At 37.1% G+C, this 55,000-nt stretch overlaps 1 pseudogene; it reads left to right on the forward strand.

Annotated features, from left to right (window-relative positions):
- Positions 1 to 5,694: 5,694 nt before the first annotated feature.
- On the forward strand, positions 5,695 to 35,251 carry LOC115421002 (spondin-1-like; annotated as a pseudogene).
- The last annotated feature ends 19,749 nt before the right edge of the window (positions 35,252 to 55,000 follow it).

Here is a 55,000-nt window from a genome sequence, read left to right on the forward strand (position 1 = left end):
AGAAAAGGATAAAGCAGCAGAGGGACAGTTCTGTGTCTACAGTGATTTTCTACCAGTGAAGAATAGGCAGATGTTGCGGCGCCGTGCTGCCTAATAGTGATAGAATACACCAGAGTGTGGAGCCTTGTTAAGGCTGAGAAGCTGCAGTTCACTTTTCAGCTGATACAAGCCAGGGTCATACATATTGACTTTCCGTCCTCAGGCCCATGCTGTGAATAGGACTGTCCCTCAGGCAACCGGCCTTTTAAAAACAGAGCCCCAGCACTTTCTAAGGACGGGCTTCTTTGAAAACGCCACTTTCAACTTTCAGATGACATAAAAGACTGAAAACCCAAGAAGCTGTTAGAGAGAATGTGACTGAGCGCTGTGGTGAGGCGTGAAAGAACAGTGTCCTGGAACTGGAAGATGTGGGTCCAAGTGTTTTCATGGACACCTGGGTTTGATCCCAGGCCTTTGGCAGCTGATGGACTCTGCCTCGGATACGTTACAAAGACAGGGACTGGTGTGACTTGAAGCAGCGCTAACTTGATTAGAGGCGTCGTGCATGTAGATCCATCATATGGCATTTGTTCACTTTGGATGTACACAGAGGATGTGCTGCTTCTGTTCTCATGGGCTGGAAATATTAAACAAACATTAGAAAAAACTGTTTCTGCGACTAAACAGTTAATACACAGCTTTTCTGAAGACTGATCAGTCACTGGGAAGCCCACTTTTAGTATGTGTAAGTAACACTTCAGTAGTATTAAGTATTCTTTTGCATAATAGTATTAGTATTATTTTGGTTTTGTTTGTTTTGCTGGTGATCATTTGCTTTTGTTGATGTTTGTATTGTTTTTTTACATTTATGAAATAAAACTTTGGTTGGTTTGGTTGATTTGGTTGGGTGGTTGGGTTTGGGTTGTTGGTTGGTTGGTTTGCTGGTTGGGTGGTTGGTTGGTCGGTTTAGTTGGTTGGTTGGTTGATTGGTTTGGGTTGGTTGGTTGGTTGGGGTTGATTTGGTTTGTGGTTTGGTTGGTTGGTTGGTTGGTCGATTTGTTGATTGGTTTGTGGTTGGGTTGATTTGGTTTGTGGTTTGGTGGTTGGTTGGTTGATTTGGTTTGTGGTTTGGTTGGTTGGTTGGTTGGTTGGTCGATTTGGTTTGTGGTTGGTTGATTTGGTTTGTGGTTTGGTTGGTTGGGTTGGTTGGTTGGTCGATTGGTTGATTTGGTTGTGGTTTGGTTTGGTTGATTTGGTTGGGTGGGTTGGGTTGGGTTGGTTTGGTGGTTGTTGAGTGTTGGTTGGTCGGGTTGGATTGGTTGGTTGGTCGGTTAGTTGGTTGGTTGGTTGGTGGTTGATTTGGTTTGGTGATTTGGTTGGTTGGTTGGTTGGTCGGTCGATTTGGTTGATTTGGTTTGTGGTTTGTTGGTGGTTGATTTGGTTTGGTTTGGTGGTTGGTTGGTTGGGTTGGTGGTTGGTCAGTCGATTTGGTTGATTTGGTTTGTGGTTTGGTGGATTGGTTGGTTGTTTGGTTGGTTGGTGGATTTGGTTTGTGGTTTGGTTGGTTGGTTGATTTGGTTTGTGGTTAGGTTGATTTGGTTTGTGGTTTGTTTGTTTGTTGTTGTTTGTTTGTTTGGTTGGTTGGTGGGTTGGTCGGTTTGGTTTGTGCTTTGGTGATTTGGTTTGTGGTTTGGTTGGTTGGTTGGTAGGGTGGTTGGTTGGTCAATTTGGTTGATTGGTTTGTGGTTTGGTTGGTTGGTTGGTTGGTTGCCTATCCTGTTCACTACCCTTACATTTGTACTGTCTACACCATCAATAAATTGTTATATTTGTGCTGTTTACACTGTTTACAATGTTACATTGCACATTTCATACTACTTTATATCTTAAACTGACCCTTTCATACGGTATATCTCTAATTTGCACATTTTGGACTGACACTACTTATACCTCATTTTTTCTATTATATGTCCATACCTTATTGTGTTGTTACTTAGATCTAAGTCCACTGCAGGTGTCGGAAACCACCTGCAATTTTGTTGCACAACTGGTGTAATGACACTAAAGCCTATTCTATTCTATTCTATTCTATTTCTATTATATTCTATTTCTATTCTTTCTATTCTATTCTCTATTCGGTCTGGTTTCATGAATCGTTCGACAGCCTTTAATACACCTATAAAAACATACACCGTTCCTAGAGTCTAAGTCTACATAGTGTTCTCTCACATAGGAACACACCACCCAGTAAGACCAGTGTTGGACCAGTTTACAGACTTTCCGATCATTGTTAAGACTCACTGAAGCCGCCTGGTGGCCTACGGTGGTCCAACACCTTAATTAGGGCTTTTTCACACCAGAAAATCCCAGTTTTTGTCACACTGGTACCACCTGATCCGGGGTTTGCATGACATGCCTCCATCCTGTCCTCATGACCACATGTGCTGCATGAAAAATACCAGATTTATGGCATTACTTTTTCATGTTTTCTACCAGGTTTCATTCAACATGTCAGATGTTTCTAATTGTTTGTGCTGCTTCTTGTCACGGGGTCAGAGGTCAAACTAAATGATTAACCTTCCTTCAAAACCTGTTTAGTTCAGTTTTGGTGTGTTTTGAAAGCGGTGCACACATTTGCTGTATTTTCTTGTCGTATCTGAAGAAAAGAGGATGAGAAATAATATGTATATTCATTTCAACCCTGTACAAACAACAAAACTAAAGGGGAATCAGATTTTTACACAACACTGTATGTATTTTATGTATGGATGTATTTCCAAATGGACTTTTTGTCTTTCCTTTCTTTATTTTCTGCCTCAGCTCCTTTACTTCCTCTAGTTATTTTCTTCTTTGTTTAACCCATAAAGACCCAGCGCTACTTTTGTGTCAGTTTCCAAATTAACATTTCTCTATATCTAACCTTCTAAAGTGATTTATCACTATTTATTATTAGGCCTGTAACGGTACACAAAATTTTTGGTTTGGTACATTTTCGGTTTTGAAAGCCACGGTTCGGTTTTTTCGGTTCGGTACGGGAAGAAAGAAAACCCTCAAAATGTTTAATACATTTATGAATTTTTGAACATTTTTCCCCCAATTTTTGGGCACAATAGAATATAGGAAAACAGGAATAATATAATTCTGCTGCTATAAATCAAATAGAAAATAAAATAAATTCTTAATATTACTAAATGTATTTTAAACATTAGTATGGCACTTTTCCCTGACAGGTAGTTTTGAACAAAAACAAAAAATCTAATCACAGTTCTGTCAGTTCACATTCTGCATAAAAATATCAACAAAAAAATTCTGCATGAAGTGCAACATTAACAGGAGGGTAAACTGGTATTCTGTTGAAAACAAACTGAAGAGAAACACTGACAACAAACTGAACCAATTATTTATTTTAGGACAGAGAACAAACTGTTTAGGACACTTTGTGTACTTTTGTGTGTGTGTGCGTGCGCGCAAGGTGTGATTTGTCTGGAGGACGGTTTGTTTGTTGTTTTTTGTTTTGTTTTTTTGGTCGGAGTCGGGGGGGGGGGGGTGCGGTCCGGTCCATAACTAACGTAACTAACGCTGGCGTGAAACGAAAGTGAAACTTTTTTTATGTACTTTCAACGGCCAACTCCGAGTTCTATTCCTCTGTTATACAGCGTGCGTGAGAGAGAGAGAGCGATTGAGAGCTAGTGTGTTTTAGAACTACCGTAGTTCCTAGGGGTCAAACAACATCTGTCTTATCACCGTCTTTCCTCATTGTTGTCTTTCACCGGGACCTGAAGTGATCCCAAACTGGACTGGACTGATGGTGGAGGGTCTTCAGTCTCTTCCTTCCAGGTTCACATCATATTTGTTGTGTTTTTTTAACCTTATATCAGCTGCTATTTCATATTTGGGTCAATGCGTGCATCCTTCAATATGTCCGTGTGAAACTTGCGCGGATTTAAAGTTCTGCAAACAATGTTTTTCGTTCCTTTTTCTTTTTCTCATCATACTGTGCCGTTTCAGTACAGCTGTGTACCGAACTGAACAGGTGTGTACTGAAACAGTTCGGTTCGGTACGTGTACTGTTACAGGCCTATTTATTATAATATTAGTTTAGTTTAGTTTAGTTTAGTTTAGTTTAGTTTAATTATTTGAAAGGGGACAATTCAATTTCATAAAACACATGATTACACACGGTTAAAAAAAAGCCAGAATTAGCCGAAGGCGAGTTTTCATCTGTAGTCCCCTGGCCAAGTTTTAAAAAGGCAGTAAAAAAAAAAAAACATTTACAGGAGAAAGACATGGTTAGACACTTGATAGGGCGCTAATGTAACAAATAACACATACAGGGTGGGGAAGCAAAATTTACAAGAGAAGAAGACAAGAGAAGAAAATTAACAGAGATGTTACGATGCAAACTGATGGACTGTCACTGGTTGTTTTAGTACTGAGTGAACTCAATGTTTATTCTACAGGGTGGGGAAGCAAAATTTACAATGAACATTTAGTTGTTTTTTCTCAGCAGGCACTACGTCAATTGTTTTGAAACCAAACATATATTGATGTCATAATCATACCTAACACTATTATCCATACCTTTTCAGAAACTTTGTCCATATGAGTAATCAGGAAAGCAAACGTCAAAGAGTGTGTGATTTGCTGAATGCACTCGCACACCAAAGGAGATTTCAAAAATAGTTGGGTGTCCATAAAGACTGTTATAATGGAAAGAAGAGAATGACTATGAGCAAAACTGTAACGAGAAAGTCTGGAAGACTATCAAAGAAGAATGGGAGAAGTTGTCCCCATATTTGAGGAACACTTGCGCAAGTTTCAGGAAGCGTGTGAAGGCAGTTACTGAGAAAGAAGGAGGACACATAGAGTAAAAAACATTTTCTATTATGTACATTTTCTTGTGGCAAATAAATTCTCATGACTTTCAGTAAACTAATTGGTCATACACTGTCTTTCAATCCCTGCCTCAAAATATTGTACATTTTGCTTCCCACCCGGTACATAACAGACTGTTAAGGGAGCACAAAATACACAATACCTGTACAATATAATACAAGATACATATTCGAACACTTACTATACAATTAAAAGAGAATAGACATCACAACATATCACGACAACATTTGATCACAACATCAAACATCACAACAGGCTTGTCTTTTAGTGTTGGCAGCTGTAGGTGTTGATAAGCCACATTTTCAATGTTTTTGTGAAGGCCTTATCTCTCTATTTGCATTTTATGAGGTAAAGTCATATCAAATAGAAAATACATTTAAAAAACGTTTAGTGTGAAAGCACCAAAGACTTGATTTGGTTTTCCATTTAATTTGTCACCCATTGCCTTCTAAAACAAACATTTCTGTTCCAACACCTGGTTTTAAACCCACCTGGGAACGGCCTTTTTTGCTTTGTTTTCAGTGTCACGGAGCTTTTGCAGTGGCAGCCAAACTTTTTTGACCAAAACTAGCGTGTGGTATTACCACTTAGGCCTACTTAGAGGATGCACTGATTGCAATGAGGAATAGCAACAGGGCGTCTGCACTGCAAAGCGTAACGGTGCGTAAAGGCCATTTATAACAAAGCTCCAGTACCAGGGAACTTTCCACAATAACCTGCCAAAAAAAAAAAAAAAAACCCAAGATGTTCTTAAATAGTCACCGTTGCATCACGCCTGTTTTTTGCCTCTTTTTCTTGGATAGAGCCATCGACGTGATGATGTCGGAGTGGATCAGATGGTCGGCCTGCAGCGTTTCCTGGGGATGGGGATGAGGTCCAGAGAGCGTTACGTCAAACAGTATCTGAGGAGGGTCGCTGTGTCAAACCACACTGAGGAGACGAGAGAAGTGTACCGTCAACGATGAGTGCTGTAAGGAACCTACATGTTTGGTTTTATCTGTCTATCTATCTATCTATCTATCATCTATCTATCTATCTATCTGTCTGTCTGTCTGTCTGTGTCTGTCTGTCTGTCTGTCTGTCTGTCTGTCTTCTGTCTGTCGGTCGGTCGGTCGGTCGGTCGGTCGGTCTGTCGATCTTTGTCTTTCTTTCTTTCTTTCTTTCTTTCTTTCTTTCTTCTGTCTTCTTTCTGTCTTTCTTTGTCTTTCTTTCTTTCTCTCTTCTTTGTCTTTCTTTCTTTCTTTTTCTTTCTCTTTTTTTTTCTTTCTTTTTCTTTCTTTTCTTTCTGTCTTTCTTCTTTTGTCTTTCTTTCTTTCTTTCTTTCTTTCTCTTCTTTTTTTTCTTCTTCTTCTTTCTTTCTTCTTCATTCCTAGATCAGACTATTCACTGTCTAATGCAGTGGTTCTTAACCCCATAAGGGGGCGCCACAGATGCCAGAGGGGGCGCGAGGCTTTGTCTTCACTGAGGTTACAAGTTATAAACAAGGAAAGCACTCAGACAGCACAGACCTCCGCCAAGACAGATCTGCCCCCACCCACCCCCAATCACCACCAAAATGTAATCATTTCTTCCTTGTGCCAGTATCACATTTCCTGAAATTTTATGAAAATCCATCCATAACTTTTTGAATATCTTCCGAACAAACAAACAAATAAACACGCAAACACAAAGCAAAGCGATCAAAATACTCAGAGGTAAAAATATATTTGTGCGTGTTAAAGAAAAAAATACTCTACATCCAATAAGAAGGGCTGGACGATATGGAAAAAAATAAATATCATGATAATTTTTTTCATATCAGACATATCGATATGTATCACGAATATAAATAAATCACTGTTTTGTCAAGCTGATATTTTCTGTTACTCATAAGTTTTGTGAATCATTGGGGGAGGTCGGGGTACTTATGGAAAAGTCCCTCCTCCTCTGTACAATTAATTACCCCCCCCCCCCCCCCCACACACACACACACACTGTTATGTATTATTTCCCAGTTTTCTTCATCCCCCCCGCCCCAGTTATGATCTTAAGTTTCATTTTCAGTTTTTCGTCCGTATGGTTTACATGTATCAGTCTGCAGTAGGCACGGCTTCACAAATTCACCCCAGGGGCCAGATTTGACCTTTGGGGGGTCGGTTTTGCCCCATGGGCCGTATGTTGACCCCCTGATCCTGTTAGGAGTTGTGGTGTATCAGTGGGTGGAGTCTGTAAAACCTTGAAGTAATCTTTACAATGTTAATTTTACTTCATTACTTTAAAATGAAGGCAGATAAATCACCCAGAGTTGTGCTGTCATTTCCACAGCCCCAGCAGCGGTGTGTGAGAGTGGGGGGAGTGGGACCCCTGCAGTGTCACCTGTGGACTGGGAATGAGACGGCGTGAACGTATGGTAAGATGCCTCTATAGACGGGTCAATGTGTAAGAAGAGGTGGCTGAGGTGGAGAAGTGCATGATGCCGGAGTGTCGTAAGTGTTTGATCTATTATTACGATCATGTGTCGTCCACTTCATGTCACTGTTAATACGTCACACTGCGGATCTGAATGATCTAATCCGACTTTTTTTGGTGTGGTTGTTCACATTATGACTCATGTGTGAAACTGTCTATGGTCCTGAAGTGACCCCATGTAGTGTACAGAAGAGACATGACATCACACATACCACAGTGTGTTTATGGAAGTAAATATGGATGTTTCCAACTGAGTTCTCAGATGTATGAGACCAATAACCCTTTCATGCACGAATTATGAGAACCTTAATCAATTTTTTTTCCTGAGTTTTTATTCTCTTTAGGCATGAAAAAAAAAAAACGCGATTGAAAATTTTTTCTGAAAAAAAAAAAAAAAAAAGGAATAATTTTTTAAAAATGTAAAAAAACATTATGTACGTATTTTAAAAGATTAATTGGAAAATAAATGACAAAGTGTCGGTTTGCTGATGTTTTCAAGGTATATGATTAAGTGTTATTAACATATATATTGGTTATGTACATTATAGAATAGTTTTAGAAATTCCGCTAAATAGAACCTGTAAAGTGAATGTATTCTAATGTGCAGACAGTGTTTGAAGTAGATCTTGTAGCTCTGAGACAAAATTCCTTTGAGTCAAACCCATTCTCTCGTTAATTTTGAGTTTCACATTTTGACCCAAGGCTGATCTTGGAAAGTTCAGCCAACCAGCATTTTTGACTTGATTTTTCTTTATCAGTGACTTTCATGTGGTAAAATTCATTACTTTTATTCTGGAAGCATTTCCTTGTAGACCAGTGTAAATAATGCATTACACTGGTCACAACAAATTTATTGTTTAAGTTTTTTGAGCTGATTTAGGATCATTTGGTGTGCTGAATCCAAAAATCACATTAATTTTGCTCAATCAGGTCAACTTTCTGAACTATGCTACATATTGGCTTTTTAACATTTTTGCTTACATTATGGGCATTTTCACATCATATTGTATGGAAATGTTCAACTGATAACCCACACACAAAGAGGAGGAGAGAAAGTTAGAGTTAAAATAAATAAATGCATTTATTGAGAAGTCAATCACAGAGAAACTCTGTAAGTGAAGTCTGCTTAAACAAGAGAAAACTAAAGATTATATAGAACCAAATCCAACCCCCTCAAACTATGATGTCATTCCTTACGTACATCGTACCACCCATACTACTCCTTCTCTGCTCCGTGAAGAGGTCATGATGACCTCTCCACTCTAACCTTGCTTGGATCCAATCTGGAGTGCAGGCGCCATTCTCTATCTACACATTCAGACATTTAGGTTTGGGTTTAACTCAAGGCAAGAACTCCGTTCCTGGGTGGGGGTGTTACAGAGTGGTAAACATCACACATAATGACTAATGACTCAGCATTAAAAGAAGATGTACTAACAGTATAAAATATAAAGAGTATAAAATATAAAAAGTAAATTTTTCCACCACATTTCCTCCCTTTTGATTATTCAACCGAATCAATCATGCAAAAACATAAAATTTACGTACGAGTATCAATAAATGATATAAATGATCATCAAACCATAAGGATTACAGGATTACACATTGCTTTCTTCGTCATCCTCAAAATCATCTAAGTCATCAAAATCACAATCGTTATTATCATCATCAATCACTTCATGCAGTACCATACTAAAAGTACCAATCACATTGCTGATCATTGACCGTATTATTGGAATGATGCAACAGGATAATACAAGGAGTAATACAAAACACCAAAAATCATAGCAACAATTTTCATCAACATTGTCTTCCATCCCCCAGACATCAGCCAGCCCCAAAAATCCCAACCTGTTGTAGTGTATGCAGTGTTTTCCTCATGTAGGACCCGTCTAAGGTGATCAAGCTGATTGTGGACATCTGACATGTTAGCAGTAACATCAGGTACATAGGTACAGCACTGATCGCCAATAAGATGACAGACACCTCCCTTTTCGGCCAATAGGAGATCCAAAGCTGCCCTATTCTGTAACGTGACAGTGCGGAGAGCCTTCATCTCACTGGTAAGAGCATCAAATCCTCTTTCAACTGACGCGTGAGATTTTCTAGCTCCACAGAAAGCTCCTCTATGTACCAAGATAAACGAGCAGGGCCGTACATGGGAATAATACTGATTGCAAACTTATGGCCACCTGAAATCCGGTCCCGTTTTACACGGGTGTGAGGCGGTGACATAACTGGCTGATGGTCAATTTGGAGTAGCTGGAACCAAATAAGAGAGGTGACATGTACCTGCCCATCATGCTGGGAAATACAATAAGAGTGTTGACCACACGTCCACACCATATCTGTAGGACAGACATACCCATAATCAGAAGGAGTTAAAGCTAGTACGTCATTATATGTAGTCGTAACATTAGTCTTAGAATCATAACGTATCAGTGGGGACTTACCTAATAATGCAGTGAGATTATAAACGACGATAAATGGAGAAGGAGAGAGTGTCCCTGTTGTTGGAAAAGTGTATTTATCAGTCCTGTTTTCACAATTTGCTAACCCACATGCTACCTTGAGAGTAATGTTACACCCAGATGTGTGCCCCAAATTATAACGTGTGTGTTCTGTGACTGGGGAATGGAAACACAACTGTGGAATGAAAAAAGGATTAGACATGTCTCTCAGCCGAAAAACAACATTTTTCTGTACCATAGTAGTATTAGTATCTCTAGAGAAATTTCTGGGGTTTCTGAAGGTCATGTTGGGTTTCCACCTCAGCCAGGGATACTCTTCGACAGACGGCCAATCACCCACTGTCCACTTTATCATTGTCAACAGTGTGTGATTGATCGAGAGAGGATAAGGAGCGAACAGAGTATCTTCATGTGAGCTGTGTGGCATCAAACTGCACACATAGCAAGACTGATTAGTGACACGTCGTGTCAGATCACGTGTCACTCGCCACCATGTGTTATCGCTATAGTCGTGGTGATCAATGAGGTGGAGGTCACGGCCGTGACGTCTCCGAAGCTCTTCTGACCCTGGCTGTCCTCCGACAGACCAGGGCGCAACAGGAATGTGATGTGTTGGTGAAGGATCAGATACCTGATAGAATGTGTCCATGTACCACATGTACAGGCACAGGAGGGTGATGCAGGTGACAGCTGACCCTTTGATCACCTCCATCGTCATCGAATCAGTGTATGTGTGGGGCAGGGGATCTTCAGTCACTCGCCAGCGACCAGGCAAAGGATAAGTGTATATGAGACGTCACTGGGGTCGTTACCACCGCTAGGTTTCAACCAGTGAGTCTTGTGGTGTAGGTGCATGATACAGCTGTGTCCAGCTCCGGTGTCCAGTCGTCCAGTCTACGCTGTCGATCGATGCTCCGGCCCGTCCTCGGCTGCAGCAGTTGGCGTTCTCCAGAAACCGCTTACAGGGATCGCATGGATCCACGTGGCACGTTCAGCAACCTTGACCTGTGTGCGTCGTCAGGAGCACCTGGAAAGGCCTCGCCACCTGCGCTGTTTCCAGTGCTTTCGCCTGAAGTCCCGAACCAGGATCCAATCCCCGGCTGCAGCGGATGAGCAGCCCCTCTGCAGGAACCGGTATGCTGATTTCACCATACCTGTACTTGAGATAGTTCAGAGGAGAGTTTCCTACACTAAGACAACATGTCATGCTCCAACAATGATGTCACCCGGTTGGTTGGGGGGGGCTGGAGACCTGTATAGGGGTCTCCCAAACATAATCTCAAAGGACTCAGCCCACTTCGACTCCTACGTCTCATTCTCATTTGCATGAAACCAGAGGTAGGGCCTTGACCCAGTTAAGACCTGTTTCCTCACACATTTAGCCAGTTTTGATTTTAGGGTGCTATTTTCCCTTTCAATAGCCCCCCTGACTGTGGATGGTATGCACAGTGTTTTTAGATCAAAACCTAGCATTTTCCCTAACTCAGTTAGTGCTGTGTTCACAAAGTGAGTACCGTTGTCTGATGAGATCCTTTTTGGGATCCCCCAACGAGGCAAAATTTCAGTTAACAAAGCCTTAGCCACTGTGGAGCTGTCTGCATGTTTTGCAGGAAAACATTCAACCCATTTGGACCACATGTCTACCATCACCAGACAATACTTTTTACCCTCAGCTGGAGACAGCTCCACAAAATCCATCATAAGGTGGTCAAAGGGAGGTGTGGTTGCTCGTGACCTGCTGAGCGACATGGGAAAGACTTTGTAGTGTTATGAGCAGCACAGATAAGACATTTCTTGCAAAATTTCTCTGCAACTACTGTAAACCCCTTCGTGAACCAATACTGTGCTATAGCATCTAACATTCCTCCCTTAGACACATGATCTACGCCATGTGTCAACTTAGCAAACCAGGGGAAGAAATGTTTGGGTAGACAAGGTCGCCCATCAGCAGCACGCCACACAGAAGAAGAATCCAGTGCACAACCACACGAGGCCCAAACACGCCTTTCATCAGGAGTGGCAAAGGACTGTGTGTCAGACACTGACGCGGGAGGGGCCCCCTCTGACTGCTGAGACAAGAAGGAGGAGGCGGCCTCCAAGGACGCAGCAGCCCTGGCAGCTGCATCTGCTCGGGAGTTCCCCTGCGTGACGTCAGTGTCTTCCTTCTGATGCGCCTGACATTTCACAACTGCAATAGCAGAAGGGAGAAGAACACATCCAACAGATGTGCCACAAGAGATGCATTCAGAATCGGCTTACCATCGGACTTCAAAAATCTACGGTGCTTCCACAGGGCCCCAAAGTCATGCACCACACCAAAGGCATACCTGGAATCAGTAAAGATAGTGACAGAATGGCCCTCAGCCAACTTACAGGCCTCCGTCAAAGCGACGAGCTCAGCCGCCTGTGCTGAATAGTGTGAGGGCAAGGGGCCTGAGGAGACCGTGTCGACGGACGTGCACACCGCAAAACCAACCCTGTTCGTGCCAGACGCGTCCCTAAAAGAAGAACCATCTGTGAAGAAAACAAAGTCAGGGTTTGACAAGGGCACATCAGAGATGTGGGCGAGGGGAACATGTCTGCTCCAACGCGGCCTCACAACAATGAGGTTCTCCATCCTCAGCAGTCGGAAGTAGTGTGGCGGGGTTAAGCGTCGTACAGCGCTTCACAGTGACATTTGGCATGTCCAGCAGAACGGTGGTATATCTGCGCCACCGGGCTGCGGACAGATGTGGGTCTTCTGCTCTAAAAGAATGACAGAGACAGAATGTGGAACCAACACAGTCAAAGGGTTATACCCAACAATGTCACGTGATGCAGCCACAGCCTTTTCACATGCAGCGACGGCACGGAGGCAAGAAGGAAGACCCGCAGCCACAGAGTCAAGTTTAGTGGAGAAATACGCCACCGGGCGTAATCTGTCACCGTGAGCCTGCAACAAAACAGAAGACATAAACCCACGTTTCTCATCCACAGTCTGTGTGAATGGTTTGGCCGGGTCAGGGAGGGCCAAAGCAGGGGCAGAACCCAAGGCCATTTTGAGAGACGTGAACGCCTGTTCAGCCTCAGATGTCCACACAACTCTATCATGTGCATTCAGGCCCTTACCATGAATACATGATGTCAGAGGGTGCTCGAGCTCAGAATAATCAGGAATGAACGCCCTGCAATAACCAGTCATACCTAAAAATGACATCATCTGCTTTTTCGTGACCGGCCTAGCAATGTTCTGAATGGCTCGAATCCGTTTAGGATTGATGAGCCTTTGGTTCTGAGAGATCAGGTGCCCCAGAAACACAACCTGCTGTTTACAAAACTGGAGCTTTTTGGCGCTGACCTTATGACCCTCCTCCCCCAGGTGAAGCAACAACGACCTTGTGGCCTCGACACAAGCCTGTGAAGAAGGACAACAAAGGAGAAGGTCATCAACATACTGCAAAAGAGCAACACCTGGTGGGAGGTCAAGGTGGGACAGCGACTCAGCCAAAATGGAATTGTAAATGGTTGGGGCCTCACAATACCCCTGAGGCATGCGTGTCCATGTGTACATTTTGTTTTTGAACTGAAACGCAAACCAATATTGGCTATCTGCATGCACAGGCACAGATGTGAACGCGTTCGACAGGTCAATAACAGAAAAGTGAGACGCAGATGGCGGAATTTGTGACAAAATTGTGTGGATTTGGAACCGTGGGCACGTGTGGAACCACGGCTTTGTTTACTGCCTGCAGGTCTTGAATAAACCGCCATGTGTCTGGGTCAGGGGGTTCGCACTTTTTTCCACAGGAAAAATTGGGGTCCTGACCGGTGAATCAGGACATGGAACTATAATTCCCACATTCAAATAAGCTTAGAACTCGGACTGTTTTTGACATGGCCTGTAATCAGATCGCGGGGTAATGATGACCAGTGGGCAGTTCCGGACGAGACCCACATCATGTGGACCAGTAGCCCAGACACCAGGTGGGATATCAGCCAGTTTGGGTGGCACGGAGACGGGTGAGAGGCCTGTGGGAGATGTAGACATACAGGTGAGCGCTTCATCATTTAACAACTGTACAGTTTTCTGACAGTGAAACACTGATATCATGCTCTGTCTGTATACCCCCAGTCGGGGAGCGAACATGATGGCCGGGTCAGAGGTGGGACACAAATCTGACACCTGCAAGGCCTTTTCCACAAACGGGCCCACGTCTTTCCAATCTGCATGGCATGGTTTGGAAAGAGCAACACGTGGTGCAGCACCAAGCCTGTAAAAAGAATGTTGGTTATCAGTCAGTGACACAGACAATGCCCAAAAAAATATGAATCCCAAAACATGTAACCAGTTGTGAGCTTATCAGACTCTGTGTGAAAAAACTTTTCCTCATATGTGGGGTCAGGGCCTCCAGGACTGAAATGAGAAGCACACTATAAATCATTTGGGGGTGAGACATAAGCGCCAGGCTGAAGTCTGCTGTCACTTAGCTCGACCCATTTTTCTGTAATTTGGGGGGAACAGACTTTCCAGTGGTATACAGAATCTGGTCACCCAGCAGCATACCTAACCATTGTGTGTATGCACACACAATGTGAGTGGAGATCTGTGCCTGCGACTGTGTTTTGTTGAGTTATCGTTAACCCCTCTGGACCCGATTCAAGTTTTACCCCCAATTTGCACATCAAATCCCGCCCACACAAATTAATGGGACAGACGGGTGCGAGTAAAAAAAGAATGTTAGAAAGTACATTCTTGTGAAACACATGTCAACGGAACAGTAAAGCTCTCTCTGTCCTGTTTACCACCAGCCGACACAGAAATAATAGTTTTTCCACTCAACTTTAGTGTAGGTGTTAAGTCTACATGTCTGATCACAGAGTATGTAGCTCCACTATCTACTAAAAACAATAACTTAAACCTGCTTATAGTAAGATCAACCACAGGGAGCTTCTGATAGGAGTCAGTACACAGCTGAGCGTGTGTGTGTGTGTGTGTGTGTGTCACCTCCTCCTCCCTTGGGCAGTGCAGCAGAAGCTGTAGTGGGTGTGGAATCCGTGTCTGGAGACCCGCCCTCCAGGGCCGCGAGCCAATCCCCTGCCCCGTTCCCTCCACGTGGCTGTCTCCGCCCGCCTTCTCTGTGGGCAGTCCCTTTTCCCATGTCCTGGTTGGCCACAGAGGTGGCCCACCCCTCCACATGTCGGACCACCCCTTTCCGGGTGTAGGTGGGCCTCGAGTGTTCTCCGGTCCCCGCCCACGCTGTTCCCCGGGGGGGGGTCGGGACCAGTCCAGAGTGTCTGATGAAAGTGACCCCTGCCCTGCGTCTGGAATCTTCCACTGTCTCATCAGGCCTGTTTCAGGTCTCCATGCAGACAGACAGCCTCAGGTGGGAAAAAACGTCCGGCAGAGGCTAGGGGTCATCTGTGCAGCCAGAAGCCGCCTGAGTTCGGACCCAGTGGGTCTGTGTTCATTGCAGAAAGTCCCTCGGATGGATCAGGTAGATGTTTCAGTGAATGTCCATGCCCTGAACACCACAACAGGACCGTGGTCCACCGTGGGCATTTGTGCAGCTGTGCCAGAAGTCAGTCCTCCCCCCTGCCTGCAGCATCAGCAGCGGGGGTGGAGTCGGGTTGTGTGGAGTCTGGCTCCGGTGGTGGAGAAGGCCGGGGGTCAGCAGACCTGGGGGGCCTGCTGGGGCCCGTTGACGTTTGGCCGGTTCTGGAATTACGGCTGAGTGTTCCGGGAGGGGGGGCGGGTTCTCGCGGCGTCTTTGTGGGCAGGCGTCCAGACCCGGACACCAACTTCGCTGCCTGCACAGAAACACAAGGGGGGGGGCATATAGTATATGGTAAAGTGGCGGAGCTCAAGCTCCTTGACAATAAAATATAACTGTTTAATCTGTATAATCTGTTTTATATCTGTTTTTATAACCAGCAGCATAATTTACCAGATCTTACAGACGTAGCACAGACGTCGCACAAAAATACAAGGGAAGTATAAAGTTATGAATGAAAAGAAGTGGTTTAAATATTCTAACAAATTAGGCATAAAGGGAAAAAAACACAGCTAGATGGTGTCATCTACGGTTACACATGCCTCAGTTTGTTTTTGCTTCATTCACCACATCTCAAAACATTTGTTACAAGGTTCCTATTGTTTAAATTCCCTGACTTTGTTTTTTCTCTCTTTGCCTCCCTTTAACTCATTCAGTTTTTGCACACCCAAAGTTGGCATTTTAGAAAAAATACCCATGTTTACCCAATAATCAGCACATTCAAGCACAATTTCCCCATATTTTCTTTTTACCCATGGGTTTTGGAATAGGGGCCTCTCTGTCCACCCCCGTCACTGTGCCCCGGCCGGTTTCCCATTTTTACACTTAGAACGTCTTCTAAGTGGTTTTTGTTCCTTGGCGAACAAAATACTAAAAAACCCTGATTTTTCTTTTCAGTTGTCAGCGAAAAAATCACCTAAAACGCTTTCAAGTTTGTTATAAACTTTACTCTACTGTATTTACATACAGTAGCAACCTTATACGATTTTTCTTTTGGTTGAAGGCAGGCGAAAAAATCTCCCAAAAACGCCTGTACTAGCATTTGCATACACTAGCAACCTTATACGATTTTCTTTTTGGTTGAAGGCGAAAAAATCTCCCAAAAACGCCTGTACTCTATTGTATTTGCATACAATAGCAACCCTATACGATTTTCTTTTTGGTTGAAGGCGAAAAAATCTCCCAAAAACGCCTGTACTCTATTGTATTTGCATACAATAGCAACCCGACTCAGGTCTATATATATATACTTATTCTTATTTTTTATTTATTTTTTTTATTTTTCATTTTTATTTTTTTATTTTATTTTATTTATTTATTTTTTTATATATATATAAACCCGAATCGCACGCCACTATTGTTTCAGTGACGTGCCCAGTGACGTGAGTTTGGAACACAGAGAGTAACAGCCCCAACACCCCAAACTGTAACTTTCTCACCGTGTGTGGCGTTGAACTCAGTTCCGATTCCAGTGGTGAGACGGGCGGGGCTCGGGGCCGGTCCCCCGTCTGCGGTGTCGTTTTACCACGGGGCTACAGCCGCTTTTTTGGCCCGTAGGATGATCAGTCCACCAACCTCCGTTCCCCGCCCGACAGCACACATGGAACCCTGCTCGCAGCGCCAATTTGTTATGGAAATGTTCAACTGATAACCCACACACAAAGAGGAGGAGAGAAAGTTAGAGTTAAAATAAATAAATGCATTTATTGAGAAGTCATCACAGAGAAACTCTGTAAGTGAAGTCTGCTTAAACAAGAGAAAACTAAAGATTATATAGAACCAAATCCAACCCCCTCAAACTATGATGTCATTCCTTACGTACATCGTACCACCCCATACTACTCCTTCTCTGCTCCGTGAAGAGGTCATGATGACCTCTCCACTCTAACCTTGCTTGGATCCAATCTGGAGTGCAGGCGCCATTCTCTATCTACACATTCAGACATTTAGGTGTTTGGGTTTTAACTCAAGGCAAGAACTCCGTTCCTGGGTTGGGGGTGTTACAGAGTGGTAAACATCACACATAATGACTAATGACTCAGCATTAAAAGAAGATGTACTAACAGTATAAAATAAAGAGTATAAAATATAAAAGTAAATTTTTCCACCACATATGATACAAAATTCTTTCATATTTCTTGCAATAAATGAGTTCTGAAGATTTTACTTTTGCCAATTCATGATTAATGTTTTTTTTTAATATTACAGGTGAATGAAATGGCTTCGACTAGAAGATCTTGCAAAAATAAGCCTGACGTATTCTGCTACATCTGTGGTGAATACATAATAAATAATAAATACATCCTGTTAGAAAATGATTTTTTTTCTCTTAAAACCTATTTTGGGTGAGAACTATATTAAAAAAATCAACTGATAAAGTCACAAAAATGTCATCAATTTGTGAGAAGATCAAATTTTTCAAAATCAAATTAGCAAAAAAACCTGACCTGATTGAGAAAAACAGATGTCATTTTTGGATTCAGCGGTGCAAAATGGTCCGAATTCAGTTGAAAAAACCTAGACAACTTGCAAAAAACATTTTTTGTAACCCAGTGTTATTTATTGACCATATTACTTTTTACAAATAGCATTCTGCAAGAAAACATGAAGATATTTTAAATTTTACATTTTTCAGAAAGGAGCTTTTGTTCTTCGGTCATCGATACGGGTAAAAAGTCAGGTTTATGCCACTTTTACTTGCAATGTGAACGTAGCCGATATGTATGAAGTATCTGAAGTATCTGAGCGTATCCGTGTCTGCAGATACCATCCCGTGTATGCTGTCGCCGTGGTCGACTGGAGCGAGTGCAGTGTGACGTGTGGGCGGGGCCTACGCACTCGTCAGAGGATGCTTAAGTCCGATCCTGCAGAATGTAACGAGGAGCTGGAGCAGACGGAGAAGTGCATGCTGCCGAGTGTCGTAAGTGACTCCAGTGCACAGCTGCAGCTTTCATTTCCTTCCACTCCTCTTAGACTCATTCTGTTTTACCACCTGACAAAAGACAGGACGGTTAAAAACTCACCACAGTGTTTGTTTTGCTCATGTCCGTTTGTATAGTTTCTGGTACTCAATCTTCCAATCACTTTCAGTGATACCTGGCAAACACTGCAGCCTGACCCTTTGATAGGCATTTTCGGTGTAGTTAGGGATGATCTAAACTTGTCCCATCTCCACAAAAATGCAATTGCCTTTGCATCGTTACATGCCCGCCGTCTGATTACTGAACTGGAAGGGGAAGAACCCTCCTGCCTATGTTCATTGGATTAGGGAGGTGATGTTGGGATTGGACCTGGAGAAAATTAGGTATACAGTCTGGGGTTGGAGGATAAATATGATAGAACCTGGTCACAGTTTATAATTCATATCAGGAATTTGCCTTTTTCCTGATTCCTTGTTTTACTTAATGCATTTTTCTTTCTTCCTCATTCTTTACTGCCATCTAGTCTTCTCAGTGCCCACAGTCTGACTGCTGGGATTTTTTTTTTTTTTCCTTATGCAAGAGGTCCAGAATGTTGGTGATATGACCAAAATGATGAACATAAATTGGTTTGAGTCTTTTTTTTTTTTTTTGGTGTTTTGTTTGTCTCTGTATTTATATGGATGTATTTGTGGGGATGCCACCTGGATGTGGGGGGGGGGGGTTTAAGAATTGCATAAGATATGCTAACTCTTTCAATGCCATGGGCCGATTAAATCGGCTTTACGAATACAACCTTTAAAGTGCCACGGGCCGATCAGGCTTTGGAGAACACGCCATATTTGTGTACAAACAAACCATCCACCCCCATTTCTTTCTCACATTTCGATGACGTTCTTTCTGTGTCCCCTTTTGAGACCAAGCAGACGGGAATTTGAGGTCACGCGACCGAATAATATTTTAAATTTTTTTAATGTTTTATTCTCCGGTGTTTCATCAGAGGGAGCCCTCCATGCCGGGGGGCGGCTGTGGACTCCGGGGGCTGTGGCGCCTTCTCTCACTGGGGTCCGCTCCTTTCTGGTGGGTGGGAGTCCCAGTTGGCCCTCTCCCACTAGTTGGGATGCGGGGCTGTGTTGCTGGTGCCTGGTCGCCGGGGTCGGCGGCTGCCTCCTGGTGCGGATGGCTCCCTGAGACAGCGCCTCCTAAATTGATGTTTTACTTTTACTTGTATATTTTTGTTCTGGTCTACCCGTGCTCAGTCAGTCTTCTTAAGTATGTGTGAGCTTGTGGGTTTGCATGTATATGTGGGTTTGCATGTATATGTGTGTGTGTGTGTGTGTGTGTGTGGGTGGGTGTGGGTGGGGGGCGGTACTGATTTTTAAACTGATATGTAAAGCACTTTGTGCTACAGTTTTTGTATGAAAAGTGCTATATAAATAAAGATTATTATTATTATTATTATTATTATTATTATTATTATTATTAAATGATGCAAATTACGATCATAATGAATCGGCTGCGTCCGGTGCGTTTTGAATCTAATCAGCAATCGGTCAGATGTTACCGAGCGGTTTCCTGCAGGATTCTTCAAATATTATAAAAACGACGCGAAATACTGAAAAACGGCCAAATTCTGTGGCACTTTTAAGGCTTATTAGCCCCTTAACTGTCTGGCACTTAAACAGTTAAAGATGTACAGGGGTTGGACAAAATAATGGAAACACCTTCACCTCAAGATGATAATGCCCCAATCCATACAGCTAGAATTGTTAAAGAATGGCATGAGGAACATTCTAATGAAGTTGAGCATCTCGTATGGCCGGCACAGTCCCCAGACCTCAACATTATTGAGCATTTATGGTCAGTTTTAGAGATTCAAGTAAGACGTCGATTTCCACCGCCATCGTCTCTAAAAGAGTTGGAGGGTATTCTAACTGAAGAATGGCTTAAAATTCCTTTGGAAACAATTCACAAGTTGTATGAATCAATACCTCGGAGAATTGAGGCTGTAATTGCCGCAAAAGGCGGACCTACACCATATTAAATTATATTTTGTTGATTCTTTAAGGTGTTTCCGTTATTTTGTCCAACCCCTGTAGTTGTAATGGAGAAATGATAAATAAAATTGTTAAAAAAAAAAAATACTCACCACAGTGTGACAACAGGATTATGTGTCGCACTATTTCTTGAATTTTCCAGATGACTTCGGCTTGGAAATGTCATGATTCAAGATCCTTACATCGTCAGTGTACACAGAGCATACACAATGAAATTCTAATGTGCTTTATACCATATAGGGCGGCCATGGCTCAGATGGTAGAGCGGTCCAATAACACTGCTCTACAATTTCTTAGAAACTCTCTACTTCAGACATTAAATGTGCTAAATCTTACATATTTTAATAGGATGAATCAGAAAACAAATGACAGAAGTGCTGGTTAGCTCATGTTTTCATTATATATGATGGTGTGTTATTATACATTGCTGTTGGTTTATGTACATTTACAGGGTGGGGAAGCAAATTTACAATATTTTGAGGCAGGGATTGAAAGACAGTGTATGACCAATTAGTTTATTGAAAGTCATGAGAAATTTGCCACAAGAAAATGTACTAATAGAAAATGTTTTATTCTATATGTCCTTCTTTCTCAATAACTGCCTTCACACGCTTCCTGAAACTTGCGCAAGTGTTCCTCAAATATTGGGGTGACAATCTCCCATTCTTCTTAATAGTATCTTCCAGACTTTCTCGTAATAGTTTTGCTCATAGTCATTCTCTTCTTTCCATTATAAACAGTCTTTATGGACACTCCAACTATTTTGAAATCTCCTTTGGTGTGACGAGTGCATTCAGCAAATCACACTCTTTGACGTTTGCTTTCCTGATTACTCATATGGGCAAAAGTTTCTGAAAAGGTATGGATAATAGTGTTAGGTATGATTATGACATCAATATATGTTTGGTTTCAAAACAATTGACGTAGTGCCTGCTGAGAAAAAAACAACTAAATGTTCATTGTTTTGCTTCCCCACCCTGTATACAATGGATTTATAAATGTTCCACTAGAAAGAACCTGAGAAGTGAATGTATTATAATGTACAGACAGTGTTTTGAAGTAGATCTGGTTGCTCTGAGACAAATATTCCTTTTGAATAAAACCCATTCTCGCATTAATCCTCAGAATTTCACATTTTGGCCCAAGACTGTATCTGTGAAACTACAACCACTACCACTTTTGGCTTAATCTGTCTTTATTAGTGACTCAAATTTGGTCAAGTCGAACTATTTTTGTTCTGGAAGCATTTTACTTGTAGACCAGTGTAACTGAAGGGTTGGCGGTTCGAATCCTGCTCTGTCCCAGTCATGTGCTGTTGTGTCCTTGGGCAAGACACTTCACTCTCCTTGCCTCCAGTGCTTCCACTAAAGAATGTGTATGAATGTTCGGTGGTGGTGGGAGGGGCTGTAGGCGCAGATTGACAGCCACGCTTCCATCAGTCTGCCCCAGGACAGCTGTGGATACAGATGTAGTTTAGCACCACCAGAGGGAGGATGTGAGAGCGAATGAATAATGGATCTACTGTGCTAGGGCTGAACGATATGGACAAAATTTCATATCTCAGAATTCATGCCAGATATCTCGATATTGATATGATACGATATGACTACGGGTTCGGTGAAAACCAAGCGTTTTTCAGAAAAATACAAAATCATTGGTTTGTCGTTGGTTGGCTTCAGCTGTCGATCCACAGCAAGAATGAAATAAGGTTTGTGGTTGGCTGGCCTTAGCGGTGCATTCAAGGGCAATCGTAAAAATGAAATTTCTTATGACTTCCAGAGCTGTACATGCAGGGCCAGCACGGGGGATATCTATATCGTTTATATCGTTGCTTTTTCGATATTAATATCTTGAATGTTCATATCTAGATATAGATACGATAACGATATATCTTTCAGCCCTACACTGTACACGCTTTGAGTATGCATTCAGAGAAAAGCGCTATATAAATCTAATCCATTTTCTTATATTATTATTATCATTATTATTAGGGACCGAGCCGAAAGGTAAGGCCCTCTCACACAGTGAGAGGCCTTGCCTGCAAGCAAGGCCCTATTGTTTTTCATTCGTTTTTATATTATTATTATTATTCTTACTCCGCCACTTTGACCTGGATTTTGACCCCCTAAACATACTCCAAAACTCACCAAATTTGGCACACATGTCAGGCCTGGCGAAAAATTTGATAAAATGAAAAAAATAACCCTATAGGTGCCTAAATGGACTCTCTAGCGCCACCTATTTGAAAAAAATGGCAACTTCCCTAGTGGACAGTAGGAAAGTCGTACAGACATGCAACCAACGCCAAAATGTTGGTTGGACAATGCTCTAAAATCATCCACTGACACTGATGACCTATCTCCAACAGGAAGTTTGCAATATTCCTTTCAAAATAAAATTTCTAAAACTAACTCCCATGACACTGTTAGTCATATTGACTTCTAAACAGCACCAAAAGATAGAGTGAACCCTCCTCAAACAAACGATTTCACACCTTTTCCATAACTATCTTAGTTTTTTTTTTTACGACCCACAAAGTTGCGAATTTTGGAACTCATTTTCACTTTGGAGTTTTTCCCCACATGTGACATATCTACGCGTTCATGGGACTCACACATGCTCACATGCAAAAAATTTTGAGATAGGATTTACGGTTATTGATTTATAACAATTTGTATTTTCATACTTTTCCCACTTTAGACTGCCATTTGACCCCCTTAACATGCTCCAAAACTCACCAAATTGCCATGTATGTCATGGCTGGTGAACACTTTGATTCCATATAAAAATTAACCCCTTGGGTGCCAAAATGGACTCTGGGCGCCACCTATGTACTAAAAAAACACAAAAATCTGCCCTTTCGGCCAGTAGGAATGTCGCAGAAACATGAAACAAATGCCAAAATGTTGGTCTGATTGAGCCCGACAAATCATACACTGACATCATGAGCTAACTCCAACAGGAAGTTGGCAATCTGCCTTTGAAAGTTACTCTATGTTTCTGCAATTACTGCTTATTCATTTCAGACTTTTGACAGAAAAGTATACCTCATTGAATTGCCACGAGTCTGCAGAATCCAAAACTGAAAGAATTTTTCAGATACGACCTACGGTTCTAGAATAATCACAATTTTTTGAAGAGCATAGTAGTTTCACTTTTCACAATGACAAAATCCTATTTAAAGAACACTACTGCCATCTGGTGGCTGTCTGACAATTTACCAGAGGTTAGAGCAGTGTTCTGTTATACAGGAGTCCTGGGTTCAAACCCCAGACAGGGAAATGGCTTTTTTTTTGTTTGTTTGGTTTTTTTTTTTTGTTTTTTTCTTCCCTTCATCACATTTTAAAACATGTTTTACTGCATAATATTGTGGATATTGGACATTTTGCACACATTACAAAGTACACACAGTACATTTTTTCTAAATAAAACCCTTATTAAAAATAATACATACTGTCTGTTACATAACTTCTTTTCACTTTATGACCAAACACTCAACTGTTTGTACAATGTTTCTTCATTCAAAAGTACTCTTTCTCACAGACACACATGCTCACACAATAGGGTTTTTCCAAAATAAAAGCCTTAAATGTGATAAATCATCATTTTATACTCACTTATTCATACAATTTCAATTCATTTTTCAAACTGATTCTTTCTCTCACATACAAAACAAATGCACATACACACAGTAGGGTTTCCAAAATAAAAGTCTCATTTAAAGGTGATGGTGGTTTCAGCAGAGGGTCGCTGGTGTTCTGTACAGATGTAAGGAGGACAGACACTAAAGGGTGGGAACTGGTATGGGGACGGAGAGGTGTGAGTGGAGCTGAGGCGTCCATGGTCACGGGAGGCGGATCGTGGGGGAGGCGGAACGCCCGGTGCGAGGTCCCGCCCAATGCTGCTTGCAGCTTTAATTATTATTATTATTATTATTATTATTATTATTATTATTATTGTATGTCCCAAAAAAAATTACAATGATACTTTCCCCATTGATAACTTTCAAAATAATTAAACAATCTAAGTGCTATTTCAGGGTATGAAACTATAACTTGGTACCTACATCTTACAGAAAAGCCCATTTATTTTGGTTCATTGGTCACAGAGAAATGTGGATCTTTGTAAAACGTGTCATGGGTTCATTTTTTTGCATCAATTTGAATGAAAATATTTTGCTCACAACTGACAAGGCACCTAAGAAATGAATTCAAATTCAGTGCATAACATTATATTAGTGGTGTGTACTCACATGAGGTTGTTTTTCGAAAGATGTATTGGCCTCTCAATTACCATTTTGCATTTGTTCCCTAAGAGGCTAACATCTATCGACAAGCATTTCGCTTTGATTCTTACCCGATCCAATTTTCAAACTGCAAATTCTAACTGCATTCATTGTGTTCAAGTACACGGAAACACAACCACAGTCCTTGACAGGGTTAAGGGAGGAGTTTAGAGAAAGGAAACGAGTCTCCTTACAAAATTTGGAAGGAAAGGACTTCTGACATGCTTTACAAAGATCCCCATATCCCCCCCATGACCAGTGAGACAAATTAATGGGGTTTTCTGCAAAAATGTAGGTGATAAGTTATAGTTTCATGCCCTGAAATTGCATTTTGATTGATTCACTATTATTAAAGTTATCATTGCAGAAAGTCCAATAGCAGTTTTTTGTGTGTTTTTTTTTTGGGACATACGGTAGAGATGGTACCTCTTGAGTAAAAAGGGAAATTCACAATATGAAATGGAAAATATTTAAATAGTAGTCTTATAGCTAGACACTGGAAAAGTGTTGTTTGTCCATCGTTGCATTCATGGACTGCAGAAATCTCATCCTGCATTGCTATTATATAAATGGAAACTCATATCTTCCACAAGATATGAAATTAATTTCTCAAATTTTTAGAATCCAGGCCTGATATGTTTATGCATTTGGCAGACGCTTTTTTAGAAAGCGACTTACAGGGGAAAACCAATCAAATCACTCAATCAATCAAATTTTATTTATATAGCCGCCAGATCACAAAAAAAGTTATCTCATGACACTTTATATATAGAGGTGGTCATACCAGACTCTAAGCCAATTTACAGAAACCCAACAGAATCCTCCAGGAGCAAACACTTGTGACTGGTGACAGTGGCGAGGAAAAACTTCCCTTTAACAGCAGAAACCTGGAGCAGACCATGACTCCTGGACGGATGGACGTCTGCCTTGACCAGTTGGGGTTAAAGAGAGAGAGTAAAGAAAGAGAAAAGACTGAGAGCGATAGAGATAGAGACTGGGGGGAGAAAGGGGGGGAGTAGGGGGAGAGATACATGGAAGCAGTTGAGGATAAGTGAGTGATGATGATGAAGGCAGGAGAGAGGCAGGACCCACCGCAGCAGCGTCCAGAGATAATCCTGGGAAATCTGTGATAATCTGGGAAAAACCTTATTAAAATATTGTAAAATGGAAGGTCTGACAGTGCTTAGAACAGGAGGTGCTCTCGGAAGAGCTGGGTCTTTCAGGAGCTTCTTGAAGATAGGCAGGGATGCCTCTGTTCTCGTAGTGCTCAGGTAGAACGTTCCACAACGTGGAACGACCCATCTCATCATTATGACTTACAAAGTGAGACCATACCCCCTTTTTTTATGATGTTTGATTATGTATCAGACATCCAAAAATGGATGTGACAAGTATTCAGCTTATATGGTCTGTCAATTATTGGGGGATATGTGTAAGATATGAAGATATGTGTCCAATAAATAAATAAATAATAAATATAAATAAATAAGAATAGGATTAAATTGTGGAAGAAAAACAAAAAAAAACAAAAAACAAAAAAACCCACAACCCTTCCTCTCTCCCTTTCGGTCAAGTCCACATTCATACATTCCCTACTGAACCTGGTCCAGAAATAGTCCTGTCTCTGTCCCTGTCCCTGCAGCATAGATGCATATAGATGTTCAATACTGCATCGATTTCAACTTTCTGCTCCTTATTTTCAAGGTCCTTTCATTGTCTTCTGCCTCCATATCTGCCCAGGATCCTCAGAATTGGTGCACCCTCCCGTACTTTCCCATCACCCTCTTCCTTCCAACTGTCCCGCTCAATTGATTTGCCCCTTACCTGTGAATTCTCTCCCATAAGACATTCATAACATTGCCCTCACATCTTTACATTAAATCCAACTTAAAACCATTCTTTTCCAAATTGTACATTAGGTCTAATATCACTCTGCTAATTTTGATTTTGATTTTGATTTTTTAAAATCTTTTTCTGGCTTTACATTAGAGTATTAAATGACTTAACTCATTCATGTACATAACTGTGCCATGCCCCATGTGGTGAGTGTTTAGAAGGGCAGCAATAAGTAAAATGCATTGTTATTTTTATGATAATTATTGTGTATGTTTTATTTATGAGGATGAAAAATGTCATCTGCCCTGTATTTTCCCAATATTTCTGGGAAGCTTATATTTTCCCCCAGCCAGAAAGATAAGATAAGATAAGATGTAAGATAAGCCAAGGCAAGGCAAGGCAAGGCAAGGCAAGGCAAGATAAGATAAGATAAGATAAGATAAGATAAGATAAGATAAGATAAGATAAGATAAGATAAGATAAGATAAGATAAGATAAGATAAGATAAGATGTAAGACTAGATAAGATAAGATGTAAGACTAGATAAGATAAGACAAGATAAGATAAGACAAGATGTAAGATAAGACAAGACAAGACAAGATAAGATAAAATAAGATAAAATAAGATAAAATAAGAGTAGATAAGATAAGATGTAAGATAAGACAAGATAAGATAAGATAAGATAAGATAAAATAAGATAAGATAAGATAAAATAAGATAAGATAAGATAAGATAAGATAAGATAAGATAAGATAAAATAAGATTAGATAAGATAAGACAAGATAAGATAAGATGTGATGAAAAAATAAAAATAGAAAAATGTTAATAAATAAATCTACATATTTACAGACCAGTTAAGGAAAATAAAGAGTGAAAACAACACTGAACATGGTACTTATTACATTATCACTGGTTTGTCCATAGGATTATATAAAATGATACTGAATATTCTAATAAACATGGTAAAAAGGTCATGCATTGGCCAAGAAAAGACCTATTACATCTTTAATAGATAAAGAAAGAAGAATAAAAAATGTTTGTAACATTGCGGGACTGGACTTTTAGTTCTTAACTGTGGTAACGTAAGCTAACCCGATAACACCAAAAGTATCATATTTGATACATGAGTTTTGAAGCCCTCTACATGATCAGTGTGATATTTTCGTTCTTGAAAAACTTGATGTATACAATTAGATACATGCAATACACAGATAATCCACCAGGGGGAGGAGGTTCATTCACCAGAGGCCTTTCCAGTGACACTACAAGATTAAATTAATGAGGAAGGAGGCAGAACTTTGACAATTTTGTAAATGAATTACCGATTTGTTAGACATGTTTGTGTTATATTATGTTTTTTATTGTTCAAAAATAATAATGTTTGAGCATTGAGACCCGATGTATCAAATATGATACAAAATTGAAGCTCATACATAGAAATTGATATTTGAAAAAAAAAAAAACATTTTTTTTTTTGTTGTTCTGAAGGACCAATAAAGGCTCCAGTTTCAAAAGAACTGGAATTTTCTGTCAGTGATTTTAATGGTTCAGGCTTTACAGGGTTAAATATTGGAAAATACCAGATTTTTACTGAAAAATACAAATGCAGATGATAATAGTACAATAAATGGTGATAAATTACCACAGAAAAGGTAGAAATAGTTCAGGTCTTTAAGGGTTAAAATATGTATAAACAAAAATCACAACAAAATAATGTGACACATTTATATTAACCATTTCATTAAATGAATTATGAAAACCTTAGTCAGATATTTTTCCTGAGTGTTTTTATTCTTCTGTAGGCATGAAAAAATGATGCAATCGAGTTTTTTTTTTTTTTTAAGGAGTTACAAAAATGTCCCACTCAGCAGACACCATGCATTTAATTTTTGAAACAAAGAAACATGTATTTAAAAACTAATATCAGAAAGTGATATGGAAATCTATGCAATAAAAACATTTTTAATGCAGCTAATCTTATGTTTTCCCACATTTAAACTCTAATACTAGTTATTATTCACTTCATGGAGATAATATGTAAAAAAAAAAAAAAAAAAAAGAAAGAAAAAAAAGATAGATAAATATAAAAAAAAACTGTTTTGTTTGTTGATTTACACTAAAATGTGTCAGTGCAGATCAAGTTTATCAAGAATGGCATAGTTACAGTCACGGTATGAATGTCAGTGTATTATGGGATGGTGCATAAGTGTCCACTGTGTTGGCTGATATGGAACTAAAACAACAAAACCCATGAATGTATAAGAGAACAGCTGGAGAAAAACTCTAATGATATTAATTTTGCCTTCTGTTAATGTAATTATTCTTTTCTTTTTTGTTTCGTTCAGACAAAAGACCTGCTTGATGTTACTGTCAAGCAGGTAACATCTAAAAACTATACCTTGTCAGAACAAAAGAAAAAAGAAAAGTATAGTTAGCTTTGAATAGTTGTCCACTGTAGTGACCACTATGCATGAAAGGGTTAATGACTCATTCATCCATTAATGCAAAGACATCTTATAGTGTATTATGTTTTTCTGCACCGAAAACAAGTGGCAAAGGGGAATAAGAAGAGGGAAATAACCATATATTTGAGCAGGAGGCTTCGAGGTGGAGAAACAAAGGAGAAAATTGGTAAATGAGCAAAAAAACAAAACCACAATAAGGAGTTTAATTTAGCTTTTCTTTTATCTACATTAACAAGGATATGAATGACTGGAAGAAAAAGAAAACCTGATGAAAAGAAGCTGCTACTGCCTGTTCTGTGGTCTTTCAACAGTCAGAAGAAAAAAGCAGATCACTTTGTTACTGATAGAAAATAAATAAAAAAAAATATTTGATTTTGTTTTTACAAATGTTTAAAAGGAGAAAATCAACCACCCTCGTAAATGTCAGATCAGCCATATTTGATCTGGGAAATGAAAAGATGTTTTGTTTTGTTTTTTGTTTTGAAGCAAATCACTGTTTTATTTTCATGTCAGTAATGTCTGTTTTCTGAAATGTCACCAGAAATTATAGTTTTTATTTACTTACAACTAAGAATATGAATAAAAACCAGAAAAAGAGGCCATTTTACATCAGAAAAGTTCTTTTTTTTTCCCCCTTACATTTGGCTTAAAAGTCCAGTGTGGATGATGTAGGGAGATTATAGAGGATCTAATTACAGAAATGGAGTGTAATATTCCTAATTATATTTCAGTTAGTGTTTAATCACAGTAAAATTAGAAGTGTTGTGCTTTCATTCCCTTAGAATAAACCATTTATATGAGAGGGAGGAGTTCACCACAGTGTTTCTGCAGCGCTTCCACAAAGAGTTTTTCTTTTTTCTTTTTTTTTCTTTATATGTTAATTGATTGATATCTTTATTTCAATCATGTAAATGACAATTTCAAAACTGAAATGCAAATAAATGATAATGAAGGGAATGAGAACAAAACAAAACAGTATTTTAAAACTGCAACGTCTTAAGCCTCAAAATTTACATGAATATAAACGTATCTAATCCAACCCCTTCAGACCTGTCTATGCTTTCTGAAAACAACACTGTTCCAAATTTATCAGCGATTTGGATACATTTATAGGTAGTGACATCGAGCTTTTAGTTGAAATACCATCAGCTACTATAAACCAGATAACAAGTGGTTTTGGCATCAATCCAGCTGATGTCATCATGTCTACAGGGTGGGGAAGCAAAATGTACAATATTTTGAGACAGGGATTGAAAGACAGTGTATGACCAATTAGTTTATTGAAAGTCATGAGAATTTATTTGCCACAAGAAAATTGACATAATAGAAAAAGTTTTTATTCTATGTGTCCTCCTTCTTTCTCAATAACTGCCTTCACACGCTTCCTGAAACTTGCGCAAGTGTTCCTCAAATATTGGGGTGACAACTTCTCCCCTTCTTCTTTAATAGTATCTTCCAGACTTTCTCATAATAGTTTTGCTCATAGTCATTCTCTTCTTTCCATTATAAACAGTCTTTATGGACACTCCAACTATTTTTGAAATCTCCTTTGGTGTGACGAGTACATTCAGCAAATCACACACTCCTTTGATGGTTGCTTCCTGATTACTCATATGGGCAAGAGTTTCTGAAAAGGTATGGATAATAGTGTTAGGTATGATTATGACATCAATATATGTTTGGTTTCAAAACAATTGATGTAGTGCCTGCTGAGAAAAAACAACTAAATGTTCATTGTAAGTTTTGCTTCCCCACCCTGTTGTGATAACGTTAGTACAAACACAGAATCCAAATGCAGAACTCAGACAACAAAAATTAGTTCCAAAAGATTTATTGTTCACACACAGGTGAAAAAATATTATGAGTGACAGAATCTTGAGGATAATGGTTTGGAGATTTCCCCCTCTGATTCGTCCTCCGGATCGAGGGCAGCAGCCCGTCTCCCCGAGCGGTGTTAGGAGTATTTTCCCCGACTGGGAAAAGCAAAGGGAGGTCAGGGACGGGAAACAGGTCATACACAGGCAGGCTAACGATTTGAGCAACAGGACTAAGGACAAGGCAAACTCACGTACCGGTAGTCAGAGCGAGAAGGTCAAAACCAGATCAGATGAGGCAGACAAAACCGACAGGGATCAGGCAGAAGACGAGAAACCGAGGAATCCAAAACAGGTCAAAAAAACAGGCAGGCAAACGAACAAACGAGGTCAAGAACGCTGGTCTGAACTACTGGAGTTACAAACTGGTGACTGACAAAAGGAAGAGACAGGGTTAAATACACAAAAGGGAGGGAAGACAACTAGACACAGGTGGAAACAAATCAGGGGCGGAGACAGGTAATCAGGTCAGAGGTGAGGATGATCAGGGAACAGGAAAGTAAAGACGACAGACAAGACACATGAGGGAAACTTAACAAAATAAAACAGGAAGAGACAAACAAAACATAAAAGACAGACAAAACCAGACTAACGTCTGGCTGCAGGTGTGACACCTGTACATGTAAGTCTCTTCACTGGAAGTGACTTAATGAGTCCGGCTGATCCCTACATACCCCCCAAAGTTTTACAAATGATGTTTCCAGAGGAGCCGGTGTCTTATTAGGAGGAACTGAGCCTCCTCTGTAGTTCACACCCTGGAGTAAACGGTGACAGAAATGGAAGTTAATATACACGGTCGTCCACACACACAGTTTTTAATGGAGTTACACCACAAACAGACCGTTCTGCTGCTCTATTAAAAACAGACAAATCTGCTGTTGTTTATTAATACTGTTGTAACAGGCCAAAGTATACCCCCAAACCACACTGTACCTGGGATTTAAACAGTACATATGAATAATAGTTTCAGGATGTGATGACTTTTATTATATTACGAACAGTCAAATTAATTGAACATTATGTTGCAATTAGATTATGATGCTTTGTTTTTAAAGTGTAAACACTACTGAGAGGTGTGGTAGTGACCTTCGATCTATGTGGAAGTCTAGATTAGATTAGATTACATTAGTTAAAACTTATCTTTTGGACAGAGCCCTCAGGAAATTGAGGTTCCAACAGCAGCACAACAATGAATGCACACATATAAGAAATACCACAAGATAATAGCGAAACATTAACTATAAAAAAAACAGTAGTGAAAAAAACAGGCAATTGCACATTAGAAAGTACTAGTAGAAACAACAAGTAGCAAAGTAGTAATGAGAAAGTAGCAGTAATAAAAAATAATAATGATAAATAGCTAATTATGTTATAATGTTATAATATGCACTATTTATTTATTTATTTATTTATTCTAATTGAGTTCTGTTCTTATTTTACTTTTTGTAAACTTTTATATTCTATTTTCTTATGGTACACATTTAGCACTCCATACACAATGACAATAAAGACTGTTCTATTCTATTCTATTCTATTCTATTCTATTCTATTCTATTCTATTCTATTCTATTCCATTCCATTCTATTGTATTCTATTCTATTCTATTCTATTCTATTCTATTCTATTCTATTCTATTCCGTTCCGTTCTGTTCTATTCTATTCTCTATTCTATTCTATTCTATTCTATTCTATTCTATTCTATTCTATTCTATTCTGTTCTAGTTCTATTCTATTCTATCTATCTATTCTATTCTATTCCGTTCTGTTCTATTCTATTCTATTCTATTCTATTCTATTCTATTCTATTCTGTTCTGTTCTGTTCTGTTCCGTTCTTTTCTATTCTTTTCTATTCTATTGGATATCTGACACATATGAATCACTTGTCTATCTAAATGTCATGTGTCCATCATTTCTGTCATTTCCTCTCTTCCTGGTCTGTCCATCCAGCGGTCGACCTGCATGGTGTCCGAGTGGTCCGAGTGGTCTCCGAGTGTAACAAGTCCCTGTGGGTAAAGGTCACACCATCCGGACCCGCATGATCAAACTGGAACCACAGCTCGGCGGCAGCCCGTGTCCCGAGACGATCCAGAGGAAGAAATGCAAGATCAGGAAGTGTCGGACGAAAACAAAGGAGGAGAGAGGAGGAGGAGGAGGAGGAAAGAGGAGGAGAAGGGGTAACCAGGGCAGAGACGCAGCAGTGGAGGAACAGCCAGGTTAGTGGGATTTATGGAACAGACTGACAGGATTACTCTGGAATTTTAGATTACATTAGATTACATTACATTGGATTAGATTACATGACATTAGTTCATTACATTACATATGTTAGATTACATTACATCAGATTAGATTACATTAGATCAGATTACATTACATTACATTGGATTAGATTATTACATTATATTATATTATATATATTAGATCAGATTACAATTAGATCAGATTAGATTAGTTTCATACGTTACATTATATTACGTAACATTAGATATATTAGATTGGTTTCATTACATTACATTACATTACATTACATTATGTTCATTACATTAAATTACATTACATTAGATCAGATTAGATTAGAATAGTTTCTTACATTACATTGTATTAGATTACATTACATTAGATCACATACATTAGATCAATTAGATTAGTTTCATTATATTACATTATTTTAGATTTCATCAGATTAGTTTCATTACATACATTATATTAGATTACATATATTAGATTAGTTTCATTATACTACATTATATTAGGTTACATTAGGTTGGATTAAATTAAGATTCATTATATTACATTATATTAGATTACATTAGATTATATTAGATTAGTTTCATTATATTACATTAGATTAGATTACATTAGATAGATTCATATTACATTAATTATCTTACATTAGATCAGATTAGATAGAATAGTTCATTACATTACATTGTATTAGATTACATTGCATTAGATCACGTTACATTAGATTCGATTAGATTAGTTTCATTATGTTACATTATTTTAGATTTCATCAGATTAGATTAGTTTCATTACATTGCATTATAGTAGATTACATTATATTAGATTAGTTTCATTATATACATCATATTAGATTACATTAGATCAGATTTGTTTCATTATAATACATTATATTAGATTACATTATATTAGATTAGATTAGTTTCATTATATTCCATATATTAGATACATTAGATTATATTATCTTAGTTTCAGTATATTAGATTAGATTAGTTTCATTATATTACATTAGATTAGATTAATTTCATTATATTACATTAGATTAGATTACATTAGATTATATAGATTAGTTTCATTATATTACATTAGATTTAGCTTACATTAGATTAGATAGTTTCATTATATTACATTAGATTCGATTACATAGATTATATTAGATAGTTTCATTATATTACATTAGATTAGTTTCATTACATACATTATATTAGATTACATTAGATTAGATTAGTTTCATTATATGCATTAGATTAGACTACATTACATTACATTGTTTCATCATTATTACATTATATTAGATTACATTAGATTTAGATTAGATTCATTATATACATTAGATCAGATAACATTACATAGATTAGATTAGTCTCATTACATTACATCATTTTTGATTCCATCAAATTAGATTAGTTTCATTACATAACATTATATTAGATTACATTAGATTAGATTAGTTTCATTATAATACATTATATTCGATTATATTATATTACATTAGATTAGTTTCATTATATTACATCATATTAGATTACATTAGATTAGAGTAGTTTCATTATAATACATTATATTAGATTATATTATATTACATTAGATTAGTTTCATTATATTACATTATATTACATTATATAGATTAGTTTCAGTATATGACATTAGATTAGCTTCATTATATTACATTAGATTAGATTACATTAGATTAGATTAGTTTCATTAGATTACATTAGATTATATTAGATTAGTTTCATTATATTACATTAGATTAGATTAAATTCATTATATTACATTATATTAGATCATGTTACATTAGATTAAATTACATTAAATTAGTCTACACATGATCTAACGAGGGCTCTGATTGGCTCTGTGGTCATGGACAGATGACACCGTCCTACAGTTCTGTGGACAAACACACTTAGAACATTTGAAGGACGTCCTAGAACTTTTTTGCTCGACTGCATGTGTGGTCAAACTCCTGTTTTTGTCACAGGAGGTAAAAATACTCGACATATATTTCTTTATCGTTAATGTTAGAAGTACCAGGTTGGTTCTACTGGTTCTACTGGTTCTCCTGTCTGTGGTCTTGACCCACCAGGGTGCCAGGATGCAGCCGTGGACCAGCTGGACGGACTGTTCCAACCCTGTGGGGGGGGATCCAGGAGCGCTTCATGCTGGTGAAGAAAAGACCCCAAAGGCAGTCCGACGGCCAGCTGCAAGGACCGCAAGGAGATCCGCGCCTGTACGTTCATCCCTGCTAGGGGGAGGGGGGGGGGGGGCACTACTGAGCTACCAGAGGACGAGAGGTGGCGGGGGGGGGCGTTGGGTGGGGGTCAGGAGTTGAATCACACGAGATCTGAGAAGTAGCGGGGGTCAGTTGGATAAAGATGACAGTACTTGAAGGTGAAGGTAGAGGGCAGGTTCAGACGTTTGGAAGAGGACCAGTAGAATATGGTGTGTTTTTTTTAGTGAAGCCATTGTAGATGTTTAGTTCCAGTAACAGGGCTGACTTTTCCTTTAGAACACAATGGACGTATTAGTGTGTGGAGTCTGTGTCCGGCAAAAAACGAACACTTTCACAAAAATAGGATCAAACTAAACACAATACAGGGTGAGTCAGAAAAAACGCTCTTCCATTTAAAGAAATTGTCCTGCTAAAACGGAAACACTGATTTTCTTTTTGACCATACAGTCATATTGATGTGGTTATTGAGCATGTCTGGTGATGTAGTCATAGATTATTGCATTGCATAAGAGAGAGAGGTCCATTGTTTATTGGGCACTGAATACCTGCCAACACAATGTATGCCACAGTGAACAAACTTGAAATTGACAACAATTACAGGAGTCGGGGCTTTGCCTTTCACACTCAGGACATAGGCCTACATGACAGTGCCCAGGGAGTTTTCATCATGGAGAGACCACAGTTTACGGATGTGCAGAGAGCTTTCATGGTGACAAAATTCTGCGAAACTTGACCCCCCTTGATTTTTTCTTGTGGGGGTATCTTAAAAACCGTGTGTATCAGACTGTTCCACAAACTCTTCAGGAACTCCGAAATTGCATCACGGCTGAAATCCAAGCCCCTACGACGAACACGAATGGCGAGAAGAGCTTGTTAGAGATGCGACAACGAGCACAGATTGCATCAATCTGAATGGTAGCCAGGTTGAAGGTCGTGCCGGACGACTTCGTTGAGACAAAACATTTTGATGGCGAGTAAACAGGCTGTAATAGTTGACAATTTCAATTTCATTCACGGTGGCATAAACTGTGTTGGCAGATATTTCGGTGCACAATAAACAATGGACATTCCCTCTGTATGCTATGCCATAAATCAATGATTCAATCGCCAGACATGCTCAATAACCACATCAATATGACTGTATAATCAACAGAAAAATAAGCATTTCCATTTCAGTGGTACAATTCTTTAAATGAAAAGAGCGTTTTTTCTGACTCACCCTGTATTTCTATGTTAAAAAACGACTTTTTTGTTGTATTTTTACTCATTTTGGCCGAGGGGGTGCGAACTATTTTAACACTTTAATTTACTACAGAAAACTGAAGATGTACGAGTCGAACATGTGAGCCGCTAAAGCAGGGGTGTCAAACTCATGTCAGTTCAGGGGGCCACATACAGCCTAATATGACCTGAAGTGGGCTGGATCATTAAAATAATAACATAATATTCTACAGGGTGGGGAAGCAAAATTTCCAATGAACATTTAGTTGTTTTTTCCTCAGCAGGCACTATATCAATTGTTTTGAAACCAAACATATATTGATGTCATAATCCATACCTAACACTATTATCCATACCTTTCAGAAACTTTTGCCCATATGAGTAATCAGAAAGCAAACGTCAAAGAGTGTGTGATTTGCTGAATGCACTCGTCACACCAAAGGAGATTTCAAAAATAGTTGGAGTGTCCATAAAGACTGTTTATAATGGAAAGAAGAGAATGACTATGAGCAAAACTATTACGAGAAAGTCTGGAAGTGGAGGAAGCAACAAAAAACGTACCAAAGCTTTTATTAAAGCTCTCAAATCCAAAATCAAACAAGAATTGGTGTTCTTGTGTAAGATTTTAACTTCAAATCATATTTTACTGCATTTCTAACGCTCTTGTTGTCTACCTCAAGCTCAGTTGCCATTTTTCTCATAGATTTGGTTGGATCCTTTAGGATTTGGATTTGTCCTAATATTTTATATTTGTTGAATACCTTAGTTTAAAATATTCTTTTAAATGTGGTGAGTGATGTGCATGTTTTTAATTCTTTATCAAAATCAATATACTGTGTGTAAACTATGAAATAAAAATATATTTCATTCAGCTAATCTGATGTTTTCTCACATTTTAGCATTCTCTAATACTAGTTATTACTCATTTCATGGAGATAATATACAACAACAACAACAATTTTTTTTTGAATCAGAAAACTGTTACTTACAGTCTACAGGTGTCACGATGGGGAAAAAGAGAGGACTCAAATGCACGGAACTGAAGGGAAAAAAATAAGTTTATTCAACAAAAAATGAAAACAACACAACGAAAAAACCTAACACGAACTAAAGCAAAAACAGAGTCCATAAAAAACATACAAAACCTGGGTCAGAGTCCTTGGATAAGATGAGAGAATGTCCGGGTTATGGAATGGAAAGAGGAGAACAAGGACCAGCGCTGCATGGCTGCAAACCTAAGCCTATAATAGGCTTGAAGGTGATTGGCTGCAGCCACACAGCGCCAGCAGGTGAGTCCGATGATGAGGAGATGAGGAGAGGGAGGAGCTGAGGGCCACACAGGTACAGATCATGACAGGGAGGGAGGAACTGAGGGCCACACAGATACAGATCATGACAACAGGGTGGGGAAGCAAATGTACAATATTTGAGGCAGGGATTGAAAGACAGTGTATGACCAATTAGTTTATTGAAAGTCATGAGAATTTATTTGCCACAAGAAAATTTCCACAATAGAAAATGTTTTTATTCTATGTGTCCTCCTTCTTTCTCAATAACTGCCTTCACACGCTTCCTGAAACTTGCGCAAGTGTTCCTCAAATATTCGGGTGACAACTTCTCCCATTCTTCTTTAATAGTATCTTCCAGACTTTCTCGTAACAGTTTTGCTCATAGTCATTCTCTTCTTTCCATTATAAACAGTCTTTATGGACACTCCAACTATTTTTGAAATCTCCTTTGGTGTGACGAGTGCATTCAGCAAATCACACACTCTTTGACGTGTGCTTTCCTGATTACTCATATGGGCAAAAGTTTCTGAAAAGGTATGGATAATAGTGTTAGGTATGATTATGACATCAGTATATGTTTGGTTTCAAAACAATGACGTAGTGCCTGCTGAGAAAAAAACAACTAAATGTTCATTGGAAATTTTGCTTCCCCACCTGTAGGATTTTTTTTTTTTTTTTTTTGCGAGACACAGACGCTAACACAGGAAGTCTCCACAGACTTTTGGATGTACTGTATATCTACTATCTAACCAACACTTATAAATGACACTACTATATAATTACTAAACAAACCACTTTCCCTAATAAACAGACTACATTTAAATGGAGATGTTTTCTACTGTTCACACTTGTCTTTATATACTGTACTGCTGTTATCTGTCGTTTCAGCTGATGTAGCATTAAACTTACGATAGCTCTCACTCTGTCAGCGGATGTTCTTTTAGCATGTGCACAGATCGATTCCTTTGGGACATAACGCTTTAATCTGCTGTAGATGTTTTACAACACGTAGCGTACTGACGGAGCCTTACGAGCGTCCCGTTTGTTTCCCATGTTGCATTGCTGTGGGTGCAGAAGGCTTTTATAAACCGTAGGAACAGTGCAGGACGGCTCCGGTCCGGTCTACAGTCTGCAGACCACGGGTCCATCTGACCCGGGTCTCATGGGGCGTTTTTATTGTGCTTTTCATTCCACGCCACGATGGAAGTGATGTGTAAACTTGATTTTTTTTTTAGTGTTATTTTGCAGATGAGGTTGTAAGGTTTTTCTTTTACTGAATTTCACCACCAAAGTTCTATTTTCTGTAGACGTCCTCTCTACTTCACAGGACTTTTTTTTTTTTCTTCTTTGCCTCTGTATCACATGACTATTTTGTAAGAAACCACCTTTACAATAAAAAAATGTAAATGTGAAAACAATAGTCTGCGTTTGGTCTTGATTCACTCCAATATTCTGTTTACTATCCTTGGTTTTATTAGCCTTATATTATTATTATTATTTATTATCACAACTTCATCAAAAACAGACACAGCTTTAGCCTCATAGCATAACTGCATAAGTCTTTTTTTTAGGTCATAGCAAATGATGCAAAATGAATAGAATAGAATAGAATAGAATAGAATAGAATAGCGTAGACTGCAATACAATACAATACAATAGAATAAAGTACTATAGAATAGAATAGACTACAATAGAATAGAACAGAATAAAGTACAATAGAATAGAATAGAATAGAATAGAGTAGACTATGATAGAGTAGACAATAATAGAGTAGACTACAATAGAATAGAATAGAATAAAGTACAGTAGAAAAGAATAGAATAGAATACTATAGAATAGAATAGAATAGAATAGAATAGAATAGAATAGAATAGAATAGAATAGAATAGAATAGAATAAAGTAGAATAGAATACAATGGAATAAAGTACAGTAGAATAGAATAGAATAGAATAGAATAAAGTACAGTAGAATAGAATAGAATAGAGTACTATAGAATAGAATAGAATAAAATAGATTAGAATAGGAGTACTATAGAATAGAATAGAATAGAATAGAATAGAATAGAATAGGAGTACTATAGAATAGAATAGAATAGAATAGAATAGAATAGAATAGAATAGAATAGAATAGAATAAAGTACAATAGAATAGAATAGAATAGAGTCCTATAGAACAGAATAGAATAGAATAAAATAAAGTACAGTAGAATAGCATAGAATAGAGTACTATAGAATAGAATAGAATAGAATAGAATAGAATAGAATAGAATAAACTACAGTAGAATAGAATAGAATAGAATAGAATAGAATAGAATAGAATAGAATAGAATAGAATAGACCTGACAACAATAGAGTAGAGTAGAGTAGAGTAGAGTAGAGTAGAGTAGAGTAGAGTAGAGTAGTTTTATGGTCATTGCACAGTTGGAAAAAAATGCCATAAATTTGCCTGTGTTATACTCAAGTTAAAAACTAATCAGTAATATACACTTAAAGCCAACCAAATCCAACACAGTCATACAAATAAAAAAGTAAAATAACCATAAAACAGCATAAAAGCTGTTAAAGTGACGTCTCTGTTTTGAACACCTGAAATAAACTGGTCCATAATCAGGATGTTTTCATGTGTTCAGCTCAGTGATGGATGAAAACTGACCTTCAGTCTGGAGGTGTGAGTTTATGAAGATCTGAAGCATCCTCCAGAGGTAAACACACAGTTTATGGAGCAGTTCACCTACAATTCACAACTTTTCAATGTCGTGGAGAACTTTTATTACCTCTGCCAAGGAGGTTCTGGTTTTGTCGGCGTTGGTTTGTCTGTTAGTCTGTTAGTCTGTTTGTCTGCAAGATAACTCAAAAAGTTATGGATGGATTTGGATGAAAATTTCAGGAAATGTTGATACTGGCACAAGGAACAAATGATTAAATTTTGGTGGTGATTGGGGGGTGGGGGGGTGGGGGGGCACTGATCTGCCTTGGCGGAGGTCTTTGCTCTCCGAGTGCTTTGAGTTTTAGCTTTTTTTAGTTAGAATTAGTTAAAGTTGTGCTGAACATCCATGAATCCATAATTATAATCTACAGCCTGTTCTGTTAAATACTGTATATTGTATCTGACTCGTCACAGTTATCTAATAAATGAACCACTTGATTTTTTTTTACATGAATTTAAAAAAAAACAAAACATGTAATTGAAGTTCTGATGAGATTTTTTAAAGTCATCTTTTTAGGGTAAATAATCCTGTAATATAAAAGTGTCACTATTCAATAACAGGTTGTCTACAGAGTCTGGGCTTCTTGGATATTCAGACCAATTTCAGCTCATTCCTGTGAAAAATAAGAAATTCATGAGGTTTAGTCTGTATATATACAGAGCAGAGCTATAAGAGTTTGAAAAGTTGCCAAAAAGTTTGTGCTCTCCTCACTTTTTTTTTTTTTTTTTTTTTTTTTTTTGAGTAAACCCCATCATGAACCTGGACGACCTTCCCGAGTTAATGTAGGATGACCCTTGACTAATCAGTGCATATTCTTTGGTGTATATTGGCTTTTTGCCCAGGACTGGAGGCTCTGGTGGACTGTGATCAACAGCAAATGATCCATGAAAAAGGAACAAAAGGTCTGAGAATGTAGGGATTTTAGGCTTTTAGAAGATCAGGAAAAAATCCAAATATTATTTTTAATCACATCGCTTCAGGGGCTGCATGAGTCTGAACTATGAGGAAGTAAAGCTTGGATCATCTTATTAACCCTAGAACACCAAACGTATCATATCTGATACATGAGTTTTGAAGCCCTTCACATGATCACTGTGATATTTTGTGTCTTGAAAAACCTGATGTATACAATTAGATACATACAACACACAGATAATCCACCAGGGGGAGGAATTCATTCACCAGAGGCCTTTGCAGTGACACTATAAGATTAAATTAATGAGGAAGGAGGAAGAACTTTGACAATTTTGAAAATGAATTAAGAATTTGTTAGACATGTTTGTGTTATATTATGTTTTTGTTTTTTCAGAAATAATAATATTTGAGCATTGAGACCCAATGTATCAAATATGATACAAAACTGAAACTCATACATGGAAATTGATATTTGAAAAAAAAAAAAAAAAAAAAACAAGTTTTGAGTTGACCAATAAATGCTCCCGTTTCAAAGAACTGTAATTTTCTCTCACTAATTTAATAGTTCAGGATTTACAGGGTTAAGGGGAAACTTCTGAACATCCACCAGGTCACCAGTGAGAGGGTTGGGGGTTACATTTAAACCAGCGGTACTCAAACTTTTTACAGTGGAGTACCCCCTGAAATATACTGTTTTAGCCAAGTACCCCCGACTCTAACTTCAGCATTTTTGATTGTAAAAAAATTAGGCAAAATTTGTTCCTGTGCCAAAGGTGTCTGTTTATGTGTTCAAAACTTTGTAAACAAACAACATATATTTAACTGTAATTTATATAAAATTATAATAATAATAATAATAATGTTTTGAAAGTAAATTTTGTGTGCAAAATATAAACTGAAATATGCCTTTTTTTCATTGATAAGAAAAATAAATAAATTGGTCATTAATTAATAAATGAACCTTTCATCAACAAAAAGTAACTACTTAGCTACTGAAATAAACTCATTTTTATTTTATTTTACATTTTTATTTTATTTATTTGCACATCACAAACAGCAACAGAAAAAATAGAAAAAAATATTTCGTCCAAGTAACACCATTGTGCAGGAGAGGATAGAGGCCTGAAAGGCTTATATAAATACCTCCTCAGAATAAACAATACACAGGAAAAAAAAAACCCAAAAACCCGATATAACTGAAATAACTAGAAAAGCACTCGGAGAGCACAGACCTCCGCCAAGCGCAAAAATTCCCCACATAATCGGTGATACAAATCCTACATTTATTTTTTAAAATAAAATCCGCCTTCTAGATCAGATCCGGATCAGCCTTTGAAATGTGATAGAGGACCCCATTATCAATTCCTGAGTTAAATTTCATGAGTTTTGGTCAATTAAGCGAGATATTGGGAAACGAAAATTTTGGCCCCATTTACCACAATTTTAACGAAAATTTCAAAGTGATCCAGAATCCAGGATTTCTTCCGGATCACCCCCAAAAGTTAATCATTTCTTCCTTATCCCATTTCCAACAAACCCTGAAAATTTCATCCAAATCTGTCCATAACTTTTTGAGTTATGTTGCACACTAACGGACAGACAAACAAACAGACAGACAAACAACCCTGGCAAAAACATAACCTCCTTGGCGGAGGTAATAATTTAAAGTAAAAATTTCAGAAATATAAATCAAATGATATAAAGCCTTACATTTTTTCCTAAATTAGAGTCCTTTTCGGATGCTTAAACAAGACAATTGACAATAAAACTATTATATGAATGTATTTATTATGTTTTATATTTCAGCATTAATTCTCATATTTATTTTGTATTCAGTACATGAGAACTTATTTAATGTATTTTTCCCAAAAAAAGTTTCAAGTTCCCCCTTGGGGTACACGTACCCATTTTGGGAACCCCTGATTTAAGCCATAGTTCAACTGTAAACTACACCCCCCCCCCCCCCCATTATTATTCCCTGTCTCTCCACTTTGTCTATTGAAGCAGAAATTGTATTTTTAATTTACGTAATAGTAAAGGGTTATAAGGGTCTGAATCTGGATAAATATGTGAAATATCTGTCCAGAAGTATTTCCAAAAAAAAAAAAAAAAAAAAATCTGGCCTGGTGATGTAATTACAACTTTATTCCACTAGATGGTGGTAAAAGAATATAGAATCATAAGAAGAAACGGTAGTCTAGTTCAGGGGTCACCAACCCTGGTCCTCCAGATCCACTCTCCTGCATGTGTCCCTGTTCCGACACACCTGATCCAAATGATAAACCTATGATCAGGCTCTGCAGAAACTGAACGACCTGACGACTGTCAGGTGTGTTGGAAGAGTAAACATCTGAAACAGGCAGGATAGGAGATCTGGAGGACCAGGGATGGACCCCCCTGGGATACAAGCAATGAAAACAGAGGTAAGAGTAGAATAAGGGAAAGAATTTATCTGTTTATTCAACTTTATTTAACCAGGACAAAAGTGGCTCATTGAAGTTAAAAATCTGTTTTGCAGGAGCGTCCTGACCAGGACACCAGCAGCAGAAGTTACAGAAGACAGAAGTTTCAGGTACACGTCCACACTGAAACCAGAAATAAAAGACCATACTGAAAACACACACACACAAAACACCACCAGTAATTATGGTTTAAAATGGAATGATTACATTTTAATATTAAGGAGAGTTTGTTTTACAGATTTATTTATCATATTTACTTTTACCTAACGCTGGTGTGTTTTCTACGTGTATGTCTTTGATTTAATTTAGTATAACAGCGAGTTTCCAGTTTGAATTTGGAACTAAATCAGGATTAATCTATAAACATGTGGTTCTGATCTCCTTTTATGGGTGTAAAGATGTCTGTGAGTCGGCAACAAGATGGTTTGAAGACAAATGTGAACTGTAGTCACACAAAATTGAAGCAAAAAAGATGATTCAAGTTTACAAAGACCTAATAATATCGAAAAGTAAAAGAAATAACAATGATGACCATTGAACTGTGAGGTCGGCTTTGATTAGTTGTTTCTCCTGTTGTTTATGTGTTCAAAATGAAGCAGCGGTGTTAGGAAAATAGAGGTAACAGTAGAACAAGTCAAAGAATTCATTCATTTATTAATTATTTTTTATTTTACTAACCTTTATTTAACCAGGAAAAAATGGTGAAAGGTGAGAAAAGATGATTCAAGTCAACAATGATATAAACAGAATTTAATAATAATAATAATAATAATAATAATAATAATAATAATAATAATATCTAAAAGTAAAACAAGTACTTTGACCATTGAACTGTTTGGTTGGCTTTGATGAGTTGTTTTTCCTGTTTGTGTTTAAAATGATGCAAAATGAAGAAGCAGTGTTAGGAAAATAGAGATAACAGTAAGGTGAATTTATTTATTCATTTATTTTTTGTTTGCTTGTTTGTTTGTTTTATTAACCTTTATTTAACCATGGAAAAAATGATGAAACATGAGAAAAGATGATTCAAGTCAACAATGATATAACCAGAATGTAGTAGTTGTAGTAGTAATAATAATAATAATAATAATAATAATAATAATAATAATAATAATGTGTATAAGTAAAACAAGTACTGATGACCATTGAACTGTGAGGTTGACTTTGATTTGTTATTTCTCGTTTTGTTTATGTGTTAAAAATGAGGCAAAATGAAGCAGCAGTGTTAGGAAGATAGAGGTAACAGTAGAATAAAGTGAATGTATTTATTTATTTATTTATTTAACCTTTATTTAACCAGGGAAAACAATGATGAAAGATGAGAAAAGATGATTCAAGTCAACAATGATAAAAACAGAATATTTTGATAAAATCTAAAAGTAAAACAAGTACTATGACCATTGAACTGTGAGGTTGGCTTTGATTAGTTGTTTTTCCTGTTGTTTATGTGTTAAAAATGATGCAAAATGAAGCAGCAGTGTTAGGAAAATAGAAGTAACAATAGAATAAGTCAAAGGATTTCTTTTTCTTTATTGATTGATTTATTGATTTATTTGTTATTATTTCATTAACCTTTATTTAACCAGGAACAAAATGATGAAAGATGAGAAAAGATTATTCAAGTCAACAATGATATAAACAGAATATTTTAATAATAATATTTAAAAGTAAAACAAGTAATCCAAAGAATGAGCATTGAACTGTGAGGGTGGCTTTGATTAGTTGTTTTTCCTGTTGCTTATGAGTTCAAAATGATGCAAATAAAGCACCAATGTTAGGAAAATAGAAGTAATAGTAGAATAAGTCAAAGAATTTATTCATTTATTAATGATTATTTATTTTACTAACCTTTATTTAACCAGGAAAAAATGGTGAAAGGTGAGAAAAGATTATTCAAGTGAACAATGATATAAACAGAATATAATAATAATAATAATAATAATAATAATAATAATAATATGTAAAAGTAAAACAAGTACTGATGACCATTGAACTGTGAAGTTGACTTTGATTTGTTGTTTTTACTTTTGTTTATGTGTTAAAGATGAGGCAAAATGAAGCAGCAGTGTTAGGAAAATAAAGGTAACAGTAGAATAAAGTGAATTTATTTATTTATTTATTTATTAACCTTATTTAACCAGGGAAAAAAATGATGAAACATAAGAAAAGATTATTCAAGTCAACAATGATATAAACAGAATATTTTATTAATAATAATAATAATAATAATAATAATAATAAAATCTAAAAGTAAAACAAGTACTGATGACCATTGAACTGTGAGGTCGGCTTTGATTTGTTGTTTTCCCTGTTGTTTATGTGTTAAAAAATGATGCAAAATGAAGCAGCAGTGTTAGGAAAATAAAGGTAACAGTAGAATAAAGTGAATTTATTTATTTATTAACCTTTATTTAACCAGGGGGAAAAAAATGATGAAACATGAGAAAAGATTATTCAAGTCAACAATGATATAAACAGAATATTTTATTATTATTATTATTATTATTATTATTATTATTATTATTATTATTATTATTAATAATAATAATAATAATAATAATAATAATAATAATAATAATAATAATAATAATAATAATATCTAAAAGTAAAACAAGTACTATGACCATTGAACTTTGAGGTTGGCTTTGATTTGTTGTTTTTCCTCTTGTTTATTTGTTAAAAATGATGCAAAATGAAGCAGCAGGAAAATAAAGGTAACAGTAGAATAAGTCAAAGAATTTATTTATTGATTGATTGATTAATTTATTGATTTATTTGTCATTATTTCATCAACCTTTATTTAACCAGGAACAAAATGATGAAAGATGAGAAAAGATGTTTGAAGTCAACAATGATATAAACAGAATATTTTAATAATAATATTTAAAAGTAAAACAAGTACTATGACCATTGAACTGTGAGGCTGGCTTTGATTTGCTGTTTTTTATGTCACTTATGCATTAAACTAAAGTCTGTACGTACACATGCCTGTTTTTTCGCCTTTTCTGTATAAAATGATGCGTCTGCTCCTGTTGAACCTGTTGAACCTCAGTCCCTGCTGTTGCGCTCGGACCACTACTGTCCGTCTGTTTACGTTCCCTGTGTCATCCAGCGGGACGTTCAGTGTTAGGGATTCAGCCCACAGATCACCACTAAAGGATGCTGTTGAATTATAAATGCTGGATGAAGTACAATGGCTTTTTATTCACTAATCAATATTGAATGATGTTTTGCTGCAGCTGGGATGTGGGCAGCGGAGCGAGTATTAAACTGACTCTGGAAGTCAGATGCAGTGACTGATGAACTGGAGCTTTTAGACACTGAACCAAATCAACTTTACACATTTCATGTTCTGGTGATGAAACACTGTGGGTTTAATGGAGCAATCTGAGTTTTTATTTGTCCTTCTCTGCCCTCTGGTGGTGAACAGCTGCTACGACACCCTACATCCTGTGCATTATAAAGGTCTGAGCATGCGCAGAAGAAGCAGCAGCAGGTGGTTGAATACCAGCTACTTTACCTTTAACCCTTTCATGCATGAATTATCAGAACCTTAGTCAAGATTTTTTTTCCCTGAATATTTTTATTGCTCTTTAGGCATGAAAAAAAACCCAATGCAATTGAATTTTTTTTAATAAACCTGTTTTTTTTTGTTTTGTTTTTTTTTTTTGTTTGTTTTTATGAAGGTAGATTTGTTTCTTTGTTGCTTAACCCTTTCATGCATGAATTATCAGAACCTTAGTCGAGTCGAGATCTTTTATCTTTTCTTATCTCATTTTATCTCATCTTTTCTTAACTTATCTTATCTCATCTTATCTTAACTCATCTTATTTTATCTTTCCTTATCTCATTTTATCTCATCTTTTCTTAACTTACCTTATTTTATCTTATCTTAACTCATTTTATCTTTCCTGGTCTCATTTTATCTCATCTTTTCTTAACTTACCTTATTTTATCTTATCTTAACTCATTTTATCTTTTCTTATCTCATTTTATCTCATCTTTTCTTAACTTATCTTATCTCATCTTATCTTAACTCGTCTTATTTTATCTTTCCTTATCTCATTTTATCTCATCTTTTCTTAACTTACCTTATTTTATCTTATCTTAACTCATTTTATCTTTCCTGGTCTCATTTTATCTCATCTTTTCTTAACTTACCTGATTTTATCTTATCTTAACTCATTTTATCTTTCCTTATTTCATTTTATCTCATCTTTTCTTAACTTAACTCATTTTATCTTTCCTGGTCTCATTTTATCTCATCTTTTCTTAACTTACCTCATTTTATCTTATCTTAACTCATTTTATCTTTTCTTATCTCATTTTATCTCATCTTTTCTTAACTTATCTCATCTTATCTTAACTCGTCTTATTTTATCTTTCCTCATCTCATTTTATCTCATCTTTTCTTAACTTACCTTATTTTATCTTATCTTAACTCATTTTATCTTTCCTTATTTCATTTTATCTCATCTTTTCTTAACTTATCTTAACTCATCTTATTTTATCTTTCCTGGTCTCATTTTATCTCATCTTTTCTTAACTTACCTTATTTTATCTTATCTTAACTCATTTTATCTTTTCTTATCTCATTTTATCTCATCTTTTCTTAACTTATCTTATCTCATCTTATCTTAACTCGTCTTATTTTATCTTTCCTCATCTCATTTTATCTCATCTTTTCTTAACTTACCTTATTTTATCTTATCTTAACTCATTTTATCTTTTCTTATCTCATTTTATCTCATCTTTTCTTAACTTATCTCATCTTATCTTAACTCATCTTATTTTATCTTTCCTTATCACATTTTATCTCATCTTTTCTTAACTTACCTGATTTTATCTTATCTTAACTCATTTTATCTTTCCTTATTTCATTTTATCTCATCTTTTCTTAACTTAACTCATTTTATCTTTCCTGGTCTCATTTTATCTCATCTTTTCTTAACTTACCTTATTTTATCTTATCTTAACTCATTTTATCTTTCCTTATTTCATTTTATCTCATCTTTTCTTAACTTACCTCATTTTATCTTATCTTAACTCATTTTATCTTTCCTTATTTCATTTTATCTCATCTTTTCTTAACTTATCTTAACTCATCTTATTTTATCTTTCCTTATCTCATTTTATCTCATCTTTTCTTAACTTACCTTATTTTATCTTATCTTAACTCATTTTATCTTTCCTGGTCTCATTTTATCTCATCTTTTCTTAACTTACCTTATTTTATCTTATCTTAACTCATTTTATCTTTTCTTATCTCATTTTATCTCATCTTTTCTTAACTTATCTTATCTCATCTTATCTTAACTCGTCTTATTTTATCTTTCCTTATCTCATTTTATCTCATCTTTTCTTAACTTACCTTATTTTATCTTATCTTAACTCATTTTATCTTTCCTGGTCTCATTTTATCTCATCTTTTCTTAACTTACCTGATTTTATCTTATCTTAACTCATTTTATCTTTCCTTATTTCATTTTATCTCATCTTTTCTTAACTTAACTCATTTTATCTTTCCTGGTCTCATTTATCTCATCTTTTCTTAACTTACCTCATTTTATCTTATCTTAACTCATTTTATCTTTTCTTATCTCATTTTATCTCATCTTTTCTTAACTTATCTCATCTTATCTTAACTCGTCTTATTTTATCTTTCCTCATCTCATTTTATCTCATCTTTTCTTAACTTACCTTATTTTATCTTATCTTAACTCATTTTATCTTTCCTTATTTCATTTATCTCATCTTTTCTTAACTTATCTTAACTCATCTTATTTTATCTTTCCTGGTCTCATTTTATCTCATCTTTTCTTAACTTACCTTATTTTATCTTATCTTAACTCATTTTATCTTTTCTTATCTCATTTATCTCATCTTTTCTTAACTTATCTTATCTCATCTTATCTTAACTCGTCTTATTTTATCTTTCCTCATCTCATTTTATCTCATCTTTTCTTAACTTACCTTATTTTATCTTATCTTAACTCATTTTATCTTTTCTTATCTCATTTTATCTCATCTTTTCTTAACTTATCTTATCTCATCTTATCTTAACTCATCTTATTTTATCTTTCCTTATCACATTTTATCTCATCTTTTCTTAACTTACCTGATTTTATCTTATCTTAACTCATTTTATCTTTCCTTATTTCATTTTATCTCATCTTTTCTTAACTTAACTCATTTTATCTTTCCTGGTCTCATTTTATCTCATCTTTTCTTAACTTACCTTATTTTATCTTATCTTAACTCATTTTATCTTTCCTTATTTCATTTTATCTCATCTTTTCTTAACTTACCTTATTTTATCTTATCTTAACTCATTTTATCTTTCCTTATGTCATTTTATCTCATCTTTTCTTAACTTACCTTATTTTATCTTAACTCATTTTATCTTTCCTTATTTCATTTTATCTCATCTTTTCTTAACTTATCTTAACTCATCTTATTTTATCTTTCCTTATCTCATTTTATCTCATCTTTTCTTAACTTGTCTCATTTTATCTCCTCTCCTCTCCTTGTTTCTCCTCTCCTCGTTTCTCCTCCTCCTCTCTTCTCCTCCTCCTCCTCCTCTTCCTCCTCTCTTCTCCATACACAGTCCATGTGTACATTTTCCACTCTCCTCTTTCTCTCTTATTCCCTCTCATCCCCGTCTTCCTGGGGTCAATGCACTGCTGCCTCTGCATACTAAGCTGCATCACCGCAGCTTTTCAAGGGAAAATAAAGGGCAGTATCGTGGAAAAATGACCCTTGGGATCTGAACCCTTGCTGTGAGGCGAGGCAGTGTTACAGATGCTACACATGGAAGTGCATTATCAGTATGCCAATACTGTACCAAGGTGTGTGATGGAGGCAGGAGGAGGTATGTGTATATGCGTTTGGGGAGGCAGTTAACCCTTTAACATCTAAACAGCAACCAAACCACCAAACTAAATTAGTCTAAAATGTTAAATAACTTGTCAAACACTAATCCCGTCGATAAACTTCATCCTTCAAGACCTAGAATTTTGTTTGTGGTGACTTCCAAAAATAATTTTTCTCTATATTTAACCATTACCAAGTGATTTATCAGTGTTAACATTATCCTCCGCAGTTTGCATTTTTCAGTAAAATCTGGTCTTTTCATATATTTCATTCACTGATCATGTAGATGTTGATAAAAGCTCAAAGTAAAATTAGAGGTTATTATATCCAAGTGGAGAAAACTGAAGTAAGTGTCTTTCAGTAAAATATATCATTAACTGAACATAAAAGCAAGTTTTGCCCAAATCTTACCCAAATCTAAGTATTTATGTTTCCATAAAAATTTAAATCTCAAACTCAAAGCAGCACACAAAAAATGGATATCACAGATAGTGTCCATCATATTTACAGTTGCGGAAAAAAATATTGGACCACCCTTGTTTTCTTAAATTTCTTGTTCATTTTCATGCCTGGAACAAATAAAATGTACATTTGTTTGGACAAATATAATGATAACAACAAAAATAGCTCATAAGAGTTTAATTTAAGTGTTGATATCTGTCCGTTTTCCATGGTTTTCTTGATAACCAACATCACTTAAGTTCTTACATTAATCAAACAGTGCTTTTAGGCATTCCATGTTTTCTTTTCTGTCTGTTTTAGTCACATGATACACACAGGAGTTAGCACTTCATTGCATAACCATTGTTTTTGATGACTTTTGATGGTCTAATAATTTTTTCTGCGACTGTATCTGAACTGTGAGTTGTATGTAGCCGAAGACAAAGATAAAAGACTGTGTTGTAGAAACAGATACAGAAAGATTTAAGACCATGGTGCCAAAATTCTTAACTTATTTCATATACAGGGTGGGGAAGCAAAATGTACAATATTTTGAGGCAGGGATTGAAAGACAGTGTATGACCAATTAGTTTATTGAAAGTCATGAGAATTTATTGCCACAAGAAAACTGACATAATAGAAAATGTTTTTATTCTATGTGTCCTCCTTCTTTCTCAATAACTGCCTTCACACGCTTCCTGAAACTTGCGCAAGTGTTCCTCAAATATTCGGGTGACAACTTCTCCCATTCTTCTTTAATAGTATCTTCCAGACTTTGTCGTAATAGTTTTGCTCATAGTCATTCTCTTCTTTCCATTATAAACAGTCTTTATGGACACTCCAACTCTTTTTGAAATCTCCTTTGGTGTGACGAGTGCATTCAGCAAATCACACACTCTTTGACGTTTGCTTTCCTGATTACTCATATGGACAAAAGTTTCTGAAAAGGTATGGATAATAGTGTTAGGTATGATTATGACATCAATATATGTTTGGTTTCAAAACAATTGATGTAGTGCCTGCTGAGAAAAAACAACTAAATGTTCATTGTAAATTTTGCTTCCCCACCCTGTAGAATAAACATTGAGTTCACTCAGTACTAAACAGAACAGTGAACAGTCACATCAGTTTGCATCGTAACATCTCATGGGATCATTTTCACATCTGCAAAAAGTGACGCTGAGATTTTTACATACCATACTGCACATGTTGTGGACACTACCAGTCATTAATTTTCATGATGTATTATGAGAGGTTTTAAGTCACTTATGTAGATATATTCATTTTCAACACGGTATCAAATGGCAGACTCACTCAGTAGTTGACTCCATGGTGAATAGTGAATGATAAAGGGCAGTGCAGAACACTTGACTCCACACTTGTGTTGCTAATTTCATCCAGTCATATTATTCACACAGGTATGTTGTGTAGACATTAAAATCTTAACCCATAAAGACTCAAACGGCCACTGTTGACCAAAAGCATCTACTCATTTATATAGTTTAATACCTGTTGATCCACTAATCCTAATAATCCGTGTAAATAGTTGGTGTAAAATACAGTTTGTCATCTTTCCATGGTCATCAGATATGACCCATTTGGACGTTCACAGGCTCGGTAGTTACCATGGAAACACCGTCATCTTTTACAACATTGATTCCCCAGTTAAAACCCATGGAGTTGGATCAATGACAGTGGATGAAGACATGTGGTTTACATTCACTTATTGGTATCACTGCTGAAAAAGTGACTTTTTCTTCATTTTTTTTCTGTTTTTGATATCATAACCTTCAAATTTAATATGCGCTTTTATGAACATCTACATCAGGGGTATCCAACTCCAGTCTTTTAGGGCCGGTATCCTCAATGTTTTAGACGTGTCCCTCTTCCAACGCACCTGGAAGCCATCATCACATCATTATCAGGCTTCTGCAGAGCTTGATGATGAACTGATCATTAATTGAACCAGGTGTGCTGGAAGAGGGAAATATCTAAAACATGCAGGATACCGGCCCTCGAGGATCAGGTTTGGACACCCCTGATCTACATGGTCAGTAAATTAAGCATGGGAAATTCATGATTCACACTGAAAAAATGTAATATTTAGAGCAGGGGTGGGTAATTAAGTTTCCTATAGGACCACATGAGAAACTTTGACAGTTGTTAAGGGCAGGATCAATACACTTGCAGCTCTCCTTACTATAGCGCTCTCTCTCTTTCTCTCTCTCTCTCTCTCTTTCTCTCTCTCGGGTGGGGAAGCAAAATGTACAATATTTTGAGGCAGGGATTGAAAGACAGTGTATGACCAATTAGTTTATTGAAAGTCATGAGAATTTATTTGCCACAAGAAAATGCACATAATAGAAAATGTTTTTATTCTATGTGTCCTCCTTCTTTCTCAATAACTGCCTTCACACGCTTCCTGAAACTTGCGCAAGTGTTCCTCAAATATTCAGGTGACAACTTCTCCCATTCTTCTTTAATAGTATCTTCCAGACTTTGTCGTAATAGTTTTGCTCATAGTCATTCTCTTCTTTCCATTATAAACAGTCTTTATGGACACTCCAACTCTTTTTGAAATCTCCTTTGGTGTGACGAGTGCATTCAGCAAATCACACACTCTTTGACGTTTGCTTTCCTGATTACTCATATGGGCAAAAGTTTCTGAAAAGGTATGGATAATAGTGTTAGGTATGATTATGACATCAATATATGTTTGGTTTCAAAACAATTGACGTAGTGCCTGCTGAGAAAAAACAACGAAATGTTCATTGGAAATTTTGCTTCCCCACCCTGTATACTTTACTATAATAAAAAAATAGAAAATGCAACAATACATTAATAAAATGAAAATGTGGAGCACAGAATACAACTATTTAATGAATATTCACAAAAAGACTTTTGAAAATGTGCAAAACCAGCTCCACCTTAACTTTACATGAAAAACTATAAATGCATCCAGCTTTGTTTGTTTGCATATCACAGTTCCTTTTCTTTTTCTTTACCTCTGACTTCAGTAAAGAAATACAGGGGTTGGACAAAATAATGGAAACACCTTCACCTCAAGATGATAATGCCCCAATCCATACAGCTAGAATTGTTAAAGAATGGCATGAGGAACATTCTAATGAAGTTGAGCATCTCGTATGGCCGGCACAGTCCCCAGACCTCAACATTATTGAGCATTTATGGTCAGTTTTAGAGATTCAAGTAAGACGTCGATTTCCACCACCATCGTCTCTAAAAGAGTTGGAGGGTATTCTAACTGAAGAATGGCTTAAAATTCCTTTGGAAACAATTCACAAGTTGTATGAATCAATACCTCGGAGAATCGGGGCTGTAATTGCCGCAAAAGGCGGACCTACACCATATTAAATTATATTTTGTTGATTTTTTTAAGGTGTTTCCATTATTTTGTCCAACCCCTGTACTTACAAGTCCATGTCTTGTTAAAACGTCTGCATTTGGAATCAGTTCTGAATGGGCTGAAAGTGACCAACAAACCAATCAGTGCATAAGCCTTACGCAAGTACAGAAAGTATGTGTGAAAAAACGGTAAATTAGCAGATCCTTCAAAATAAAAGCAGTGGTGTTGTATTGGTTACGTCTATTATGATGATATATATTTGCATTGACTTTTAATTTGCCAGTGACCTCGTGTGGGCCGGTTAGGGTCAGCTGTCGGGCCACATGTGGCCCCCGGGCCTTACAATGCCCAGGTCTGATATAGAGGATAATGTTCAAGGTTCACTTTGTCATTACATGTAGTGTATACATGAAACGAAATCAGTACTCAGGTCCAGCAATGTACATGGTAAAATCCTATAAAATGAATCCTATATTAAAGATAACTAGAA

The sequence above is a fragment of the Sphaeramia orbicularis genome, chromosome 6 (assembly GCF_902148855.1).
Source record: "Sphaeramia orbicularis chromosome 6, fSphaOr1.1, whole genome shotgun sequence".
NCBI lineage: Eukaryota > Metazoa > Chordata > Actinopteri > Kurtiformes > Apogonidae > Sphaeramia > Sphaeramia orbicularis.